A 72,089-nucleotide genomic window follows, 5' to 3' on the forward strand; every position below is an offset into this window, starting at 1 on the left:
TTGATACATAAATATAATTTAATTTAGCTCAAAGGGAATCATTTGTGATTTTATAGGGAATTTGAACAGAATCACTGTTTCACGGCTGATCACTGAGTCGGCAGCGATTCACTGAACGAGCCGTATAACATTAATTCTGCACTGGATATTAAAATCCAAAATATAGTGAAAACACTATTAATAAGCACAGTAACAAGATCAGCAGATTAAGACATTAACTTGTAAGCACAAAACACAAGATACTTCTCTTTTCAATATAAATACGACTTTATTTATATAAACCTAAGACATAAACTAATCTAACACATGAACACACGCATTCACACATTCACACGTTGCAGAAAGAGAGAAAGGATGAGTTTAGAGAATGAGAATGTAAAATCCCAAGTTTATAACAATATGTGCTATCGCATAGACCTGAACAACCATCAATCACTTAATTAACCCTCGCATTGAGTTTCTCAATGAGGCTAAAATTTATATTAAATGCGCCAGTTCAGTTAGACCTGGAGGTATTTGCTTGCGTTGTCTTTGTGTTACAGGGATTCCCTTCTGTCGTCGTCGTTAGGGATGCAGCGATTAACCGGTTTTACGATTAACCGCGCTTTAACACGTCACGGTTAATTAATCGTAAAGGCTCCGCTACACCGAGTGTTTCTGTTGCACGGAATGGAACTGTTGAAACATGAGCAAAACGAGAACAAAGTTACACTAGCGGTGCACCAGCTTAAAATGCAGTGCTTATCAGAGACATGGAGGCTACTAGATTAACTATGACAGAGGAACCAAACAGCGGAGAAATGACTGAAGTCGATAGTGTGGGACCATTTCGGGTCCACCAAGAATGACCAGGGCGTCATTTAAATAGTGCCGTAAAAATAGCTGTTAAAGAGCGAATACATAAGGGATAATGCACAGCTAGCCAACCTGTTCTCGCTGTGCAATATACGATTTTAATGCACGATGTGAAGGCAAGGACCACCTGACGCGAAGTTCGTTAGCTCTTAACATTCTGCCGGTGAGAGAGAGAGTGTGTGAATTAGCCTACCTGCATCTGCGCATCACTTTAAACAATGAAGATTTTAGTTTAGTTATTTAAACAGTCATTTTACCCTCTTTGCTGATTAATATAATGTAGCGATCCAGTATCTAAGCTATTTTATTAATGAAAGTTGCTGGGCAGCGTTGACAACACGTTTATGTCCCCCTAAATGTTTGTGTGGGCAGCTCTATCTCGATCTCACAAACCAAAATAATAGATATTTTCTCAGGCCATATGTAAAATCAGATGAATAAAGATTATTAAAATGAATAAGTATGGATGACAGTTGATTACAATAATAGTTTATTTTATTCCCCTCATTAGTAACAGTGCCCTCTGTGGGATAAAGTTAATATTAGTCTTATATTTTATCATTTTATATTTTATATTTTATATTTTATCTTATATTTTATATTTAGATTTTATATTTGGATTTATCATCCCTGTTATAGTATTATTCATAAGTCAATTTATTTTTCACCATCTTTCCAAGTTCTGTACCTCAGGTCCAAAAGAAATGTAGAAAGAATATACAAAATGAAAACACCAAATACATTTGTGATCTATTTCCATTCCTTATTTTCAAAGAGAAATACTGACATGGATGTTTACAGAGCAGAGGTCACGTTTTTTTAATTCCAATAGGAGAGATGGACTTTTTTTGTGCTGTATTATTGGTTACTGTGTTATTTCTGTTTCAAAAGGCAGCAATCAATAACACTTTAATATCTAAAGAGTGTTTATGTGATTTTTGTTGTGAAATGAATACATGCATAATAATCGTAATAATCGTGTAACCGTGATTATTCCTCAGACTATAATCGTACCAACAAAATCTATAATCGTTGCATCCCTAGTCGTCGTTGCAGGAAAAGGGTTTTCCCGAGTTGATGATTGGCTGGAAGTTAAGTAGTTGTTGAAGTGATGTCTTGGGCGTTGGCTGAGGATGCGGAGTTGGTCTGATTGAAGTTTTGAGGCAGTCACAGGCTTGAGTTGAACTCAGAGACAAGGCGTGGCGGCAAAACTTAAACTGAGAACACGAAACTCGCAACGGAAAATAAACTAAAATAAAAGAAAGAAAGAATGTAACGAGACTAGGTGGTTTTTCTTCTCATCGTGGTGTTAAGTAGCAACTGGCCTGTAGGCCAGAGCACGCTCAAAGAGCGCTAAAACAGCGTCAAAACGCGGTGGCGAGAAGGACGAGAAGGGCCGAAGGGACGAGAGGGGAAGATTTGATGGTGTCCTGAGTTTTTAAACTCGGCTTTTGGACACATCCCATCTGGTGTCTTGACCAATTAGATAGGCTATTATCTTAGCTAGGGTTGTTCCTTCCATCATAAATCAGCATGTTATCAGTCACATGGTCCGAATTTTACACACTCTTGCAAAGTATACTTTTGGATGTGATTTCTATAACCAGAATATGATACATTTGACAAAGAATCAATTGGAAGAAACGTTTCAAGCTAGAATTGTCAAACTCATACATACCAAAAACGAATAACCTTAAAGTCATTCAATAGTTATTAAAAAGACATACATAATATGTGTTTGAAACATGATAGTCTAATGTGTGGGTTACATACATAATATAGTGTTATGCCTAGAAGTGTCCTTTTAGGATGATTTTAGGTGCATATGAAAAAGAAAGTCTCTGTGTAGTTCTGTGGAGACCAAAAGACATGTTCTTTGGACAGAGGAATTTCAGTCTGGTTCTTTGTCTTCTATGTGTGGGGGAAAAGTCAATCTAAGGAAGCTTGTGATTTCTCCCGTGGATCACATGTGATGGCCATCTCTTTGACCATTAATCTTGATTATTTACCCCAAATTTGACAATCTCCTTCCTGCGTTGGAGATAAGAATCTTTACGACGTTGTCCTGTTTTCTTGGGGCCTCTTCTGGAATGTTGGCTCCTCATGTTTCGATGTTCTGATCGAATCTTAGTTTTGTCTGACTCGTTCTGATGCTACAGTAAATATATTAATAGCTACTAAATGTATGTGAAAATACATTTGTACTATATATATATATATATATATATATATATATATATATATATAAATACATACACACACACACACACACACATATATACTGTATATATATATATATATATATATATATATATATACACATATACATATATATATACACACACACACAACTTGTTACGTGTACTGCGCTTAGGCTAACTGAGACTTGGCACAGCACTTACATATTATTGTTGGTTTGATTGCTATTGTCCTCATTTAACGACGGACTAGACGGTCACGAGATCAAAGCGCTTGCATTCAGCGATTAACACAAATGACTCTGTGATATAAACTAGTTTAGAGCCAAACAGGAGAAACACTGTGTGCAACAAGACAGTCAGAAGTCTTTAAAATCTACACATCGCGATCATTTACCATGGATTTACTGTAGTAACACTCACTGCACCATGGTATTGTGGCAGAAATGTGGGATATTCACATTGAATGTTATTACAGGAGTATAGTATGTGTTTGTGATTAAGCTATAGCATGTGTGCATTTATACTGAATGTTTTTAGACTATGTTTCAGGGCCGTTTCTAGCCGTTTTGACGCCCTAGACGAAATCCTATTAGCCCCAACAAGATAATTAAGATTACATACAAAATAACACAGAACTGTTTATGTTAACACTCAAATCCTAAATAGCAACATTGATACATTTACAAATTATATTTATATATAGGTTATATATAATTTACTTTTCAGACATCAGTTTCTTGTCACATCCAAATTGGTTGTCGTAGTAACGACACTAATTTCTGGAAATTCAGCGCATTGTAAGTTCCACAAATCTGAACATGTTAGGCCTATTTGTAAATTGACTGTTAAGATAAAACATTTTGCACAGTTTATTATCTGTGATACCATTATAGACACTGGATTAGAGGTCTGCGCGGGACTGTTTTTTAAGTCCCGCTCCCGCGAGGTTATATCCCGCACCCGCCCGCTCCCGCGATATATTTACTCTTTGTTCACCTGCTGTCCGCTTTGAATAATTTTCTTCCCGACCCGACCGTTCCGCTAAATTTAGATCTCGTTTACAGAATTACACAGTTAGATAGGCTAACAAATAAATGTGTAGTCTGCACAAAATTGTATTTGTTATTTTATTCGTCTTATCAAGAGTCTTTTATTGTCTTAAGACACAAAATTCGTTTAACATTTTGCTGCCAGCACAGTAGGGGAAAAAAAGTGTCACAGAGAAAATAAAAATGTACAAAAATTGTATTCCTTATTTTTATTCGTCTTGTCAGGATACAATTCGTTTAACCTTTACAACACAATAGGAACAAGTGTCGCAGAGGGGGGAACAAAATGTAGGTTGTACAAAAATGGCCTATTATAATTTTATTCGTCTTGTCAAAATACTAAATTCGTTTAACATCTTGCTGTAAACACAGTAGCCTAGGAAAAGTGTCGCGGAAGAAAAATAAATAAACTAATATATTCGACATCTGTCATTTAAAATTATGGGCTAAGCAAAATATAAACAAAACGGAGTTGAGCGTTCTTCAAGGACAGCGCATCCACACTTTGCTCCATCTTTATTCTGCTCTGTCACTCATCGACAACCTGCCTGTTCTGTCTGTGGGCCGTATATTCACCACTGGTAGGCTAGCCTGCTCTGAGCATCGTTATGCACATGCTGCGCACAGACCTCGCAAATAAAATGAAGCACTGTTTCATGCGTGCAGCACGTGCATAACAGTCGAGTACAGGCTGTACCGGTGCTTGAATAAAGCGCAGATATGCTGTTCTGAAAAGATGTCGGAACGGGATATTGTTAGACTGCCTGCTCCCGTTCAAACTGCACCAGAGTTACCGACCGCAACCGCGTTTTATTCGGGAATTTATGCCCGCGTTGCAAGAAATCTGGTCAGCTGCGGGAATGCAGACCTCCACACTGGATGCCTGTATAGCTCTATGTAACAATCCCTAGTTGCTAAGAAACTGTCATCACACATAAATTATTTTTTTTAATTTGGATACATGTTTAGATATTACCAATGGCTACTTTTTGACTTTATCTGTTTTTTTGTTTTGTTTTGTTTTGTTTTGTTGTTGTTGTGTCAGTTATTGCATTATTATTTCAGTCAAACCTATGAAACCCTTTGTTACCCCAAACTACACAGGCCTATTAAAGCCTGATCAGTGACATAAACGTAATCAGAATGCAGCTACTTTCTTTTATTACTCATTGACGTGTGAACTTCCCCTTTAAATAACGTGACGCTCTACCCTCTATATGTATGATGCTGCTCCCTTTAAGTGCTGTTGGAAGCGAATTAATTATTTTTATTTTTTTGGAAGCAAATTAATTGATTCAGCATTTTGACACTTCCATCAGGATGCGTTAAGTTTGACAAAGCAGTTTAATAAAGTATGTATTGATCTTGTGAATTAGCGAATTTTACTACTACAATATTTTTTAATTGGCTGTAAAAGTTTTATATGGGAATATTACAAGCCACACTGAACCTTTAACAGTGCATTGGCACAAAAACACACCTTTTAGACCAGTTTCACATGAAACATGATTTCTCGACTGTCACAAATACTGCCTAAACAAAATACTCATTAGTTCCTAGCCATATCGGCCTAGAAAATCACAACTTTTCATTTTCCGTCGGTCTTAGTACACAATGTAACTACAGAAGAGTCAAGTTTTAAATAGGAAACATATCAAAACTCTTTGGTAATTTTTGAGCGAGATGCTAGTGGTCTAATCCGATTCAATGATCTATGCTAAGCTAAGCTAAAAGTGCTACCGCCAGACCCAGAGATCGGCTGAATGGATTCAAAAATGGTAAAACTCGACTGTTTAACTCTAGGGTTGTAAAATGAGCCAATTTTCAAAAAAACTGGAGTGTTCCTTTAAGGTGCAGTTATAAGTACATTTTGAGTTTGCGTAAGATGTTGCACTGCACATCACTGTCACAGCTTTTACTATATTTCTACAGTAACACCATATTGAAATATATTCTGAATCTAAAAAAATAAATACTATCAAAACATGTAGACTACACAAGCATTAATATTTAAATTAAATTACCATCTATGCCAAAAGAGACAAATTAGGAATAATATTGTGCTGTAATGTAAACATGGATCATGTAAGAAACTGCAGTGAGATTGAATAGTACAGAGTCATTCTTGTTTTGTAATAAAAAAATTGCACAAGAAAACATTCTGTCAAAAAAACAAGTCCTGTGATGTTATTTGTATTATTATTTAGACAGATAGATGACAGAGCAGGTCAGAGGGTTGCATCAAATGCTTTATTCTCAGCAAAGTGGACCCCTGATAATCAGGAAGGAAATCAAATGGAGGTTAGATATTACTGCCACGGAGAGACTGACATTAACACTCTGATTTTTGTCATCTGGTTTGTTGTTCATATTGATAGCTGCTGTGTATAACATTTTCATATCAATTTCCAAGATGGTGAGTGAAACATGTAAACCGCTGTCGATGAATATCTAAAAGTAAGCTTACTTAATGTTTAAAGTTATGTATGACACCAAGAACAATACAGTTTAAGAAAACAGTTCTTAATGTTGATAATATTTAAGCAATTTCACATTAGTCAGAGTGATGTTGTACTGATCAAGATATTTGGTTGTAGTCATGATAGCCAAGAAATTCAAAACTTACAACAACGACAAACCATGGTTCACTCCAAAACTCAGACAGCTCTGTCAGGCCAAAGAAGATGCTTACAGGAAGGGGGACAGAGTCTTGTATAAACAGGCCAAATACACACTGGAAAAGGAGATCAGAGTGGCAAAGAGGAATTATTCCGATAAGCTAAGGATCCAATTCTCTTCCAATTCGGCTTCAGTGTGGAAAGGTCTGAAAGACATCACCAACTACAAGACACCATCCCCCAGCACTGTGGAGAATCAACAACTGGCAGACGATCTGAATGAGTTCTACTGCAGGTTTGAAAAAACACCATTCACCATGCAACCCCCCTTTCCCCCCACACCTGCAATTCAGATAAGAGAAGATGACGTGCGCCAGGTCTTCAAAAATAACAAGAGAAGGAAGGCACCAGGCCCAGATGGTGTGACACCAGCCTGTCTGAAATCCTGTGTTGACCAGCTGGCCCCCATCTTCACACAGATTTTCAACAGATCACTGGAGCTGTGGGAAGTCCCCTCATGCTTCAAACATTCCACCATCATCCCCATCCCAAAGAAACCCAAGATAACAGGACTTAATGACTACAGACCTGTGGCTCTAACATCTGTGGTCATGAAGTCATTTGAAAAACTGGTTTTGGCTTATCTGAAGGACATCACTGGACCCTTACTGGACCCCCTGCGGTTTGCCTACAGAGCAAACAGGTCTGTGGATGATGCAGTAAACATGGGACTGCATTACATCCTGCAACATCTGGACAGACCAGGGGCTTATGTGAGGATCCTGTTTGTGGACTTCAGCTCGGCCTTTAACACCATCATTCCAGACCTCCTCCTGCCCAAACTAACTCGGCTCTCCATTCCCACTCCATCTGTCAGTGGATCACCAGCTTCCTGACAGACAGGCAGCAGCTAGTGAGGCTGGGAAAATACACATCCAGCACTCGTACGATCTGCACTGGAGCTCCTCAGGGCTGTGTTCTCTCCCCACTACTCTTCTCCCTCTACACCAACGAATGCACATCTAAAGACCCCTCTGTCAAGCTCCTGAAGTTTGCAGACGACACCACACTCATCGGCCTCATCCAGGACGGTGACGAGTCTGCTTACAGACAGGAGATTAAAGAGCTGGCTGTCTGGTGCAGTCTTAACAACCTGGAGCTCAACACGCTCAAAACAGTGGAGATGATCGTGGACTTCAGGAAAACTCCCCCTGCACTCTCCCCACTCATCATCATAGACAGCACTGTAACGACAGAGTGGAGTCATTCAGATTCCTGGGCACCACCATCTCCCAGGACCTGAAGTGGGACATTCACACTGACTCTATTGAAGTTCAGCTGAGGAAGTTTAACCTGCCACAGGAGCTGCTGAAACAGTTCTACTCCGCCATCATTGAATCTGTCCTCTGCACTTCTATAACTGTCTGGTTCAGCTCAGCTAACAAATCTGACCTCAGAAGACTACAGAGAGTAGTCCGGACTGCTGAGCGAATCATTGGTACAACCCAATTTTTTAATTTTTTTTATTTAACACACACACACTTATTACATTTCAAATTTGCACCTAGCATACCTGTACATACTGAATTGTCTATTTTGTATATTGTGTTTGTGCCTTTTTGCATATTGTCCATTTTGGATATTTGTACATTACTATTATTATTTTTATTTTATTTTTTCAATTATTATCTGTGTTCTGTCCTGTCGCTGTCATTCTGTCACACTGTTGAGCTACTGTCACTAAAACAAATTCCTTGTGTGTGCAAACATACCTGGCAATAAAGCTCATTCTGATTCTGATTCTGAAAGAGTCTTTCACAGATGTAGACGCACAAAAATGAACTCAAAAAGACAATAAACAAATATCAGTCCATTGCTTAACTCCATATCATGTATGTAACCCACACATTTGACTATCATGTTTTAATCACTTATTGTGTATCTTTTTAATAACTATTGAATAGCTTAAGTGTTCATTTTCATGTTTGGTATGTATGAGTTTGAAAATTCATGTTTTAAACTTTTCTATCAATCTATTCTTTGTCAAATGTATCATATTCTGGTTATAGAAATCCTGTCCAAAATGATACTCTCCAAGAGCGAGAAAGTTCGGACCATGTGACAGACCAGATAACAGGTTGATTTATGTATGGGGAGGAGAAACAGAACAACACCCCGAGCTAAGACAATAACTAATTTTTTGTCTTTCCATTGCAATAAATAATCTTTTATTTTCCATTGCAAGTTTCATGTTTTCAGTTTAAGTTTTGCCGCCACGCCTTGTCTCCGAGTACAACTTGAGTCTGTGAGCGCCTCAAAACGTCTACCAGCCACAACTCCGCATCTCCAGCCAACGCCCAACCATTGGCTTCCCAAAACATCGCTTCAACGACTACTGAACTTCCAACCAATCAGCAACCTCGGGAAACCCCCTTTCTGCAAAGATGAGGACAAAATGGAATCCCTTAACACAAAGGCAACGCAAGTAACCTCCAGATTCTAGATGAATTGGTGTATTTAATATAAATTTTAGCCTCACTGAGAAACTCAATGCGAGGGTTAATTAAGTGATTGATGGTTGTTCAGGTCTATGTAATAGCACATATTGCTGTAAACTTGTGATTTCACATTTTCATTCTCTTAATCTCATCCTTTCCTCACTTTTTCTCTTCCTGCAACGTGTGAATGCGTGTGTTGATGTGTTAGATTAGTTTATATGTCTTAGATTTATCCAATAAAGTCTTATTTATATTCAAAAGAGAAGTATCTTGTGTTTTGTGCTTACAAGTTAATGTCTTAATCTGCCAATCTTCTTACTGTGCTATTTAATAGTGTTTTCACTATATTTTGGATTTTAATATCCAGTGCAGAGTTGATGTTATACGGCTCATTCAGTGAATCGCTGGCCGACTCTGTGATCAGCCGTGAAACAGTGATTCTGTCCAAATTCCCTGTAAAATAAATCCAAAAAAATTAATGATTCCCTTTGAGTTACATTTACCTGTTTCCCTTACACTGAAATACAGCTATTTGAAAATCTTGAATCTGAGGGTGCAAAAAATGTCTAAATATTGAGAAAATCGCCTTTAAAGTCGTCCAAATTAAGTTCTTAGCAATGCATATTATTAATCAAAAATAAAGTTTTGATATATTTATGGCAGGAAATTTACAAAATATCTTCATGGAACATGATCTTTACTTAATATCCAAATGATTTTGGATGGAAAAATGTATCATTTTGACCCATACAGTGTATATTTTGGCTATTGCTACAAATATACCTGTGCTACTTATGACTGCTTTTGTGCTCCAGGGTCACATATACAGTACTGTGCAGAAGTCTCACAGGCATCTTTTGCTGTAATGTGTCAGTAGGAAATATAAGTTTGCATTTATAATATTATAAAACACATCATATGCATTAAAACTTTATTTTTTAGGATTTTAAATGGCTTTTTATATTTAATGAAAGTCACACTGAAGAAAGTAAAAAAAAAAAAAAAAAACAGGAGAATTATTAATTATTATTAATTAAAAGAATTAAAATTCTTGGGAGGACTTCTGGTGCTATGCAAATTTAAGGCGGGGCTATAGCCGCAGCAGGCCCCGCCCTATAGCAGCACTACTGTATATTAGGCTGGTGCAGTTTGCTGGAGGACAGCTGGAATAGGACACTGAAAACACGATAGGTGAGTAGAACACTATTAGTACACTATTATCTAAATTGAAGTACTTTATTTGTTATTATTAAAAGTGTAACCATCAGAAAACCAATTGTGCATTACTACTATCAAACAAAACTCTCACTTCGACGTCCTGGAAGGGTTTATTAAGGCTAAGAAACAAGTCATTAGGCAAAAGAAACCTTATAATTAGTGATCAAATTGCATATAAAATGTATAAATTATTAAAAACTTTACCAGAGTAGATTTGCTATGTACTAAGACTGATGTAGGGGAGCGCAGGGCACAAACTTAACGGGGTTAGTTTTAACATGTGTGGTTTAAATATTTCCACACATGCTAGCATAACCAAATTTACCGCATTTACTAGTTACCATATCAAGATTATATAGAGAACAAAAGTGCACCAAAATTAAAAAATCTTATGAAGATATCGATGAATATTTATTTTGCCATAATTAAAGTAAATTTCTGGCTGAAGTAAATTTTTCAACTCAAATTGTTGTGTTAATTTAAAATGAGACAAATCTGCTTTCCTTTTAATCTCCAATCTGTTATTAATCAGTTTAGATAGTTATTTAATGCTTCGCTAACTAGCAGAAGACACTAACCAGTTTTAAATTCCAGTTGTGCAGATGGGGAACGTTTTAACGCTGCGTTACAATGTGCCCCGCTATTATTAAACTATGTTATTCTATGACATTAGCGATATAATTTACACTATTTACTGATATGAGTTTTAAAGAGAAGCCACGAGAAACAGGTGAATAAAGACTGACAATTGATGTTTAATGTTCAGAAATTATTATTTCAAGAAATGTAAAGCATTTTGGCTCGTGTGTGTGTCTGGTGTTCTGTGAGAGCTGTGTGTGGAGGGAGGGGAGTGTATGTCTGTGTTTTTCTGAATGTGTTTCTTCATATATTTGCCCACATTGTTTTAATCTAGGCTATACTGTATAGCTGTGTCTTGTGATCAGGGCCGTCCCAAGCATGGTCGCAGTGTGTTCGTTGTCAAACTCCAAAATTTTATTATTTTTAATTCTAAAGAAAAAAAAACATTATTTTATATGAAAGGTTACTAATTTTATTTTATTGACAATATTTTAGTTTGTCTAATAGATAACATTTTAAGCTGTGATATATGGTCATGTTACGACGCTACAATGTACCCCACCTACGGGGCATGTTGTCACATTTCACTTCCATTTTTTGAGTTAAATAAAGAAAAACGTTTACAGTGTAATTATGAAGCAAAGCAACATATTTGTACTAGACGAGTGGAATTAATGCAGATAAAAAATGATACTCTGAACCCCACGTGGATTTACACAAACTGAGATCGTCAAAGTGTTAGGTTGTGCCCTGCGCTCCCCTACTCTGAAAAAATAATTTTGTTACTTGTTTGTGGGACACGTTTTCACTTTTTTCAAAAGAAAAATTATACGATTAATTATTTTTCTCAAATTCATACTCATTGGTGTAGCATCAGAATGAGTCAGACAAAACTAAGATTCGATCAGAACATCGAAACATGAGGAGCCGAAATTCCGGAGAAGCCCAAGGAAACAGGACAATGTCGTAAAGATGCCTATCTCCGACCTCTGGAGCAAGCCTAACCAACAAGCCTCTTTCACAGAACAGCTTGCAACATTAAGACAAAAGAACACTTATTGATAAGTACAATGCCGAAAGGAGATTAATGGTCAAAGAGATGGCCATCACATGTGATCCATGGGAGAAATCACAAGCTTCCTTAGATTGACTTTTCCCCCACACATAGAAGACAAAGAACCAGACTGAAATTCCTCTGTCCAAAGAACATGTCTTTTGATCTCCACAGAACTACACAGAGACTTTCTTTTTCATATGCACATAAAACCATCCTAAAAGGACATTGCTAGGCATAACACTATATTATGTATGCAACCCACACATTAGACTATCATGTTTTAAGCACATATTATGTATGTCTTTTTAATAACTATTGAATGACTTTAAGGTTTATTCGTGTTTGGTATGTATGAGCTTGACAATTCTAGCTTGAAACATTTCTTCCAATTGATTCTTTGTCAGATGTATCATATTCTGGTTATAGAAATCACATCCAAAAGTATACCTTGCCAGAGTGTGTAAAATTCAGACCATGTGACTGATAACATGCTGATTTATGATGGAAGGAACAACCCTAGCTAAGATAATAGCCTATCTAATTGGTCAAGACACCAGATGGGATGTGTCCAAAAAAGCCGAGTTTAAAACCTCAGGACACCATCCCTTCTCCCCTTTCCCTTCTTGTCCTTCTTCTCGCCACCGCGTTTTGACGCTGTTTTAGCGCTCTTTGAGCGTGCTCTGGCCTACAGGCCAGTTGCTACCTAACACCACGATGAGAAGAAAAACCACCTAGTCTCGTTACTCATTTTATTTTTTACTTTAGTTTCTTTTCTTTCCGTTGAGTCTCGTGTTCAAAAGTTAAGTTTGCCGCAAAGTCCAGCTCCGACTGCACCCGCTTCAAACTTCAACCAGCAACGGACTCCAAGACCATCCTCAGCCAACGCCCAACCATTGGCTTCCCAAGACATCACTTCAAAGACTACTGAACTTCCAGCCAATCACCAACTCGGGAAAACCCCTTTCCTGCAACGACGACGACAGAAAGGAATCCCTGTAACACAAGGCAACGCAAGTAAAACAACTCCAGATTCTAACTGAACTGGTGCATTTAATATAAATTCTAGCTTCATTGAGAAACTCAACGCGAGGGTTAATTAAGTAATTGATGGTTGTTCAGGTCTATGCGATAGCACATATTGCTATAAACTTGGGATTTCACATTCTCATTCTCTAAACTCATCCTTTCTCTCTTTCTGCAACGTGTGAATGTGTGAATGCTTGTGTTCATGTGTTAAGTCAAGTCAAGTCACCTTTATTTATATAGCGCTTTTACAATACAGATTGTGTCAAAGCACTTAACAGTATCAAATTGGAGGATAGAGTGTCAGTAATGTATAATGATAAGATTAAACACTCAATTTTCAGTTAAAGGCATTTCATTATTGAATTCAGAGATGTCATTGTCTAGCTCAGTTTAGTTTAAATAGTATCTGTGCAATCAAATCGGCGATAATCGCTAGAAATTAAGTGTCCCCAACTGAGCAAGCCAGAGGCGACAGCGGCAAGGAACCAAAACTCCTCTGTGACAGAATGGAGAAAAAACCTTGGGAGAAACCAGGCTCAGTCGGGGGGCCAGTTCTCCTCTGACCAGACGAAAAAATTTATATTTCTATTTAAATTTTGTTGCAATTTCTAACAATATTAGTATTATGTAGTTAGGTATTTTATTATATTTTAGTTATTTTGTTATTTTTGGTTGATATATCTAGGATATATCTCTGGGGGTCATCTGGGTGTCCTGGTCTCCGCTGACGATCAGGGCTGTAGACATCATCTCTTGGTGCTGATCCACCATCTGATCGGATACGGACTGAGAAACAGACTAGGAAAGAAACAAACAAATATTAGCGTAGATGCCATTCAACTGACGATGTAACGAGTACATCGTGTGTTATGGGGAGTGTTCCCGGTTCCGGTTGATCTAATTAATGCAGCCTAACAATCCTTTAACGGATTTGAATAATAGAAGCGTATTAATGCGTTATGTGTAAGCCAGGCTAAAAAGATGGGTCTTTAATCTAGATTTAAACTGACAGAGTGTGTCTGCCTCCCGAACAGTGTTAGGTAGACTGTTCCAGAGTTTGGGTGCTAAATAGGAATAGGATCTGCCGCCCGCAGTCGATTTTGATATTCTAGGTATTATCAAACGGCCGGAGTTTTGAGAACGCAGCGGACGTGGAGGACTATAATGCGATAAGAGCTCGCTCAAGTACTGAGGAGCTAAACCATTCAGGGCTTTATAAGTAATTAACAAGATTTTAAAATCTATCCGATGCTTGATAGGGAGCCAGTGCAGTGTTGACAGAACCGGGCTAATATGGTCATATTTCCTGGTTCTAGTAAGGACTCTAGCTGCTGCATTTTGGACTAACTGTAGTTTGTTGATCAAGCGTGCAGAACAACCACCTAATAAAGCATTACAATAGTCTAACCTTGAGGTCATAAACGCATGAATTAACATTTCTGCATTTGACGTTGAGAGCATTGGTCGCAATTTAGATATGCTTTTGAGATGAAAAATGCAGTTTTACAGATGCTAGAAACATGGCTTTCAAATGACAGATTGCTATCGAACAGCACACCTAGGTTCCTGACTGATGAAGAAGAATTGACAGAGCAGCCGTCAAGTGTTAGATAATATTCTAGGTTATTACATGTGGGGTTTTTAGGTCCGATAATTAACACCTCTGTTTTTTCAGAATTTAGCAGTAAAAAATTATTTGTCATCCAGTTTTTTATATCGACTATGCATTCCGTTAGTTTCTCAATTTGGTGTGTTTCACCGGGCCGCGAAGAAATATAGAGCTGAGTATCATCAGCATAACAGTGAAAGCTAACACCATGTCTCCTAATAATATCTCCCAAGGGTAACATATAAAGCGTGAAAAGTAACGGCCCTAGTACTGAGCCTTGAGGTACTCCATACTGCACTTGTGATCGATATGATACCTCTTCATTCACTGCTACGAACTGATGGCGGTCAGATAAGTACGATTTGAACCATGCTAAGGCACTTCCACTAATGCCAACAAAGTTTTCTAGTCTATTCAAAAGAATGTTGTGGTCAATAGTGTCGAACGCAGCGCTAAGATCCAGTAGAACTAATAAAGAGATACAACCACGATCAGATGATAGAAGCAGGTCATTTGTAACTCTAATGAGAGCAGTCTCAGTACTATGATACGATCTAAATCCTGACTGGAATTCCTCACAGATATCATTTTTCTCTAGGAAGGAATATAATTGTGAGGATACTACCTTTTCTAGTATCTTTGACAGAAAAGGGAGATTTGAGATCGGTCTGTAATTAACTAGATCTTTGGGGTCAAGTTGTGATTTTTTAATGAGAGGCTTAATAACAGCCAATTTGAAGGTTTTGGGGACATATCCTAATGACAACGATGAATTAATAATAGCCAAAAGAGGATCTATGACTTCTGGAAGCAGCTCTTTAGTAGTTTAGATGGAATCGGGTCTAACATACATGTTGTTGGTTTAGATGATTTAACAAGTTTATACAATTCTTCCTCTCCCACAGTAGAGAATGAATGAAATTGTTCCTCAGGGATCTATAGTGCGCTATCTGATGCGATACTGTAGCCGACGGCTGCAAGGATACAATTTTATCTCTAATAGTATCGATCTTGGAAGTGAAGTAGTTCATAAAGTCATTACTGCTATGCTCTTGGGAAATGCCAACACCTGTTGATGCTTGATTTTTCGTTAATTTAGTTACTGTATTGAATAAATACCGAGGGTTATGTTTGTTTTCTTCTAGAAGAGACGAAAAGTAATCAGATCTAGCAGTTTTTAATGCTTTTCTGTAGGATAGGGTACTTTCCCGCCAAGCTAAACGAAATACCTCTAATTTAGTTTTCCTCCAGCTGCACTCCATTTTCCGGCTGCTCTCTTTAGGGCGCGGTGTGCTCATTATACCACGGTGTTGGACTCTTATCCTTAATCTTCCTTAAGCGTAAAGGAGCAACCGCATCTAGAGTGCTAGAAAAGAGAGAGTCCATAGTTCCTGTTACATCATCAAGTTGTTCTGAGCTATTGGATATGCTGAGGAACTGAGATAAGTCAGGAAGATTATTTATAAAGCAGTCTTTTGTGGTAGAAGTGATGGTTCTACCATATTTGTAACAAGAAGTTGGCTTTACAGCTTTAGCTATATGGAATATACAGGAGACTAGATAATGATCTGAGATATCATCGCTCTGCTGTAAAATTTCAACGCCACTGACATCAATTCCATGTGACAGTATTAAATCTAGAGTATGATTTCGACAATGAGTAGGGCCTGACACATGTTGTTTAACACCAATTGAGTTTAGAAGGTCTATAAATGCTGATCCCAACGAATCTCTTTCATTATCAACATGGATATTAAAATCACCAACGATTAGGACTTTATCTGCAGTCAGTACTAACTCCGATAGAAGATCAGTAAAATTTTTTAATAAAGTCTGTATGGTGCCCTGGTGGCCTGTATACAGTAGCCAGTACAAACATCACAGGGGATTTATCATTAACACTTGTTTCTTTGGATAACGTTATATGAAGCACCATTACTTCGAACGAATTATACTTGAAACCTGACCTCTGAGAGATACTGAAAATATTTCTATAAATTGTAGCAACACCTCCCCTTTACCTTTTGGACGCGGTTCATGTTTGTAACAGTAATCTTGGGGTGTAGACTCGTTTAAAGTAATGTAATCATCTTGTTTTAGCCAGGTTTCTGTCAAACAAAGCACATCTAGTTTATGGTCAGTGAACATATCATTTACAAAAAGTGCTTTTGAAGAAAGGGATCTAATATTCAATAAGCCAAGCTTTATCATGTGTTTATCTGTATTATATCGTTTTTTATTTGTTGAACATCAATTAAATTGTTACTATTACTTTGGTTTGGATGTTTTCTGTATTTTCTAGTTCGGGAACAGACACAGTCTCTATAGCGTGATATCTAGATGAAAAGATTCTATGTGCTGAGAGTTAACTGCCTTTGGTGACGTGAGGCGGCTAGCAGACGATCGGTTTAGCCAGTCTGTCTGCTTCCTGACCTGGGCTCCAGTTAGTCAAGTACAAACTCTAAGACTATGTGCCATATTTCTAGAGAGAAGAGCGGCACCACCACAGGAGGGATGAACACCATCTCTTTTCAACAGGTCAGGTCTGCCCCAAAAATTCTTCCAATTGTCTATAAAGCCTATGTTATTTTGCGGGCACCACTTAGACATCCAGCCATTAAGTGACGACAGTCTGCTATGAATCTCATCACCCCGGTAAGCAGGAGCGGACCAGAGCATATTACAGTGTCTGACATCGTACTTGCAAGTTCACACACCTCTTTAACATTATTTTTGGTGATCTCCGACTGGCGAAGTCGAACATCATTAGCGCCGACGTGGATAACAATCTTACTGAATTTACGTTTAGCATTAGTCAGCACTTTTAAATTTGCCAAGATGTCAGGCGCTCTGGCTCCTGGTAAACAATGGACTATGGTGGCTGGTGTCTCTATTTTCACGCTCCGCATAACAGAATCGCCAATAACTAGAGCACTTTCATCAGGTTTCTCAGTGGGTGCTTCACTGAGTGGGGAGAACCTGTTTGATGTTTTGATCAGAACGGAAGAGTGGTGTTTTGACCCGCGACTATGCCGCCTCACTGTCACCCAGCTGCCCTGCTGCACGGGCTCAACCGAAACCGAACAATGTACAGGACTTGTTGAACTAGTCGCATCCAAAGCAGTATCTACAGCCCTCACATTCTTACTGTCCTCAACTAAAGTTTGGATGCGTGTCTCTAGTTCTAAAACCTTCTCTGTCAGCCTAACTATTTCCCTGCATTTATCACATGTGAATCCCTCGCTGCTGACAGAGACAGTTAAACTGTACATGTGGCAAACAGTGCAAACAACAATAGCAGGCGTTGTCTTTTCCTGTTTCGGCAAGATAACTTGCACAAACTGTCAGAAACCGTCTCAGGGAAGCTCATCTGCATGCTCGTCGTCCTCATCGGGGTCTCGACCTGACTGCAGTTCGTCGTCGTAAGCGACTTGAGTGGGCAAATGCTCACATTCGATGGCGTCTGGCACTTTGGAGAGGTGTTCTCTTCATGGATGAATCCCGGTTTTCACTGTACAGGGCAGATGGCAGACAGCGTGTATGGTGTCGTGTGGGTGAGTGGTTTTGTCAACGCTGTGGATCGAGTGGCCCATGGTGGCGGTGGGGTTATGGTATGGGCAGGCGTATGTTATGGACAACGAACACAGGTGTATTTTATTGATGGCATTTTGAATGCACAGAGATACCATGACGAGATCCTGAGGCCCATTGTTGTGCCATTCATCCACGACCATCACCTCATGTTGCAGCATGATAATGCACGGCCCCATGTTGCAAGGATCTGTGCACAATTCCTGGAAGCTGAAAACATCCCAGTTCTTGCATGGCCAGCATACTCACCGGACATGTCACCCATTGAGTATGTTTGGGATGCTCTGGATCGGAGAAGTGCTCACTAACACAGATTTAGACAGATCTGTGAAAAATATTTGAGAGAAATAGTCCTTTTGTGTACATAGAAAAAGTCTTTGAGTTCAACTCATGAAAAATGAGGGCAAAAACAAAAGTGTTGCGTTTATAATTTTGTTCAGTGTATTTCAGTAAGGATTCAGTATATATAGAAATTAAAACTTTTATTTAGCACACAAGTGATGATAAAGACATTTATCATGTTACAGACGATGCTGCTCTTCTGAACTTTCTATTCATCAAAAAAAAAAATCTTTTCAACATTATTATAATAATAATAATATTTCTTTTTTTTAGCAGCAAATCAGAATATTAGAATGATTTCTGAAGGATCATGTGACTGGAGTAATGATGCTAAAAAGTCAGCTTTGAAAGTCATTATGCGGGCCTTTGTCTTCTCAGGTGTGAATGTGGACGCCTTCTTGCATAGACTCTTTTTACTCAAAAAGTGACTTAGAAAATTTAAATCAATATATTGTTTTTTTGTGAGCAAGTAAACAAGATGATTTACATATCATTTTGAAGCAAAATTCTTGGCTACAAGATTAGTTAGATTAGTTTGAAAGATAACACCAGAAATATGGTGAGAATTAAGTTATATATTATCACTTTAGACAAAAGGGATTGAAAGTAAGGTAGAGATTCAATAAAAGCGAAGGTACACGGAGCTACAAACACAAACCTCACAGCAGCACAACAGACCAACAGACTGAAGCAATCGAACTCAGAGAGTCACACCTTTTCACATTCTCATTCTCTAAACTCATCCTTTCTCTCTTTCTGCAACATGTGTTCATGTGTTAGATTAGTTTATGTCTTAGGTTTATATAAATAAAGTCGTATTTATATTTAAAAGAGAAGTATCTTGTGTTTTGTGCTTACAAGTTAATGTCTTAATCTGTCGATCTTGTTACTGTGCTTATTAATAGTGTTTTCACCATATTTTGGATTTTAATATCCAGTGCAGAATTAATGTTATACGGCTCGTTCAGTGAATCGCTGCCGACTCGGTGATCAGCCGCAAAACAGTGATTCTGTTCAAATTCCCTATCAAATCATAAATGATTCCCTTTGAGCTAAATTAAATTATATTTATGTAATCAAACCCTACATTGGGCCTTGGCTAATTTTCTGAAGAACATATATCAGAGTCAATTTTCAATGACCACACACTGTACACCCTCCTACACATTTATATTACAACAGGATGTTCGGGTCCACTGAACCCGGGGGTGATAAAAGAGGGGACATTTCAGGTGCTGTGTACCTTCACTCTGTCCCCCTATTGTCTGGGACTGCTATTAGTACATTATATTGCAAAAAGTATTGGGTCACCCCCTTCTAACGAACAGGTTTGACTACTTTACTAATTTCCATGAGTACAAATCTTAATGTTTAAGCATATAATGATTTTCTTGGGAATTGTGTGCTTCTAATTTTAAAGCAACAGTTTGGACAGGACCCTTTTCTATTCTAACATGACAATGCCTCAGTGTATAAGGCCAGGTTCAAAAAGAAATGATTGATTGAGTCAGTGTGGAAGAACTTGACTGGTCTGCAGAAAGCCAAGTCCTAATCCCAGCTGAACACCTCTGGTGTGATTTTAAATGCAGATCTTGAGCCAAAAACTCTTTACCAAACACCAATGACTTGTACATACACTATATGGGCAAAAGTATTGGGACCCCTTCTTTAGAACAGAAAAAGGCACTTCCAAAACTGTGGCAACAAAGATGGAAACATAATTTGTGTTTTTAAAAACTGTATTTCCATCTCTGTTACAACCGTTTGGAAGTGTCTAAAATGACTGAACCCATATGTACAAGTCATGGAAACTAGAATATTAACCCTTTAACGCGTACGATCACACCGGTGTGATTAGAACTTTCAGTGAGTCACGTCATCAACTGCTGAAATTAAATCTGCTTTCTGGCTGAGCCAGATCAGACGCACAGCGCTTGTAATATTATCACTTATTCAGTGTTTTCAACCATATAATGCTTATTTAAGATTTCAGACATTTAAATACACATAAATACTAGCAAAGCCATACATTTATAGTTTGTAAAATATGCGCTGATGTCTATGGAAGCAGCAATAATGATCCTTACAAATATAATCTGACGACATGTTTTATTGATATCATATACACATAGTGTAGGTAACAATAAAGTTTACTCTGCTCTTCTCCCAGTTTACTGGAGACTTATTTTAACGTGTTTCGGGAGGAGAGGATGAATTTACGTGTTGTAAATCCCACAGCTGGATTCAGCGAGCAAACATGGCGGCGCCCATCACCCGGTATAGATCAACTAACACGATCATTATAAACGTGTTTAAACAACCAAACACATTTACTTGCACATATTTCAGAATCGGAATATCAGATATTTAATAATATAGCGAGTATGTTTGTGAATATTAATAATAAAAAAAGGAAAAACGAAATAAAAGCAATCCATGTGTCATACAGCGCTATTACGGTTCTAAAATAACGGTCGCCTAAAAAAACTCACGCCTGGGGCTCAGCTAGAATATTTTAAACTCACGTGTGAAAGGGTTAAGTCAGATTCCTTGTTGGTGGTGGTGAAATTATTACCAGCATTAAAACATCTTACTAACGTCAACAGTCAAAAAAGTTTCACAGGATTATGAACATATAGTTACCTGAAGGTGATGCATGGGCCTCATCTCGGGCTTTTTATTTTCACTGCGCTGATGTCTTTTCCCTGTTATAGCCTAGTTGCCCATCAATTATGATCATTTGTATTCGCAAACATGAAGTGAGAGCGGGCGCAGATGCGGGAATGGCGCATCACGTGCTTATTCTGCCTACTGTGTTTATCATAAAATGCATTTTTTATAATTATATATATATATATATATATATATATATGTTCAGGTTTACATTTTTATGTATATGTTAATATGAATATAGAACGAAAGTTTTTTTTTTTGAACTGGGATGGTGCTCCCCTGGGAGTTGGTGCCCTACGCAAACTGCATACTCTGCGTTTAGGGAGCGGCGGTACTGATTAGATATCATAATTTTTGTCATGGCTAATTCATTAATGATCCAGCATCATCTGTATTAAAGAGAAAGAATCACTTCATCCGATGTTTAAAGTGAATAAAATAGCATTGAGCCGACTTGACTACTGCAGAACTCTGTTCTCTCCACCAGAGTCGTGTGTGTGTGTGTGTGTGTGTGTCAGTGAGGTAAAACCAGGCAGCGTGAAACCAAACCACTGTGAGGCAAGGCAGGGGGAACTGTACGTTTTTTTTTTTTCTCGTTTAGACTCTTTTACTACTTACACAATTATTTAAAGTATATGTCCATTATATTATTTACAATACACATAGTTATTTGTAATTATATTTTTAGGGGGGACAGCCCTCAGATAGGGGTGTTCCTGGTCTTTGTTTGTTGTGTAGACTTAAATCATGTATTAATCATTTGTTCATGCTTGTGCAGTACCCAATCTAAAGTGGAAACTATTCATCATTTGTAAATATTCATAAACATTTACTAAATTTTTTGTATCTTTATTGCCACTGGACTTTTATCTGGCACTTTTCGGTACTGTAACAATGCTTGTATAAAGGGTGGTTATAAGTTTAGCTAAACGCTTGCTAAAGACAACATATTGCAATTTGGGTGCAAAACCTGTTTTTATTATCTCAACACTTATATTACTATACTATTGTGTATCATTAAGCAGAATATTCCTTCAATCATACATTAAAAGGTGGGGGGAAAACCCAAGAAAATACTTCATTTATCATTTATCAAAACAATGTAATATAAACAGGTTGAATTGTGTTCCCTTATAGTAATCAAATTGACCCTCTGTACACTGTTGACCCCTTACAAACCTTAAACCAACCCATAACACCAAACCTGTCCCTGACCTTATACCCGTACCACACCTCAACACCAGCTGAAGTGTTGTGCTTTAACAAAAGCTTTTAATCGTTGTATAATTGTATAACATCTGTTAAAATTATTTGTAGATTTTCAAGATGTGCATGATTATATGAATAAATTAGAAATTGTATGACATTTGTAAGCATTTTTATTTACATGAAATTTAATTGTTAGGTAATGTTTAATACATTTATTAGTAAAAAATTAACAAGCACATTATTTCATGTTTCTAGATATGTTAATATTTATTAACTAATGATCCGTTAAGCATTACATAATGTTTGTTGATGATTTATTAATTAAAGTTATTATAAGGTGTTACCGAGTCATCTTCTAATTCTAAAATGTAGTGACTCCCCACACTATAGGATTCTTTCAGTATTTTTACAGAAGACTGCGCTAGGTAATAAACCTGAGTATGTGATACGTGTCCTCAGTGTTGGGAAGGTTACTTTGGAAATGTAATAGGTTACAGATTGCAAGTTACCCTATTTAAAATGTAATTAATAAAGTAATTAAAAAGTTACACTACTTAAGTAATGTAACTGATTACATTTGATTACTTCTAAATTTCTAATGTTTTGTCAGGGAATAGGCTGGATTCAGATGCGGGAATAACAGAGGCTTTATTGAGCAGACAATAATGACAATAACAGGTGAGGAGAGCTCCCGCAGATGGCTTGCGTGGATGTGAGATTTCCTACACACACAGCTGGGTGGATGGTAGCGGCTGGAGCAAGCCACCACAGCGGCAGGGGAGACGGAGCCGGCCAGGCTGTTCGCAATCCCGAGCGAGAGGTAGTGCGATCCACTAGCGAGTCAGCAAAGACCCACGAACGGCGGAAGCCAAGGGAGCCCACAGGAATCAGAGCGCACAAAATAATTAATAAGCAGCAACGAGCACTGGAGCCTGAACGGAGCAAGACAAGACAGGACAGGTAAACGAATCACTAGAGACAGTCAGAACAATGGAACTTAACCAAACAGTCTGACAAAAGACAGAGAAACACAGGGAGCTATAAAGGGAATGCTAATGAGATGACTAGGACCCGGTGTGAAACAAGATGAGCTAACAAGCAAAGAAACAAGGAGGGCGGGGAAACAATCACGCTGAAATGCGCACGTGGCGAGCTGTCAAAACAAAGTCACGTACACAACACAGAACACAGAGACAGAAAACCCAGGTGATCAGACCCGAGACCCGACAGTACCCCCCCTCCCAGGAGCACCACCAGGTGCCCCAGGAGGAGGCCTACCTCGTCGCCGACGGAAGTCCTCGATCAACGAACGGTCCAGAATGTCCCGGGACGGCACCCAGCATCTCTCCTCTGGACCATAACCCTCCTAGTCCACGAGATACTGAAAGCCTCTCCCGCGGCGCCGCTCGTCGAGCAATCTCCTAACCGTATAGGTCGGGGAACCATCTACAAGACGAGGGGGCAGGGGGGCGGGGCGATCGCTGCCAGGATTAAGGGGAGAAGAAAACACAGGTTTTACCCTAGAGACATGAAACACAGGGTGAACCCGACCAAGAGTGGGAGGGAGCTTGAGCCTGATAGCCACCGGATTAACCACCTTGGTGATACGGTACGGCCCAATGAATCTGGGTGCCAGCTTACGAGAAGGCGCCCGGAGAGGCAGATCCTTGGTAGAAAGCCATACCCGTTGACCGCACACATAGGTTGGAGGAGAGGACCGGCGACGATCGGCTGCTGCCTTGGTTCGTCCTGAGGTTCGGACCAAAACCATCCTGACTTCCTCCCAGGTGCGGCGGCAGCGCTGAACGAAAGCCAGGGCGGACGGAACCGCAGCATCGGGCTCCTGTGATGGGAACAGAGGCGGTTTGTAACCCACAGAGCATTCAAAAGGGGACATACCTGAAGCCGCCACTGGAAGGGAGTTACGAGCGTATTCTATCCAGGAAAGCTGTTGGCACCAGGAACTCGGATTGTTGGATGTCAGACAGCGGAGCATTCTTTCGAGATCCTGGTTGGCCCGCTCGCATTGCCCATTGGTCTGAGGATGGAAACCAGAAGACAGACTCGCAGAGGCCCCGATCTGTCTACAGAACTCCTTCCAAAACCGGGAGGCGAACTGAGGACCCCTATCTGAAACCACGTCAACCGGCAATCCATGGAGACGGAAGACGTGGTCCACCATCAGTTGGGCGGTCTCCCGGGCGGAGGGCAATTTGGGCAGGGGAATGAAATGAACTGCCTTAGAAAAGCGATCCACCACAGTGAGAATCACAGTGTTACCCATCGAGGGGGGAAGCCCAGAAACAAAATCAAGGGCGATATGTGACCATGGACGGGAAGGGGATGGAGCAGACCATCAGGAGGGCGATTCACTGGCTTACATTGGGCACAAGTGGGGCAGGCCAACACGAACTGTCTGACATCTGCGGCCAGTGTGGGCCACCAGAAGCGTTGACGGATGGCAAACAACGTTCTCCGAATCCCTGGATGGCAGACCAGCCTGGACTCGTGACCCCACTGAAGGACTTCAGGACGCAGCGCAGCCGGCACCGGCAACCTACCCGCCGGGCACCCTCCTGGCACTTGCACCCCTCAACCGGCCTCCTCTACTCGCCGCTCGACACCCCAAGAAAGAGCCCCGACCACCACCCCCCCAGGGAGGATGGCTTCGGCCGCAAGCTCCCCCTCTGGGGCCCCGAACAGGCGCGAGAGGGCATTGGGCTTGACATTTTTGGACCCCGGCCGGTACGAGAGGGTGAAGTTAAATCGGCCAAAGAAGAGCGCCCAACGAGCCTGACGCGAGCTCAGCCTCTTGGCCGAACGGATGTATTCCAGATTCTTGTGATCCGTCCAGACCAAGAAGGGCTGCGCTGATCCCTCCAACCAGTGACGCCACTCGCCCAAGGCCAATCGCACCGCCAGCAGTTCTCTGTTGCCGATGTCGTAGTTACGTTCTGCAGGGCTGAGGCGACGAGAGAAGAATGCACATGGATGCACCTTCCCGTCACAGAGGGAGCGCTGAGATAGAACTGCGCCAACCCCGACGTCCGACGCGTCAACCTCGACAATGAACTGGGATTCAGGATCTGGAACCAACAGAACAGGTGCAGAGACAAAACGGGACTTTAATGTATCAAAGGCTACCTGAGCATCCTGGTTCCACCTGAAGGACATCTTGGTGGAGGTTAAAGCCGTGAGCGGTGCAGCGACCTGACCAAAGTTCCTGATGTAGCGCCGATAGAAGTTGGCAAAACCCAGGAAACGCTGCAGAGCCTTACGGGAGTCGGGGACTGGCCACTTGGCGACAGCCTCTATCTTAGCAGGGTCTGGTTTGATCCCCCTGGTAGAGATGATATGGCCAAGGAACGTAACGGACTCGGCATGGAATTCGCACTTCTCCGCCTTGACGAACAACTGGTTCTCTAACAGACGCTGGAGGACCCGTCTAACGTGCTGAGTGTGTAATTGGAGAGAAGGGAGAAAATCAGAATATCATCCAAATACACAAAGACAAACTGATTAATCAGGTCACCCAGAACGCTATTGACGAGACCCTGGAAGACGGCTGGAGCATTGGTAAGACCAATCGGAAGCACCAAATATTCGTAGTGTCCCGAGGGGGTGTTGAATGCCGTCTTCCACTCATCCTCCCGAGGCGTTACGGAGGTCTAATTTGGTGAAGACCCGGCTCCTGCAACAATTCAAAGGCAGAAGACATAAGAGGTAGGGGTACCTATTCTTTACAGTAATGTCATTCAAACCTCTGTAATCAATACAAGGGCGTAGGGGCCGTCCTTCTTCTGAACGAAGAAAACCCCAAGACCGGGCGGGAGAGGAGGAATGGCGAATGAGCCCAGCCTGAAGTGATTCACGAATATACTTGTCCATGGCCTCTCTTTCAGGACCGGAAAGGAATATAAACGACCCTTAGGCGGAGAAGTGCTTTTCTAATGTCATTTTTAAATCATTTTTAAAACATGTAAACCAGGCAGGGTTAACCTTACAACAGTACTCAACACTGTCAGACTTTCAAAATCCTTCATCACTTGCATTAAAATTATAATAATTAAATTTTAAAGCACAGCCACCACAAAATCAGACTGAGATTGAGATCATTCTGAGGTTAAATACAGATTTAAAACCATAACAATAAATAGTTTAATAGCTTTGATACGGTTTTTGGAATCAAATCTTTGCATAGTTGTGACAGGAAACACTGGCATCTAACAGTAGCTTAGAAAAAACAAGTTAATCTTAAAAAATAAACCAAATACATTAATCCAAATAGGAGTTATTGAATAAGCTTGTGTCCTATTCTGTGTCCTTAACTCCTGAAACAATGGTGTCTAATATTTTAGAGCAGTCACTGCAATTTATGAAATAAATCAGTTAAATCTGTATGTGGGTGTGTGTGTGAATACAATTCAGATGTAACCCCCTTTGTAATTTTTAACATTTTCACAAGTAACTGTAATTTAATTACAATTTCTTTCTCAGTAACTGTAACTGATTACAATTACATTTATTTTGCAATTAAATTACGTGATTACGTTACATGTAACTAGTTACTCCCCAACACTGCGTGTCCTTTGCAACAACATGGGTTTTAATGACAGCATCTAATATGTTTCTTAAAGGTTTGTGTTCCCAATATAAACATGAATTTAACATTATTTGGCATGTTTTAAACTTTATCTCACAAATCATAATGCATTTCAAAGTAGCGGTATGAAAAGAAGAGTTCATTAAAAACGAATGGCCAGTCCAGTGGTGACAGAGGAAGTATTTTGGAATATTTTCTGTTTTTTCAAGCCCTGTTTACACCTGGTCAGATCACAAGTGGACGATGCTAAACACGGGGTGTAAAACGTTTTGAGCTTGTCCACTTTCGACCACTTCCAGAGGTAGTCGAAAATGCATTCGACGGGATTGTGTTCATGGTGTAGACGCTCATGTGGTTGAATGTTTTCAAACTGCCACAAAAGTCCGCCTACAGATATAACGCATAAACATTATGGGAAGTGCGCAAGCCAGACAGGATTTCAACATTTTCAGCTGAGATAAAAGTTTGTTTGGAAAGGATAAACCAGGGGTGTCCAAACTCGGTCCTGGAGGGCCGGTGTCCTACAGAGTTTAGCTCCTACCCTAACCAACCCTGCCGTCTCCGGTCACGTTTATATGTAAATTGCATGTGTCCATTCATTTGCTCACCCATAAATCCTCTTCTTCAAGAAATCAGGACAGAAGTGGTTGAAAGTGGACAAAAGCGACAGCAGGTGTTAAAGGCAGGGTAAGCGATTTCTGGAAGCCAATGTTGATATTTGAAATCATATGAAGTTATACCTTGAAAAAGGCTACTAGCCGAAACGTTAGTTAATAAATATGCTTAAGTGAGTGTGCAGTTGTTCTCTAATTTATTTATATTCTTTCCTTCAATTTGCACCTCACAAGGTGTGCGTTTGCCTTGCTTTGCTTGCTCTATTACGGATATTTGAAATCACCAAAATAAAACCCACCCCTACCCCAAAAGGGTCAAGTCAAGTCAAGTCACCCTTATTTATATAGCGCTTTTAACAATACAGATTGTGTCAAAGCACTTAACAGTATCAAATTGAAAGATAGAGTGTCAGTAATGTATAATGATAAGATTAAACACTCAATTTTCCGTTAAAGGCAATTCAGAGATGACATTGTCTAGGTCAGTTTAGTTTAAATAGTATCTGTGCAATCAAATCGGCGATAATCGCTAGAAATTAAGTGTCCCCAACTGAGCAAGCCAGAGGCGACAGCAGCAAGGAACCAAAACTCCCTCTGAGACAGAATGGAGAAAAAAAAACCTTGGGAGAAACTCAGTCTCGCCCCTATTTTGATAGATCCGCCCCACACATACGTAGCCTATGCAACCCAGGCAACGATTAGTTCTGTGATACATAAGCTGCTTTTCCACTGAAATTAAAGGGTTAGTTCGCCCATTTAAGACATGAAGTTGTATGCAATCCTTACCAGCACTATAGTGCATACACACTGACCCACCCTTTAGTCACCTCCCTGGTCAGAGTTCTGGCCGCTGGAAGTTTTTCAAGATAGTACTCCCGGTTAGTTTCCGGGGCCTCAAAACTGTGCGTTTTTACGTGAAAAAAGTATTTGCGTTTCAAAGCTTGAATAATTTACATCACAAAAAACACGCCTGACAAAATTCATACCTCAGTTTTAATCGGCACTATTTTCTTTCCATTTCTATCAATCCGCGCTGCTGTCAACGTCAACAGTGCGCACGTTCAGATCAGCTGTTGATAGCGCGACTCGCTGACAACACAAAACCTCAATTGTGTGTGTGTTCAATCAAATAGTTTTCTCACCAAATTGTACATATATCCCTATATACTGTTTTTATATTAGACTTCTTTTCACGTGATTTCCACTGGAGTCTAAACATCAGCTTGTTTACCGTACAGTTTAGACATTGGATCATAAAGTTAGTAAATAGAGCTTACCCATGGTACTGGTACAGCAAAACTCTTTAAAATCTTTTTTTTTCTTTTTCCTCCTTGGTTGGGGTGAGCACTGCACACACGGAAATCCTTGATTCTCTATATTTTAGCTCCCGCAGAGTAGCCGATGGCGACCAGCCAAAGCTGTCTCGTAGCTATATCCGAAACTGGAAAACGATGGAATCTGAACGGTGGTCCCGGCACAATCTTGTGGTCACAGCCTGGGAATTTACAAGTTCGCACCATTGTTCATTTTCTACTTTTATGTCGTTGTCATTCGATTGTGTAAACACTATGGAACAGCTGATCTGAACGCGCACTGTTGACGCTGACAGCAGCGCGGATTGATAGAAATGGAAAGAAAATAGTGCCGATTAAAACTGAGGTATGAATTTTGTCAGGCGTGTTTTTGTGATGTAAATTAATCAAGCTTTGAAACGCAAATACTTTTTCACGTAAAACGCACAGTTTTGAGGCCCGGAAACTAACCGGGAGTACTATCTTGAAAACTTCCAGCGGCCAGAACTCTGACCAGGAGGTGACTAAAGGGTGGGTCAGTGTGTATGCACTATAGTGCTGGTAAGGATTGCATACAACTTCATGTCTTAAATGGGCGAACTAACCCTTTAAAGTACTGAGAACAGGGAAGATTCAAAATGTATTAGGTAAAATAAATATCTTAAGACTAATCAGATGCAAATGTCATGTAGAAATCTTTAAATGGATGGAGTTACTGCATTCAGTGAAAGAAAGAGTTATGACTTTATTTGTTTTTATTGGATTTTTAAACAGAATTAGATTACATTGGACACGATTTTGTGAACTTTGTGAAACACTGTGTGAACTAATAATAATATTTTTTGTATACTTGTTAGACTAAACTCTAACAAGTTTTTAACAAGAATTTTAGAATGATAAAATTATTATATAATTATTATTATATCATTGTTCTTGCTGTTTTTATTTTCACTACAGACATGGAATCAGAAACCTTTGAACTGGCGGCCCTAGGAAGACCTCTGTTTCCTGGTATGCTGTATGACTGCCGCAAGGATTCCTTCATTCCAGGTATTTTACCTACTTCAAAAAAGAAGCTTTTTGTTTCCCTTTTTCAACTAATTATGAATCCACAAAAAAGTATGGAAGTGTTATAATACTTTTCATTAATAGTTATATTAATTCAAGATAATGCTTAACAGCTCATTAGTTAATATATATTCAAATACTTACAGGTATGAGATAATGTGCTACATAACGATGAACAAATCATTAGTTCATGTAAATTAAAATGCCTAAAAATATTATTATATTTTAAATTAATTTATGATTATGCACTTCACAAAAATCTGCAAATGATTTTACAGATGTTATACATTAATTAATAGCTCAAACTTATTAAAATGATTGATATGTTATCTAATGCACTGGTGTTCAAAAATTTTTGTCAGCCAAACCCCTTTGGCCTAAATTATTTTCTTGAAGTACCCCCTGAGATTTTAAGTAAATATTTCAATGATTTAATGACACATTGGGAAAGGACAGCAAGTCAGGACTCGAACTTTGGTTGCCCAAAGCGTAACTGCGCTATATGTAGGCGTACTGCCCACAAGTCTATTGGCACAGACAGATGACAGTACCGTTAAAATGTGCTGGAAATGTTCAGAAAGTAGTCATACACAAGTTTTATATCAAAAACCAACAGATTAAAAAAAAAAAAAAAAAAAAAAAATGGCTGGGTGACAACAACAGAACATTTTCAAATGTTCAAGTTTTGACAAAAAAAAATTTTTTTTTAGAATGCACATTTGCTTATTTTCCATTTACCAGTTAAGATTACAACAAAAATTTGGTCCAATTTGTAGCATATCAGAAAGAATTAGACAAGATTCTATCAGAACAGTGTTGAAACAACAAAAAGAGCCAAATTCCACAAAGAGGCCAAGGATGACAAGACAACGTCATAAACCTATCCAGGATTCTGGCACAATGAGTCTGAAGCAAGTCTAGCTACAGTAGGTATTCAACCAAAATGCCTATTACCGCCATGTGTACCGCTACTGGGAGACCACGGCGTTAAACAAAACCTAGTCATATGTGAAACTCGTTCGCAAAATCACCACTAGGTGGCACAAAGAGATAGTTGACACCACTGCTCAATAACGCAGGAATTGTGACTCTCTTTTTTTTTGCTCTTGCTCTCAGGTGTTGCCCTAAAACTTCCAAATCTCCATTACTTATCTTGCTGGATCTGTCCGCTGCTTTTGATATGGTTAGCCACCAGATCCTCCTGTCAACCTTATTGGCAAAGGGCATCTCAGGAACTGCACTCCAGTGGTCTGAGTCTTACCTCTCAGATAGGTCCTTCGAGGTATCTTGGAGGGGTGAGGTATCCAAATTGCAATATCTAGCTTCTGGTGTGCCTCAGGGCTCAGTTCTTGGACCACTTTTCTTCTCTGTCTACATGGCATCACTAGGTTCTGTCATTCAGAAACATGGCTTTTCATATCAATTCTAAGCTGATGACACTCAACTCTACCTCTCATTCCATCCTGATGATCCGACGATAACTGCTCACATCTCAGCATGTCTAACAGACATCTCTTGCTGGATGAAGGACCATCACTTTCAACTCAACCTTGCCAAGACAGAACTGCTTGTGGTTTCAACAAACCCATCACTTCACTTCACCATCCAGTTAGGCTCATTAACCATAACTCCTTCAAAAATAGGCAGAAACCTTGGAGATTAATGATCAGGTGAATTTCTCCGACCACATTGCAAAAACTGCCCGGTCCTGCAGATTTCACTTATACAACATTAGGAAGATCAAGCCCTTTCTTTTGGAACATGCAACACAACTCCTTGTTCAAGCTCTTGCTCTGTCCAGACTGGATTATTGCAATGTTCTCTTGGCAGGTCTTCCAGCCTCTACAATTAATCCAAAATGTGGCTGCAAGATTAATCTTTAATGATCCGAAAAGAACGCACATCACACCACTGTTCATCATTTTGCACTGGCTGCCAATAGCTGCTCACATAAATTTCAAGGCATTGATGTTTGCGTACAAAACACTTTACCTAAATTCACTACTTCAGACTTATGTGCCCTCTAGGAGTTTGCGTTCTGCAAGTGAATGGCGCATTATTGTGCCATCCCAAAAAGGCACATAATCCTTTTCATGGACTTTTACATTAACTGTTCTCTCCTGGCAGAATGACCTTCCCAACTCAATTCGAGCAGCAGCACTTTATTTATAAAAAAAAAAACTTGACCTTTTAACACGGTAACACTTTATTTCGATAGTCCACTTTAGACATTCTACCAACAGTAAGTAACTTTGCAACTACATGTCAACTAGCAGTCATTAGAGTATTAGTAGACTGTCTGCTTAATAACTTCTGACACTTTATTTTGATGGGTCCACAACATACAACATACTGACTATGAAAATCTTTGCAAGTATGTCAGCTTATTCTACTAACCCTAAACCTACCCTACTGAGTGCTAGTAGACATGTAGTTACAAATGAATGAGAATTAGTTGACATGTACTTGACGTGGTTACAAAGTTACTTATAGTTAGCAGAATGTCTAAAGTGGACCATCAAAATAATTTGTTGTTGTTTAATACAAAATCTCTTGATATAAAACATATCAGGGGAAAACATATTAGGAGATAAAAAAAAAAACTCTGGATGAATTTTTATCATTATAGGATGGTTGTGTACAGGCACTGCCAACACACATTTCAGTACAATCAACTTGTACAAGTGGATATAGCATTATATGACCCCTTTAATAATAAAAAAAAAAGTGACTAAATGCATATTAATATATTTGTGTTGTCATATGTTTACACTGAACTTCCAAATTAATATAGAAACAACATAAAGATGGTATATTTTATATATGTGTTTAATGGAATCTTTTTACTAGCCTATTATTAATGAAGAATCATTGATACAAACAATGTTTCTGTTGTCTCTATTAAATCCATTTTTTCCTTTAATTTTAGCCATTATAGCCATTTAATATTACAATATAATTGAAATGTTATGATATTATTGTTAACATTTAATAGGCTTTGAAAAATATAACAACTTTTTATAAGTAAACTTAAAACAATCTTCATAAACTATAAATTGTATGCATAAGCTGTTTTGATTATTCTTTATTCAAGCTACAAATGTTAATCAGCGAGCAGAGCAGTCAAGTGATTTCTCTTTTTCTTTAGTTCTTTGATTTCCATCAATCACAGACTGCAGCAGGTTTCAGTTTAAAAGCAGCGCTGTTTCTTTAATAAAACCTGATGCACATGACACAGATGTGACACATATCCAGTTTTCTACCAACTCTTTACAGTCATTTAGGATTTTATAACTGATTTAATGACTTTACAGTCATTTAGGATTTTATAACTGATTTAAAACCACGTATTTTTACATCATTGTGTGTGGTTTTGTCCATTGAAGCGCTGGCGGCTTGTCTGAAGCGGCTCAGCTTATGAGTAACGTTACAGCCAAACACGCAGATTTTCAAACTATACTTCCTGCTTTGATAAAAATATTTGTCCCTATAATATGTGTCGGCGCTATTTCTCGCCAGAAGTAATGAATGATAACACTGTCTTTAAACTTGTGGACAAACTAACTAACAATTCAAAACTAACAATTCAAGGCGAATGTGCAACCTGCATACTCTTCCTCAGGCCAGAAGAAGATGATTGGCGGGCCGCCAATTGAATAGCCCTGATATAAACGATGAAGTGCTATGCACAGGATATTTAAAAAACACAAAAGTATATTGACTACAACTAGACGGCAAATGCTAACTCTGCTCTTCAAACACACACAAAAAAAAACATTAGCCTTTATACTGTACTTAGTTTTGTATTTACCCTTGTATTGTGAACAAGCGGAGATCTGTCTCCAGGCTGTGCACGGCACAGTCCTCCACCTTTAATGAGAGTACCATGGTGCATGTGTGTGGTGCTGCTGACGTAGAACACGCATGTGCTGCGCCTTGTTAGCAAAAGGAAAGAACACGCATGCGTTGTAATACTTAGAAGAGTTATTTTAGTTTACTTTGCAAAAAATATCCTTGTAGCTTCGTAAAATTATGGTTGAACAACTGATGTCACATGGACTATTTTAACGATGTCCTTACTACCTTACTGGGCCTTGACCGTGTTAGTACCCTTGCTGCCTATGGAGGGTCAGAGAGCTATATTACAAGTTATATGACTATATATTAACTATTGATCTGTTAAGCATTATATAATGTTTGTTAATAACTTATTAATGAAAGTAATTATAAAGTATTACTAAAAATATTTGGTAAAACTTTATAATAACTGCACACTATGAATCATTAGTTAATCATTAGTAAATAGTCAATTCATCATTTATAAAGCATTGTTCCAACATTAATAGGCATTAGTAAGCAGTTTATAAATACAGCTATAAATGTTTTGTTATTGAGCATATCTATAATGTTTAATAATTGTATTTTCATACTTTATTAATGATCAATTTATCATTTCTAAATTATTATGTTATTTACAAACCAGTTATTTAGGAGTTGTCAGTGGTTCATAAGATCATTTAGAAAGTGTAAGTAAATGATTAATAAACTATTTAAATGTACATTTATAAATCTTATTATTTAGACACATGATAATAGTTGCTCAGTGTGTTAATAAATGCTTTATTAGCACATATTCCTGCTGTAATTCATGATTAAGTCAGGTAGTTATAAAACATTTAGTAGTTGCCAGCCATCTATTTTTGTGAGCTCATCTAAAGTGAGGACTATTCATACCCTGTAAAGCATTTACAAATGATATTTAAAGGCTCATTTATCTTCCAAACAGACAAATTAAACAAACACTACACAGAGGATACAGAACACAGAAATATTTTTTCAAGATGCAAAATGAAACTGTACAACTGTACAACTAAAAGAAAAATTAAAGTGTACAGTTGGACAGTTTAATTTTTTTCATCTTGAAATAAATATTTCTGAGTTCTGTATCCCTCTGTGTTGTGTTTGTTTATTTTTTTCTGTTAGGAAGATAACTGAGCCTTTAAATCTCCTTTGTAATAGATATGCTTCTAAATCAAGAACAAGGCATTTATAGCTGTATTTACAAACTGCTTACTAATGACTATTAATGTTGGAACAATGCTTTATAAAGGATGAACTGACTATTTACTAATGCTTACCTAATGATTCATAGCGTGCAGTTATTATAAAGTGTTACCAAAGATTTACATAACTAATTTGCGACACAATAAAATGAAGCACACAAATATTAGTTTAAAATTGTCTTACAGATACAGGAAGCATTTTTACTTCAGTTGTACATTGTTTCCTCATATGTAACTGTTAAAACCATTTCTCATTTCAGGTGTTACTCTGTGGGATAAGAAATCGCTGAGGGAAGATTTGGACAGTCGTCCGCAGCTCATGACAGATTTGAAGTTCAGTAGCTCTGACTCTCTCTCTAGTAAGTCCAGTCTTCTAGATGTAAGCGCTTCCCTGAAGGCCAGTTTCTTAGGGGGGCTGGTGGAGGTGGGAGGATCTGCCAAGTACCTGCGTGACACCAAATCCTCCAACCAACAGTCCAGAGTAACAATGCATTACAGTGAAACCTCAAGATTCGATCAACTCACTATGACTCAGCTGGGCCAGATCACATACCCTCAGGTGTTTGAGAAGAAAACTGCCACTCACGTGGTCACGGCTGTGCTGTACGGAGCTCAGGCCTTCATGGTGTTTGAACGCTCATTTGCAGAAGATGAAAACAAGCAGGACATTGAGGGAGAACTGAATGTCATGGTCAAGAAGATCTCTGGATTTTCCATTGAGGGAGAAGGAGCTGTAAAAATGACAGATGAAGATAATAAAAAGGCTGAGAATATCACCTGCACATTTCACGGTGACTTCCATCTTGAGCAGAACCCCAGCACGTACCTGGAGGCACTAGAGGTGTACAAGAACCTCCCCAAACAGCTGAAGGCCAATCCACAGAATGCAGTGCCAATAAAAGTCTGGCTCTATCCTCTATCTTTACTGGATACAAATGCAGCTCGGTTGGTGAGAGAAATCAGCACACGTTTGATTTCCAACACTGAAGATATGATGGAGGAGCTGGCGGAGGTAGAGAGGACATGCAATGACCTGTCCAGAAGAACAGAGGTAAATGTTTTCAGTGACATTAAAGCAAGGTTGCACTCATTTCAGGATTCATTTATCAATTACAAGATGGTGCTCCAGAAAGCACTGGCCAGGGTCTTGCCTGCCATTCGAGGAGGAGGTATGGAGGAACAATCCCTGGAAAACATCCTGAAGATACACAGAAACTCCCCTTTTAACGCTGACTTACTTAACCAATGGTTAGATGATGCAAAGTCTGAACTTAACTTATTGAATAATCCCAGCAAGACGCTGAATGAGATCAACATAGAAGACTCAGACAGGCTCAACGCCATCCTTCTTGATCCTGATATTGATGTAGTATTGTGCCTGACCTTCACATCTCTAAATTATAAAGACCCATATCTTTCAACCCTGAAAGAGTTTCTAAAATCTGACAAGTTTAAAGAGCTAGATGGAAACAAAACCCTGCTTTCTGTGGCATCAGATAGAAAGTGGTTCAAAGATCCTGAAGTCATTGCAAAGATGAGAGAGAACTTGCGTCTCTTCGAGAAATATTCAGAGGCCAATAAAAATGAGAAGAGTATCCGATTCATTATTTCTGCCATCTCCAATCCCTCCATTCAAGGCACCTCCATCTATCTGTATGAAAATGGGAAACTGACCGACACAAAGTTCCAGCCTGTGTCCAAACCGCCCCCACCAACAGTAAACAACGTCCTGGAACATACAGTGTCCCTGAAACTGCAGAAGTCCCCAACTGGAGAAACAGTGAAGTACAGACTGGAGTACAAGCAGGTGAAAGCAGATTCTGGAGCTGAGGAACAGTGGCTTGTCAAAGACACAACTGATGAAGACTTCAAGCTGACTGGATTGGAGTCTGGAAAGCAGTACCTGATCCGCTACAGGATAGTGGGTAAAGTGGGAGTCAGTGAAGCCAGTGAGACTGTCAGCCCAGAGACACTCTATTTAAGTAAGTGTCATCTGCACATTTTTATGAATACTTTCTTTTTAAAAATTTCCTAAAAACATTTGCTATGTTCAAACAGTCAACATTTAGAATTATGTTTGGGACTGTATTTAACAGGTGTGACTACCAAACTGCCCTGTTCACACAGCAGCATATTCATTATTTCAACAGCTTCTATATTAATAACCACCCATCAGGTGTATTAGGTACACGGTGGGGATAGTACTTACTAAAAAAGGCATAATCAAGATGATATCACTGTGGGTGATGGTTAGGGTTTTGCTAGGTCTGTGTGCTTGCTATGCATGCATCCATTTCCTCTGCTGTGGAGTATCTTTCTCTGAATTATAACTGACACCTGTCCACTATTCTCACCACCTCCATTTTAAAATCTATCAGAGGCTCAACTAATAACACAGACGTTAAGCAGCTTTGTTATCACACTTTGTTTTTTTGTTTTTTTTTTTTACCTGAGTTGACCTGCCATGAGTCCAAAGGAGGCTCGAGTTCATCTGTCAACATCTGTAATTTATTGAAATTTTTACCCAAGTGTAGGTGTCACGAATCCTGTCCATGCACTTCCGTTCACTCACCACCAGAGGTCACCCGCTCATCACATGGACTCTTGCACTGCACTACACTACTGTTGCATTTCACCAGACTACAATTCCCATCATCCACTGCACTGATCACAGCTGTCACCAATCACACATTGCACTGATTACACAGCTGATCCCATCAGACACGTTTATAAGTCTTGGACTTCCTCTCTGTCATCGCCGAGTATTGTTTAGCATCTGTCACTGTGATAGCTACTCTACGGAGCCTCTCTTAAGTTTTCCTAATCTAGTCGAAGTCATAGCCTTGCCTGTTTTCCTGTGTTTTTGATTCTTGCCTGTTTATCTTAGATTTACCCTTTGCCTTGCCGTTTGGATACTGTTTGCCCCAGCCCAGACCATTGCTTATGTTTACGGATTACCTCTTTGTCTAAGCCCTCTGGATGTTGTTAGCCGACGATTGAACACACCTGTTTAGGATACTTCTCTTGCCTTGCCGTCTATATACCTGTTTGCCGTTGTCAGAAACTTTCCTGTTTACTGACCACGTCTCTGAATAAAGCTTTACAGATGGATCTGAATGCTTCCTCTGTTCCTTCCATAACAGTAGGGTGCAACTAAACTGATGGGAGGTGCTCATTGGGGAGAGATGCTGGACTACTAAACATGTAGTGCATATGACATACTGATGGAAGCCTTTAAAAAAACAAATTCTGCCGAGCAGTGATTAAAATCGCCCAGAATAAATTTTAGAGAATCCGAAGAAATTAATTCCAGTCTATCTAAAATGTTCTTGATATGTTCTGTAGCTGTAGTCCCATTCGCTTTCAGATGAATATAAACCAGTATAAAAAAAGCTGTGGAAATGCCCTGGGCAGATAAAAGGGACGTGAAGACACGGCCAAAAGTTCAATGTCAGAGGTGCACAACTTGTCCCTTAAATATAATTAGAGGCAGGGCTCCAGACTGCGACCACATTTTGCGACCATTTATTCTGCCAGTGCGAGTAATTTTTGTGAGTGGTTGTACTGTTGTACTGGTTGTTCAATTCATAAGCGCTGACATTTCGGTAGCATATGAGAAACATCAAAAGGCAAACTAAACTAAACCGCGCTACACTTCAGCTGCGCAGCGCGGACCATTTATCAGCTCGGGCTGCGACGTAAACAAACTTGTCCGAGCTCAGAACAGCTTTACTCAGCCAAAGTTGATTTTGTGACACTGTTACTGCACAGATGCAACAGTGCTGCGAGATCCAGTGAGAAGCATTTGAATTCGCCACACAATGAATAAGGTTGCCGCGAGTTTTAAGTGGGACTCAATTAAAAAATTGAGTTTTAAGTGGGACTACTAAGTCCGTCCCAGGAGCGATTGTCCCAATCGGCTTGTTGCAGCAGGCCGGAGCCACGCCCCGCACGGTTCCTCTTCATGCATAAATTAACATAATGCTTCATCCATCATGGAGGAGACCATCTCTGAAAGTTTGTTTAATACTTCTATGAAATATCATAACGTGCGTATGATACCGAATTTTCACACCTCATCCATACCATGGTATTGCAAATACAACAAGGTTTCATACGATACTAGACAAAACATATTTCCCACACATTATTAGCTTTTCCTGCTAAAAGAAAAGGGTTACAAGTTAAAGATTAAAATGAAACAAATCACGCATAAAAGGGCACAGAACACAATTATTAGTAAGCATATTGCTTCAATACTTTAAATGATTTTAAATGATTGTCCTTTTTAAATAGTTTTTTAAACTTTTCTTTGTCTGAAAAAGGCAAGAGTTGAAGACCGAGCTGAACATGCATGAGTCAGGGAGCGTGTCATGAGACAGTCACATTGCAGATCCCATGTTGCAGGCTCGAGGGCGTCCGTTGATTTAATTGTCCTTTTCCTGTTGGACAGACTGTAGGTTCCATACATTGGGATCACAAGGTTCCTCTTGAAACAGAGAGACCTTTGTTATTTTCCTGATTAAGTTAGCCATTATCACCATTCTCAGTAGAGACGCTAAGGAAACCAGTCAGAATATTGACGTCACGTGATAGTGTGATTAGTTTTAATGCTTGCGATGAATTTTGGGGGAGGAATCTTTAGATTCTTCTTGACTGAGTTGATTCGATGGCTCAATATCTCACATGGTGACCTGTCTCACCGTAACAGAGATCCTACACGCGCGTCTGAAACGTCTCTGGTTTGATGTGATCGTAAAGACGTTCTGCGACTGAATAAATGCACCTCTTGTCAAGAAAAAAACTGACAGAAACAGCAGTTATGAGTGGCCAACCCTAGCCCCGCCCCTGCATTAATTGCGTTAAACATTTTTAATGCATTAAACTGAAAAAATGATTCGCCTACGTTAACGCACTAATTTTGACAGTACTACTTGTAACAATACAAGACTGAAACATTTACACATAACAAAATTTTGTAGTATTTCCTTGCCGTATCATCTTTATAAAGAGAAAATACTGTGCCAAAGTTCAAAAATCTTTTGAAGATATTGCTGAACATTTAATCATTGCAAAAGTAAATTTCTGACTGAAGTAAATGTGTCATCTCGGTTTTTAGTGTTTATTTAAAATGAGACACACCTGTTTTTAAAGTGTTGGGAACCCCTCTCAAACAGTGTCGCGCCACATTTCGGAACGTTGTTTAAGCGACATACTAAACATTGCAGTATACTAAACATTCATAACAACAAAAATAAACACTGGTATTTGGTATGAACCGGTATACCTCCCAGCACTAACTTGTGTAAAATTAAAAATACATAAAATCATCATTATTACCAGTAGATGGGAGCAGAGAAGCACTTATTGGCTTATTAGTCGTTCATTTCTAGTTTTTGATTTATATTTTGAAATGATAAAATCACTATTATAAAATATCAAATCATCAAGAAATCAGATTTAGACAAAGTAAGATGATTGTGTTTATGGGGTGCAGTCTAATATGTGTTAATGCTTTGTCTTTTAAATAACACATTATTTTTCACATAATTTACCTTTATTCTACACCACTCTGTCCCTTCTCTGATAAACGCGCTGATCATTTCCTGCTTTTATGAAGCCCCTTCCTCAGAAACATGTGATGGGCTCTGATTGGTTAGCTGGTCCAGTGTGTTGTGATTAGCTTAACTGCCTCATGTGCGCGTCTAAACGTCCCACTGCTCAGCAGCATGTGCTCCGGTTGTATTGTAAACAATGGCATCGTCTATATTGCTTATCAGTTTGAGCCCGATTGAGACGCAGAGGATATTAGTGAAGAGGATCGCGCAGAACCTGTGCAAGCACGGCTCTTATAGAACACTTCAGAATGGTATGTTTTTTTGTTTGTTGATGTCTCATACTTTAGATACGCTGTTATTTGTAAATGCTACTTGTGACGGTAACAAACTACGATACCCAAAATGCAACGTGTTAATTTTGGGAGGAGTCAGTTAAGCAGTTACGCTGAGTGAAATGGAGATAAAATTGAACACAGATGTGTGGAAGGAGAGGAGAGTGCCCTTGTTTGCTGCACAGATCTTTAAGTTGAAAGTGAGAGTTTTCGTTATTAAGAGTAAGAAGTTGGAGTTTGTAGATGTTAATGAAGTGTAAAATGAAACGAAATAATTGAAGATTCCTTAAAAGATGGGCTTAGCGGAACTTTCAAAACAAACTCTCATACACGCTCTCATACACGAACTGAACTCATACCCACACAACAAACCAACCTCATTTATTTCCTTTTGAACCTTACATGTAAGAAAATTTCCATCACCATCATGTTTGGTTTTGATGAATTGATGCATGAATTACTGTGTCCAAAGCTTTGACTTCAAAGTTGAGATCTAAGTTTGTATTGTTACTTTGCATTGTTTATGATATGCTGAAGTGATTCAATAGATGACCTAAATTCAGTGGTTTAATTGTGATTGTTGGTATGTTTTGAATAAGTCAAGTACCTTAAAGTTCAAGTCCCATTATTAGATTACAATGAAAAGAAAAGACAGTTGAAATTGTAAGAGTGTGTTGTGTTTTGTATTGTTCTGTGACTGAGTAACAGGGGAGGGTTGGTCTCACTACGTCACATACTGCTTATACTATTTAATATACTGTTTCATCCTGATTAAAGCTGTAATGGAGCAGAATACATGATTTTGTTGTAGCAGTTTTGTAACAGAAAGAAGTGTTTGCCAGCATGCACGTCCATGTTTAACGCTTCTTGTAGCTATGTGAAAAATATCTGTCTGTCTATACACAGTGTATAATTGAACACAGTTTATTGGAGCTGCTGATCTGAATGAGAGAGATGCTGAGCTTGTGCAGAGCAGGGGACGGGAGGAACAGGATTGAGAACCGTTGCTTTAGAACATTGATTTTGAAACTTGTGAATCCATTAGAATTGTTAGAAGACAGAATTGAGATTCATATATGAATAGATTTTTTTAGCACTTATAGTTTTGACGGCATGGCAACAGCTTGTAAGAACAATTAGCTTTTAATTTTTTTTTTAGCTTTTAGGGAATCGAATTCTAAAGACTTGATTAGACTGATTAAAAATGTATAGCATACACTGACACTTCGTCCAGCGTCTAGCACTTAGTGTATCTTAGCAATTCTGTTTATCTCATGGCCAACGATAATAAAACAATTGGTTTTTATGAACTATGAGCAAAGGTAACGTAATCTGTGCAAAGTTTGACTTCAAAATACATGACACAAGACAAGCATTCTTTATAAATGACAGTTGTTTATTTGCTATCCTACGGTACATTAAACTAAACTAAAACACACACATACGATTCAGGAAATGAGTTATTGTGATTTGAAGAAAGTTCCCACAATTCTAATATCTGCGACTAGATATTTAAATTCAACCTGAGGAAAATCACAAGCAGAGAATCTTAGCTTATCATTACTGCTTAAAGATTAATTCAGCCAGTTCAGCAAGATATGGAGATTTTGCTTGCTACCTGCGTTCAAGTTGACAGATGACAGCTGGCTTGATTTCTCTTCCTGGTTGAGGGAATCATGGCGCTTCTGATTGGCTGCTGACTCAGTCGTTGGGTGATGCGTTTCTGGGGATGCCCTCCAGTGGTTGGCTGTTGCCTGGTGATGTGAGAGTGAGGCATTCAGCTTTCTTGATGAGAGTCTGTTTGCAAGGACTCTGCTTTGGAAGTTTCTGGCGGTTGCAAAGTTTCAAATGAAGTTCCAATGAAGTATTTGTAGTTCTAGAATCTCATAGCCTGCTGTTATTGCTGTGAGCGCTTTGGAGGGAGCCAAAGATCGAGAGAGCAAGCAAGCTAAGAGCTGTGTGTCACGTAGTTTTAAGCAGGCTGAATTTTGATCCAATCAAACTGTCCCTGCAGGGCTGAGCCCCGCCCCGTACCGTTCCTCTTTGGACACATATTAATTTAATCTGTGATCTTCCACATGGGGAATATCTCTGGAAGTTCTGTTAAAACTTCTATAAAGTGTTACCATCATTCGTATGATGCTGAAGATTGACATTTCATTTGCACCAAATTATTGCTAATAACACAAGCTTTAATACGATACTAAACACGGGTTATCTGCTAAAGGGAAAAGTTATGAGGCAAAAATTTTAATTCACCGATTACATAAAACACATCACGCATAAACAAAAGGGCATAAAACACAATTATTAGTAAGTATATTGCTCCAATACTTTAAATGATTTTAAAAGATTGTCTTTTGGAATCTTTTATTTTGGAACTTGTCTGTTCGTTGTTGGAAAAGAGTTGAACACGCAGAAGACAGGAAGCGGGTCATGGGACAGTCACATTGCAAATCCTGTGTTTGCATGCCTGAGGGCATCAGTTGATTTAATTGTCCTTTTCCGGTGGATATACTGATCCATACATCCCGACCACGAGGTTTCTCTTGGGTTGTGAAAGGATTCTTTCAGTTCTTGATACAAAAGATCTTTGTCATTTTCTTGATCAAATTAGTTTTATCATCATTCTGAGTAGAGAGAATAAGGCGCTGACAGGAAACCACTCAGAATATTGACGTCAGTGGTAGTGATGATTAACTTGGACCTCGTGATGAGTTGATTTGATGGCGTATCTGTGTCCATTTCGACACAGGAATCTTACAAACTCTTCCTCCATGCCCCCTTTATTGCTTGTTCCCGGGGGCGGGGTTTATGTAAATTTCTGAGTTTGTGATGTCACCAACCCGGGAAGAAGCTTGTTGTTGACCAGCCATAACTGTAGGCATTAAAGGTGTTGTAGGAGATGTTGGAAAATGCTAACTTTAGCCTGATAGCACTGAAAGCGAACGTCCCGTCTTCCCTGCAAACACCGTCCAAAGCCACATCCCCCGAACGCATGAACGCGCACAGACCAGAATACCACAGACAACATTACTACAATAGGCTACATCGGCAGTTCCCAATACCAGTCCTCGTGCCCCCCCACTCTGCACATTTCATATGTTTCTCTTATCACGTTTGTTCTATTCGACCGTAAGTGCCCTGTGAAGTGGACATCGCCGGATATTCCGCCATGATTCCAGTTTGAAACAAGTGTATATGTTCCATACAAAGGGCATTAAAGCAATGAACACTGTGTAGGGAGCATGTCAATCAGAACACAGTTCATGCACAGAGCTCTCTTCTAACGAGCTGGTTTTCTGAATCAGGTGTGTTAATTTACTGACCCTCAGACATTGATGCTAGAGCTAATGTTGTTTGTGTGCGTGAGGCACCTGCGCGATCAGATGGGTTTAATAAAATAAAAATATAAAGAAATAAAATACATCGAGAGCGTCACAAAAACGAGCGTAGCCTATACTTGTTGCACAGTTTTCTTCTTTTGTTTATCTATTAATTATATTATAGCCTATTATATATTTAGTGTGGTCATATTTATTTTATTTTATAGACTTAATTTCTGTTTTTCTCCATTAAGTGCTGGAGGTGCGTGATGCGACGATGTGTGAATCCTCATGGTCTGTGGTTTACGCTGCTAATCGCGCATATAAAGCTAAAACTCTGTATAAAATTAAAAAACAAAAGACATTCTAATCTTACTGGTTAACGATTGACAGATGAGCTTCAGTTGTCAGTCAGGAAAATAACCTAAATTAACAAAATGATGTCATTCTACAATCCTCCACCAGATTTACTATGCTGCGCGCAAGTTCAGGCAAAAAAACTAAACAAAAAAAACTTGCGTACACGAGCTGAGACCAGACATGAGATTTCATCGTAGCCACCGCTCACGTCCATATTGATCAATTCCAAGTTTTGCATTGAAACGACCGTACGCCCAATTTTCTGTTGTATGTTCGTTTCATAAATGAGGCCCATTTGTGACCCTGGACCACAAAACCAGTCTTAAGTCGCTGGAGTATATTTGTAGAAATAGCCAAAAATACATTGTATGGATCAAAATTATCCATATTTCTTTTATGCCAAAAATCATTAGGATATTAAGTAAAGATCATGTTCCATGAAGATATTTTGTAAATTTCTTACCGTAAATATATCAAAACTTCATTTTTGATTAGTAATATGCATTGCTAAGAACTTTATTTGGACAATTTTAAAGGCGTTTTTTTTTTTTTTTTTTTATATATTTGGATTATTTTTTATTTTTTGCTCCCTCAGATTCCAAATTTTCAAATAGTTGTATCTCAGCCAAATATTGTCCTATCCTAACAAACCATACATCAATGGAAAGATTATTTACTCAGTTTTTCTTCAGTATAAATCAATTAAATTTCCTCACACAAGGGCAGAGTAGGTTCCTGGAAGGGCTATGTTTCACTGCACTGGGTTAGAAACAGATCTAAGAAACAAATATTTGAGCTGAAAGAAACTCCGTCCCCCAAATGGTCAACTGTGTATATATGACCTTTTGCATAAAGTGTTGTAGGCAATACGTAGGCCAGATGAAGAATGATCTGCGTGTGAAAGTGTACCAACATTCTGTGTAATGTAGAGAAACTGCTGCAGCATCTTCTGACACACGGCCTGCCTCAGGGTCACTGCTGTGCTCTAGGACAAGCCGCTTTGGTCTCTCCTGGATAGACGAAAGACGGAGAGACAGTGGAGCAAACGCCTGGACTCCTTATACCCAAGAGACCTAAATGAAACTTAAAGGGATAGTTTACCCAAAAATGAAAATGTGATGTTTATCTGCTTACACCCAGGGCATCCAAGATATAGGTGACTTTGTTTCTTCAGTAGAACTCAAATGAAGATTTTTAACTCAAACCGTTGCAGTCTGTCAGTCCTATAATGCAAGTCAATGAGTACACAATCTTTGGAAGAAAAAAACACATGCACACACAAATCCAAATTAAACCTTGCAGCTCGTGACGATACATTGATGTCCTAAGACACGAAACGATCGGTTTGTGCGAGAAACTGAACAGCACTGATATCATTTTTTTTTTACCACTGATACAGGCAATGTCCAACTCTCCTGAGTTCATCCACAACATCCGGCGCGTGACGCGTCAACGCATCAATATACATTTGAGGTTAATCAGAGATAAAAAATGATATAAATAATGTTCAGTTTCTCGCACAAACATGGGTTTTAATGACAGCATCTAATATGTTTCTTAAAGGTTTGTGTTCCCAATATAAACATGAATTTAACATTATTTGGCATGTTTTAAACTTTATCTCACAAATCATAATGCATTTCAAAGCAGCGGTATGAAAAGAAGTGTTCATTAAAAACGAATGGTCAATCCAGTGGTGACAGAGGACAGAGGAAGTATTTTGGAGTATTTTCTGGTTTTTCAAGCCCTGTTTACACCTGGTCAATCAGATCACAAGTGGACGACGCTAAACACAGGGTGTGAAATGTTTTGAGCTTGTCCACCTTCAAAAGTCTTTCTACAGATATAACGTGTAAACATTATGGAAAGCGCGTAAGCCAGACAGGATTTCAACATTTTCAGCTAAGAGATAAAAGTTTGTTTTGGAAAGGATAAACGTACCAAGCACCACGTTCTCTCACTATTCCGGGTTTCTAACACACATTGCAGAAATGAAAACCGCTGCCGTCTCCGGTCACGTTTATATGTAAATTGCATGCGCCCATTCATTTGCTCACCCATAAATCCTCTCCTTCAAGAAATCAGTGCAGAAGTGGTTGAAAGTGGACAAAATAGACAGCAGGTGTTAACATGTATGTGTCTCCTTCATCCACCTGTGATCCAATTGACCAAAATGCATCTTAATAACAGGCGTAACCAGGGTCTTGGAAATAGGGTGAGTTTTAAAATGTTAAGACAGTGGTTGGGTAAACACATGGCTGGGTAAATATTGGACAAAACACACATCAGATTATAAATGTAAGCTATGCTGGGTTGCTGTTACCCAGCCATGGATTGAAAACAACTCAGCATTTTTTAGAGTGTATTGATTTAATTAAAACAAGTTCAAACCAAAATAGCCTTTTATTTGTACAGTATCCTTTTTCATCCATTAGCTACTGAATGCCAAAGGTTGTTAACATCACAAATGTTTGAAATATTTCAGAGATTGATGACGACTCTATATTGAAAGCGGATTTCATTCAGGAGCTTCTTCCATCTGCGGAGCGAACGGCTCTCCTTTATCACCTGGCTTTCCTGAGTCTGGGAGGATTCCCACAGCTGGAGCGTCTGATCAGAGATCAAGCTATTGAAACACAACTGCTGTTCAGATCCTCTGAAGCCCTTCTGATGAAGGTATGAGGCCTAATTCATCATAACCACCAATGCTAGCTATCAGCCCTCTGATTTAAATGTTTCTTCTAAAAGAGTCTTTCCCGCTTTAACACTTCAGCTCTGAGGCTGGACAGTGGATTGTGTGATTACCGTAATTTCCGGACTATAAGCCGCAACTTTTTTCCCACGCTTTGAACCTTGCGGCTTAAACAATGACGCGGCTAATATATGGATTTTTCCTGCTTTAAAAAAAAAAAAAAAAAAAAAACATTTTGTGACGCGCTCATTTTTTTAAAGGGGTCATATAATGGTACATGCACTTTTACAAGTTGATTGTACTGAAATGTGTGTTAGCAGTGCCTGTACACAACCATCATAAAATGATAAAAATCCATCCAGTGTTTTTTTTTTAATCTCCTTATTTGTTTTACCCTGTCTCAAATCAAGCCGTTCCACACGGTCGGACGCCCCTCCCACGATGGTTGATTGACAGCAGTGTTTCAACACAAACCCGCCCTTGCTCGTGAGCGAGCTGTCAATCATAGTCCGCGCGTCATTGTTGATATACGCTGGAGCTGTCTATGAGCAGAATGGCGTCTAAGCGATTGTGGTGTTCTGTTCTCGGGTGCAATAATGAACACAGCAGTCATTTTGATGTTCCTAAGTCCGAACCGCTGAAGACACAGTGGCTGAGTTATTATATATTAGTTATAGTAAGGGAATATTCCCCACGAGCAACGTCAATGTTTTCATGTTTGCGCGAATCATTTTTCACCAGACTGCTTTATAAATGAAGGTCAGTATAAAGCTGGTTTTGCTAAGAAGCTGCTCCTGAAAAAAGAATCGGTACCAACTATTCGTGTTCCTGCTGAACCTCCAGAAGAAGTGAGTGTAACGTTTAATTAACCTTTATATTAATCTTTGCAAATCGCTAGCACGCTTCACGATGTATGTGGCTAATGTTTACATTCAGGGCACATGCATGTTTTCTATTTACGACGTTCTCAATATAATTAATAATCCCACGTTTATAATGAACAAAACGTTACGGTTGCACAGTATCCTCAGAGACTCCTGCTGCCATTCTTCAAAATATACCCTCAACTGTTGTCAAGGCAACACTCCACGTGTGGTGTGTCAAAAACGCCCACAGAACAGAGGGCGGGCGAGCAAAGCTCATTAGCATTTAAAACACACGCACTAAAACGGTGTGCTGAAAACAGAGCTGTTTTTGAGCAGGTAAAATGAGTGTTTTCTTACAATACTAATGAGAATTTTTAATTAAAGTATATTACAAACTTTCAATTTAGACCCTAAAGAATCATATTAGCTTGTACAAAAATGGCATTATATGACCCCTTTAATGTTCACGGACGAAATTAACCCCGAATCTGTGGTGGCATCACGGAATCGCCGAAAATTCCGTGATGTGCTCACAGAAGGCATCAGCCGTGGTCCATGCACGGATTCACTGGTTCAACACCAGCGCTGCATCGGACCACGTAAAAAGAGTGACACCGATGCAGTTATACTTTCACTGGAGTACCTGACCCCACCCCTACCCTAAACCTACCCACTTCTGAACAATAATGATGACGATAAATTATTGCGTCGGTATATTGATGCTAAGGGTTTCCTATTTAAAGTGTTGAACCAGTGAATCCGTGCGTGGTTCACGGCTGATGCCTGTCACTGACTTGCATTGGTATCACTTCCGTGAGCCCATCACGGATTTTTTCTGTGAGCCCATCACGGAATTTTCGGCGATTCCGTGATGCCACCACAGATTCGGGGTTAATTAAGTCCGTGAACATTACACGGAATTCTGTGAGATCAGGTTGCAACGTAGGCTACTGCTATTTTTTTATTTTTTGTTACAAGCCGTGTTTCGTTAAAGCCTGTGTAAAGTTAATTTGTTTCAATGTACCTGTAGGCATCTGCGGCTTATAGACATGTGCGGCTTATTTATGTTCAAAATAAAATTATTTTTTTTAATTCAGTGGGTGCGGCTTATATGCAGGTGCGCTCAATAGTCCGGAAATTACGGTAACTTTCAAAAGGTGCTCTCTGTCACTGTCTTTAATCATTTCTGAGTCTTTAACTTTCCTAGTTAATGCCACATGCACTGTAATATGTTTTATACTGAAAGTTACATTTTCAAATGAAAATGGCAACATGATCGTTTTATAAAGCATGCGTTCATATGTGTAAGGGCTAACGTTACATTTTCGCTGGAGGAAACAGCTGTGATGTGATGAGGGGTGAACGCAGCGAAAGCTTTACAGTAGATGGGAAACCGATTGCTCCCCCATGACATTTTGTATCATCATGTATCAAAATGACATCAAACTGTATTTATGACAAAGAAGTGCACAGATGCAGATATTATTACAATCTATCGATAAACACACACTTTGTCCTTCAACACACACTGAAAGACAGGGAGGAGCCGATCTTAATATGAAATTTAAAAGGGACTGAGATGATCGCGAATTTGTGTATAGTTTATGGAGCTAATCACAACATTTTTAGGGGGAGTTGAGTAGAAAGCCCCTCTAGTGATGCGCAAGCTCTGGACTGAGAGGAGTCATCCAAAGATTCATCAGAATCCGCAAAGACTGGATTCACAGATAGAGCTTAATTGCTTCAGTCCTTCACAGGAGGGAAAGTGCAGAGAAGGCAAAGCTAGAATACCACACAGTATCAGCAGAGGAGGCATAGAATTGGGTGGAAAACTTTGAGAAGCAGTCTAAAAACAATGTGATCCATGCATGAAGATAATAATAATCCAACTGTTGAACTTAAACATGACAGCTTTGTATCACAAGACAACACAGCAACGCACAGCTAACAGAAGAACTAAGCAGCACAGGTACACTGGACAATATTTGGACATGTTTCACAACGAGCTAGAACACGAAGAGAAAACTAGAAAATAAGAAATGACCACAATTAGTCTTGACAGCGTCACATAACTTGAACAGAAGTTACTATACTGTTATGATTCGCTGATGTTTTTAACTGTGTACGGTTGTGTAGTCACTGTGAATCGTCATGATTTACTAGTCTATCACATGATTAACTTGGTGATCGATGTTTTCTCGTAGTGTGTCGGCACGAGTTCCAACCTGGTCACCTCCCTGTTTCCAATGCTGAAACAAGCTGTGGAGAAGAACAAACCTGTTTTGGCGGTGAGGTACCTGATGGAAGCCAAAGAGTTGATCAAAGACATCGTAGCACAAGTGGATGACACAGTGAAGAGGTGAAAATATTAGAAATATCTTATAGGAACAAATATGTGCCAACTTAATTCAAAGGGGAAACACATGGGTGATTTTATAATTGCAGGTAAATTTGATGTCCAGAGTCGTCTTTTTTTGTTGTTGTTGTTGTGGTTGTTGTTGTCTTGTTTGTTCAGATGGTGATTATTTTTAAGTATTCAAATAATTTGCTATTCAGGGTCATGGATCACAAGATGTTTTGGGTCATAACAATAATATATTTTTTGTAAAAAGTGTCAATGTATATAGGTATAGATCATATAGAAATGATATGTGTAAAGTTACTGTTTGAGCATGAAAAAAGAGAAGAAAGGAAGGTCTTCTCTACATTAGTAAGCACTCTTCTTTTTGATTCATTTAGAAACCAAACGCTGCTGTATTGATCAGAGATGCACAACACTTCCTGTAGAACTGTTTTAGACCCTACTCTGAAGTAGTTCCCCAAACAGCGTTCCTACAACTGAAACCGTTCCTAGTTCCTGCGGTGTGAGCACGCCAACAACTGGGAACTAACGCCAATAGTTCTATGAACTATGAAAACGTTCATCCAGTGTGAAAGTGCCTATCGAACTGTTGTATAGAATTACATTTGTGCATAATAATATGTCCTCTTTAAGAAAATTGTTCAGTGTCTTGTCTTATGCAAATAAAATCCGGACCACATCGCTATATTGAATTATTTATTTGAAATGCACTGTATTATTCAGGTATGATCGACACAACCAAAGTGTGCAAACATGCACCAGTGACGTGTATCGAGAACAAAACAAGGCCGAAGAAAAAAAAGCGGAAAAATTTAATGAGATGAAGGGTGAGAATCTTTCTATGATTACAGTAAATTCATCTGCATGCATGTTATGCTCTTGACATGTTCTTCACAATGATCTCTCATAAATCATTCCAGGTGAGATCCCCGACCCTGAGCATCTGAAGGAAGTCCCGAAGTGTCTTTCTCGAATCCAACAAATTCTGATTGATCTGAAAAAGTTTTGGCAGAATGTGGATTTTATTCTGTACACGCTGAAAGAAAAAACCTTTAATGGGGAGGAACTCGTTGACATGGAGGACATGAAGGATGAGTTTCTGAGCTCCATTGACGATGCAGGAAAGGTAAGTTAGACGTTGAGCAAATGTTCCTGATGTAATTTGATTATGCCTTTCATGAACTCTCTGAGTTCTCACTTTCAGTTCTTATGTTGTTTTTGTTTGTTCATAATATACTCTGATTAATAGTGTACAGCTGATGCTATATTTTCCAGAATCCAAATCAAAGAGTTTTGTAATCTGAAGCAAGATGCTAGTGTCTGATCATTGAAAGTTATTACCATCTTAACTAGAATCAGACGACGATGCCGTGCGACTTTAAATTCTGTGTGACAGGAGAAAAAAGATAAAAATAATTTAAAAATGCACAGTTGTGCATAGCATGTTTGTTATTCTAGACAAATCAAAAAACAAAGTTTTTTTAACAAGGAGCCCTTAAAGTAGCGTCTGGTTCAGGTCAGAAATGACCGAGGAGAGAAACTAATCCACTAAGTGGATAGTGTTGTAACATTATCCACTTTTATGATTTTATTTTATTTACATGTTTATTTATCTTCTTTGCCATTAATGTGCATGTGCAAATGAGCATATTTATATAACCTCAAGACTGTGAAAATCTACACTTCTGTAAATTAAAATACAAAACAAACTGTAGGAATTTGTCATGTATTGGGTCAGATTAAAACACAACATGACTATCAAGTCAGATCAAGTCATTACAGTTGATTACTACAGTGTTGTGGTTAAATCTTTGGAGACACATGGATGACTTTAATGATATCTTTACAATCATTCTTGGCTTTGAAAGTTGAAGTCTGAGTTTACATTGAACTAACCCTTTAAAATCATCATGAAAAAATTTAAGATTTTTCGTATCATTGCAGTGTTTTTTTATACAAAACAAACTGTTTTATACAAAACAAAACAAACTGTAGGAATTTGTCATGTATTGGGTCAGATTCAAATCAAGTCAGATCAAGTCATGTTGTGGCAGTAGTGCCCAGTATCTTTTTTAGGCACCTGTTTTGTGTTACTTCTACATTTTATCACAAGTTATGCACTTTTAATATTCATTTAGATTTTACACTTTATTTTGACTAGTGGCCTAGTAACTGAATAGCTTTATTCTGGAAATCAGTTTCTGCAGTAATGACACTTTATGGTCCATTATCCCACAGTCTTATACAAGACTCTGCTACATAAAAACTACAGTAAGCATCTACACATTTATCAGTTTAAAAAAAACATATTGGGAGAGATTGCTGAAATATGATGAGAAAAAAATAACACAACTTCAAAAAGGTGACAATAATGCCCTGTAGATGGATTCTGTGCAGTCACCTGTTATTTGTTGAATCTAGATATTATCACATTTAATACATTTAAAATTGATTCAATTATTACATTATTTCCGTAACATACTCAGAATTGAAGAAAAATGTATACATTAAGATGTTTCATTGTTTGTGTGTGTTTCAAAAGCAATTAATGTAAAGTGTTTCAATAATATATACTGATACAATGATGTCTCATATTTAGCCAATGAGGACATTCTCCCTGTTTGAGAGACAGACCGCCATCGACCAATCAGGGTTCCTCGTTGTTGTTTATACATGCAAACAAGGGTCGTTTGGGTTTAAAAGAGACTCAATACAACAAATTCATTTGGGAATTATTTTTATTTCATAATGTGAAGTACAGTTAAAAGGTTTCCTTCGTTTTGTTGTGATTGCCTTATCTTTCTTTACGTTGATTACATGTAATAAATCATTTTTATTACTCTAAGATAAACGTTCTGGGATGTTTTAAGGTTTAACAGGCTAACTGTACATTTTGGAGGCACCGCACCGTCATAGACATTTCTACTGCTTTTGAGTTATTTAGTAATAGAAACCATAGGTGAATTTCCAGCCTAATTCTCAATCTATCAGCTGCAGGTGTAGTGTCTTCCGCTGCTTGTTCGAAGAATCATGCACAGTCTTGAAGTTTGATGCCAGAAGAAAAGCCCCCCTTAATTATTCCAGATGTTTTCTCGTCTGTACATTTTAGCCACGTAGGCACTTTATGCACAGAGGCCTTAGAACATAATGGAAGATTAAATAGATATATTAATGGCAAGGTTCACCTTGATTTATACTTGATTAATTCAGAACTTTAACAATAAAAATCTTCTTCACGGGACATCAGGCTCCTGTGCGCCAACTGAATAAACAAAAAAAAAAAAAACAGGAGGGGTTATTTTCCATCAAAAAAGTCATTCACATTGCTTCATAAAATTGAGATTAAATCTTTGGAAACACATGGATGACTTTAATGATATCTTTTCAACCATTCTTTTTCTTGTGTCATTGCAGTGTTTTTTGTTGTTGTTATTTTTAAATTATATATCAGTGCAGCTCATTATTGAAGTTGAAACTAGTTCAATTATGTCCATATATTTTAGTGCATGTGATTTTAATGGTGGCATGTGTTTTATCTTTCAGTACTGGGAGATATTTGGTTTGTGCTGTCAGAGAGTTCAAGGCGCCTTCCGCATTCAGTCTAAAGATGCATATAAATTCCTGGAGGTCAATCCGTCTTCGCTCTCTGAGGAGGAGAGGAAGCAGCAGTATGTGTCTATCATGCTGAAGCTGAAGAAAATCAATCCAGATCCGCCAGCACTGTGAGACACCCAGAACTGATGCTTCCTGAATGCTGCTTACACAAATCAATGCATACAGCTTCTCTTGTCATTTTCATAATGCTTTGTAATCTATACAACTGCTCTTGAACATGTTCAATTACAGTTCTGCATATACATGTTCTTTAAGTTGATGTCAGGAATATTAATTAGATCAGTTTATGGCTATCTCTTTCTAAATCGCTTTGCATTTTTATTATGCTACATACAGATCTTGTGGTCTGGTCACATGATTAATGTCTATGTCACACAATAAAGAAAAAAGACATGAAACACTTCATTGTAGCCAAATCCTTAAAAAAGCCATTTCTAATGCTTTGGTGTACAATAGTTCTGCTTCCATCCATAAATCATGTTAATAGTGGAGACAAAATATATGTTGATACCTTCTTTAGAACACAAAATAAAATGAAAATGCAGGAAAAATTGTGGAATTGTTTTAACTGTATTGCAATATAAACATAACCCTTGTCTAAACGAATTTACTGCATTTAGTGTTAATCAGAAAGTTAAAGCCATTTTGTAATAAACCAAGAATTATATGGAGATGCAAGGAAATGCAATTAAAGTACATTTGAAGTACTGTATTATGTAGCTCACATGCTATGCTAATTAGGCTCTTTGGTGTTATGAACCAATTAGTGTTGTCACGGTTCATGGGATCACAGTCTCATCTGTGCTTAGGCTGCTGTGTGTGTGTATTCAGACTTTCTGAATATTCTCCCACCAACTCCGGTGATGCGATCAGTCATCCGCCAGGAGGCGAACCCATGCAGGTGGGGAGAGCTCGCCTTTCCCGGGAGGAGAGAGAACGTCGGAAGAGGCGAGGTCTGTGCATTTACTGCGGGGCTGCTGGACACTTTATAGCTGAGTGTCCCATAAAAGGGATCTGATCTAAAAGATCTGAGGCTGCTGTCGGGTGGTATCTCTCTTAATCAATATTCATTTACCATGAAAGATCAAAGCACTTTTGAACTAATGTTAGATTCAGTTAATTCGTGTAAGTGGCGTCACCCATTAACAGTATACAGCACATATTTTAGGCTAAATAAATTAGACAACTTCCAATAAACCATTGACAAACTGACAGCAAACCCTTTACAAAGCTATCAAAACCTCTCATCTTCACATAAAGATGTGATTAAAAGCCCAAACTTTCATTAATAAGAGCTCAAGCTTCAGAGTTAGCCTAGCATACCTCGTCTGAAAACAGATGCTAGCGGACTTTTTCGAAGACTGTAAAACATTTCTGTGAAGTAAATATTCAACAGAAAGTCAGTTACATGTAAGAAAGTGTCTGGAACAGTTGTGTGTGATATTTGTGTGATTTTAGGGACTAAACTCACCTGAAAGCAGTGAAAACAGCAGCGAGAGACGGAGATTTACTGTTCGTCAGTTACAGTGTTGTAACTCCCTCCGCTGCAGTGTTTGAATGAGACTCCAGTGTTCAGCTCACGCTCCCATTTAAACACATCAGTCATGCAGCATTCACAAACCTCTTAAAATCTTTATTAAAACTCATTTTGTAGTTCTACGACCAATACATTGGTGCAAAATGTATGATAGTGGGATAAATAAAAAATTAAAAAAATATATATATTTTAAGATTTGTATCACTCAGCCTTTTTATTTCATTTTAAAACATGATTTTTATACTAAACTGCTTTTGCTAAATAACTAGCATAATACATTTTTTTTGAGTCATGCAAAGCAGTATTAAAATAGGAGTAAAAACTATAAAAGGACTGATCTACTGGTCTTTTTTAATTAAAAAAAAAAAAAAAAACTATTTATAACTAAAAAGTAATACTTTATTGAGCTTTAATTGAACACAGCTAAAAGAAAATGAGTCTGGAATGAGTTCTGGACCAGGCAGCTAGGAACATTTAGCTCACTTGATCTCACTTTCCAGAAAAAATATTTACAAAATGTTGATTGTGAAGAACCATTAAATAGTCTAAAGAACCTTTTGTGCAATGATAGGTTCTTTTGGATATTAAAGGTTCTTCATGGAACCATACACCCTGCCAAAGAACCATTTTTTAAGAGTGTATTTTTTATAATAACTGACAACACATTTGCCAAATTTGATTGTTTCATTTTCAGAAATCATGAGATTAATTATGATTTTTTTTATTGAGCCCTATTTTTTTTAATAGTAAGAAATAACTAAATCTGTAGTTAATACTGTTGAAAAACCATGGGTTATTTTGTAATGGTTCTACTGCAAATGCTGTGGTAAACCATAGTTCATTTTGTAGTTACTATGGTTTTACTGCAAAACCATAGTTAAACCATGGTTACTACAAAATTTTCGTAAGGGTTACCACACTAACACACCTAAATAAATCAAAAACAGGAGAAAATGAAATGAAAATGAGAAATAACACCCTACCCTTATGTGCACTATTTACAGTATTGTGCATATGACTTGCCTCATAATCAGGCCCACATTGAATCTGTGCCTCACTGAAACTCCGCAGAATGTAGCGCCCGTTATTCACAAAACCTGCGTGCGTTTATGAGGAGAAATAAGCTGAGCTGTTAGACGTGGCGTTTTTAATGTGAGAGTGTATAAAGAATTTAATATTTAAAATGATGAATTGTTTTTGTCTTAATATACGCCAAATTCATAATGATAAGAATGTATGGCTGCTGGGTGGTATGTGTAGGCTATTTTTCAAATGCGGTCACAGCGGTGCGGAGGTGGAAAATAAATGAATGGCCAACAAAGTCACGATATGTACAGGGCTCTACAGTGCCGTCATTTCACTTGCATTTGCGACTGAAAACTACTGCGTGCGACTATGAAAAAATATTTAGGATCACCAGTGCGACTGACCCGATCAGCATATTGTGTTTGTGTTCAGGGGAGCGTCAAAGGAGACTTACAACGGGTTTGTGCAGCATTGAGTATCACAGACAAAGCCTATCTGTTTGAGTCCTTATAGCCTAATAAACAAAGTGTAGACAGAGTGTAAATAAGAGATTCATTGTGCAGCGTAGTGAGCTTCGTTGATTATGATGGAACTTCGTGAGATCACGATGAACTAAGATGAGTGACAGCTTTTAATAACTATTAAGGGAGTTTGCAACTGTGATAGTGATTTAAAACAACAGTTCAATAAACAAGAAGTTAATAGTAAGTGACTTACATTGTCTGACTATAACACTACTGCCTGATTTTGCTGTATTTCGTCAACGAAAATAGTTTCAAAGAAAGTTGAGCAGCATACAGCTGGGCCGCATCTCCATTCAAACACAGCGGTGTTTCATTTATGAATGAACTGCGTTTTTAAAGGGGTCCTATTTCGCTCTTTTACAAAGTCTTGATTTTGTTTTGGGGTGTACTAGAACATGCTCTCATGCTTGGTGGTTCGAAAATCACATTATTTTTCACATAATTTATATTATTACAATACTCTCTCCCCAGCCTGACATGAACGGCTCGATTAGTTCCGGGTTTGATGAAGGCCCGCCTTCCGAAAAACTAAATGTGTTGTGATTGGTTAGCAGTAGATGGTGTTTCAGTACTGCCCCGCCCTTTGCCAAAACAGCAAGCCATATCAATTCACATAGACATATTATATCTGTCAATTCAGACCCGAGAATATTGAACAAGAGGATCGCGCAGAACCTTTGCACGCACGGATATGGCAAGACATATTAAAGTGATAATGTTTTTGTGGCTAAATCATGTTTTAGATGGGATGTCAACAACAGCTTGAAAATAACTGCATTGACTATGTGGGTGATTCTTCAATTGGGGGAACTTTTATGTCCCCAGGTTATACATTAATGTTAAAAATATTATATTATAAAATAAATAGTTTAGTTAATTCAAATAATATTTATTGCACCACCAAAAAATGTTATACACTAAAATCAGTATGATTTCCATTTTTAAAAATGTTTTCATCACTAATATTTGGCTACTCAGGCCTTGTCCCCAACCCAGACTTTAAAACTTATCTGCTCTGAAAATGTGATAAAATGTTATCAGTTCATTAAAAAATCACAATATATGTTTAAACAGTAACTTAAAAAGGCACTTGATGCATAATTCGGGTTCATATCTGTGCAATTTGTGAATATTTTTAACAATTTAGTATTGTCCACAACAATACTGTCATTACCGCGACAGTCTATGATTACAACAAGGATATTTTTGAGGGTAAGACTTGTTTATGCCGTAACCATGGAAATGAAGACTAGCAGAGGAGCACATGTCAGCCATGGAAGAACAGTGATATTTGATGTCTGAAAAAGTAAGTAATTTAATCATGAATTCCTTCTGATCATGGAGTAGACTTATTCAGCGTCATTACCATAAATGCTGTAGCAGCAATATTTTGATAAATATATATATATATATATTCACATGATTTATGTGTATTTATAGTTCTTTTTGTATTAGCTGTTGAGTGATGTTAGCAAAACCATGACCTAACATCTTTTTTCCTGAAAACAAATTAAAATGTCATTACCGCAACATGTCATTACCAACACACAACTTGTTGTGATGGTAATGACAAGTGATGGTGGTAATGACATGTTCTGTGTCACTATCTATATCATATTATGTGTTTATAAATTAAGTTAAAGAAGCATAATAGTGTGATTTTGCAATGAAACTTAAGTGAGATGCCTTACTTCATAAAACTATTTTTCTTATTTTTAACCAGAATGGCTCCCAAGAAATCAACTGAAAGGTCTAGAGATTATAGAAAAAAATTGAAGGAAGATCCAGTAAAATATCAGCAGTACATTGACAGAGAAAAGGAAAGATACAAAAGAAGAAAAGAAACAGGAAAGCTTAAAGTAATCTCACAACTTTCAAAACGGAGCAAAGACAGAAACGCAAACAATGGAGAGTTAACCAAAACAATAAAAGAGCCAATGACAAAATTCGACAGGAAGTACAACACTATGTAGCTTCAAACACCCCCCCAACATCTCCAGACATCCCCCAAGATCTCCAGTGCAACAAGGTCAGAACAGTGAAAATGCAAATCGTGAAACTCCTAGCAGAAGAGGTCGTAAGAAAGTTAAGGCAAATAAAGCAAAAGTCTATCGTGATCTTTTTGCTATCCAAAAGAAGCTACAAATGGCACAGAAAAAAATGGAAAAATACAAAAAGAGATGCACTAGGCTTTCTGGGCAGCTTTCACAACTAGACTCCCCAAAGCAAAAAACAAAAAAACAAATGAAACTGCAACCAAAGGCCCTAAAGAAGACACTGCTCTTCCACAATGTGGTACTCTCTGAACTCAAAAACAAATACAAACAAGCTGGAGTAAAAAACAAACAGATTGTTGCCAGGATTCTATCTGGAAAGGTACTGAAGAAGTACCATTTTTTAAAGGAAGCACACCGTCAGGTTGGATTCTCTTACAAAATAATGCACAGCAACAGAAACAGACCAGCAGGTTTCCAATTCCACAGGAGAGAATACAAAAACAAAATGAATACAGATACAAAGGAACAACTAAAGAAATTCCTGGAGCGAGATGACAACAGTCGACCATCCACAGGAAAAAGAGAGACAATTACCAGAAAGAAAATCAAAATGCAGAAGCGTTTCTTTAATGACAGCTTGTATAACCTCTTTCTGAAGTTTAAGAGGGAATATCCACATGCCAAACTTTCATATGCAGAATTCTGCAAAAATCGACCATTCTGGGTTGTCGCACCATCTGCAAAAGACAGAGAAACTTGCTTGTGTAAGACACATGCAAATACTCAGCTAATGGCTGACAAATTGTTCCACCACAAGGTTATAGCATCAAACAAAATTGACAGGCTAATGGAGTCATTGTGTTGTGACAAGTCAACAAAGAGATGCATGTACAGAGAGTGTGATATCTGCCAGGAAAAGCAGCTGGAAACAAAAGAGTTCGACAGTTCTCTGCAGACCCACTGGTTCAGTTGGAGGCATAAAGTAGAAGAACGTGAAAGAAAAACCAAAGATGGGCTAAAAGAAAAAATCAATGTCCATCTCACAATGAAAGAAAAAACTTATGGAACACTTGAAATTCTCCTAGAGGATTTCACCACTGCCTTAAAAGATAAATTTGGACGACACACTTTCAACATTCAGCACCAGCACTCCACACTACGTCATCTCAAAGAGAATATACATGAGGATGAAATTATTATTCAGATAGATTTTGCTGAAAATTATCTAGGTAAATATGCATCAGAAGTGCAAGCTGCTCATTTTGGTGACTCACACAAACAAATCACCCTACACACAGGAGTTGCCTACACAACCAAAGAAGTTTTGTCCCTGTGTTCGATTTCTTCTTCAATGAGGCATGATCCATCAGGTATCTGGGCACATCTCTCACCAGTGTTGTCTTACCTCAAGGAGCAAGTGCCATCAGCTACCACACTTCATGTCATTAGTGATGGCCCCACAACACAGTACAGATCAAAGAAGAATTTCTTCTTACTTTCAACTGTGCCATTTGATTTAGGATTTCAAAGATTGACTTGGAATTTCCTTGAAGCTAAACATGGAAAGGGCCCTGCGGATGGGGTAGGGGCAGCTGTTAAAACAGCAGATGCCCTTGTTGCACGGGGAATGGATCTGCCATCAGCTGAGGTCTTATTTGATGCATTGTCTGAACAACAAACAAAAATAAAGCTCTTTTATATCAAAGAAGATGATATTGCAGCCAATGATGTCTTAATTCCCCAAAAACTGGACACTGTCCATGGGACCATGAAGATTCACCAGGTACATTTCAGGTAAACATATTTAAATATAATGTGGATAATCAGCATCACTAACTGTCTTCCCCCTCTGAAACAGATTTTCACCAACACTCCAGCACAATTCAAGTGGCGAATACTTAGCTGCTTCTGCTCAGCTCCAGATGAATGCAAATGCTATGGTCCACAGTCGGTGACAATGTGCAAAGGGCCCACTACAGCCAACGGAGCTTCAAACATAGATGTGCCTCTGATGGATGCACAAGCAGGTTTTTCTAGGGTCACTGAAATCACAGACCAACTGAAAGGTTGTTGGTGTGCTGTGAAATATGACAGGGAAGTATATCCAGGAATAGTTCAAGATGTGAATGCAGAGAATTGCATTCTTGTTAAAACTTTGAGTCGTGTAGGCCAGAACCGCTTCTTTTGGCCTATGAGGGATGATATTCTGTGGTATCAGCCGCATGATTTTCTGGGTCTTATCCCACCACCTCAACCAGTGACGAAAAGGCACATGATGCTGCCAGTAGATGTCTGGGAGAAATTGTTCTCCCACTTATAAGAGATCTGTCAAGAGGGCGGTCCTTGGAGATATATAGTTCTGGATGTTCATGTTTGGTCAACTAGTGTGCAACTTTTATGCGTTATTAACCCAAACATATAATATTTCACCTAATGGTAATATTCATAATTATGAAATGTTTATGAAGGATATGTTTATGCTGTTTATCCCATTGTGACAATTGATTCTCTAGAAAATATTGTATGGTTTCTGCATGATTGAAATAAACATGTTCAAGTTGATGGTTGTGTCATATTTATATACATCTCCTCACATCTGTCCATTTCTTTCAACAACACTCACCAGAAGTCATTATTTAAGCCTTTAAATTTGCTTTATGTATCAGTGCACTTTTCATTTATGTCATTACCAAAACACCATGTCATTACCAGAACAGTATGTCATTACCGCCACGTTGCTTAATTTACAGCAAACATACCTTTAAAACTGTTTTATGTTCAATCTTGAGGTGCTACATGTGAAAAGCCTAATGAAATACTCATCCACCTATTCAAAGAAAAACATCTAAAATTAATTTTCCAGAAATTAAACAAATGTGTGCTTTGATGAACACAGAAAACACATTTTGATGGTAAGAACAAGAAAATATATGTAATTCGCTGAATGGAAACATTTTGTTTTTATACGTATTGTTGAAGGTTAACAATGTTTGCAAGATAAATGAGTTTAAATGATCTCCTTGATAAATTCTTTGCATTATGAGACTTTTTGATGTTGTGATGGGAATGACGTTTTGCAGTGCCAGTTGGCAAATAGATATAAAATACTCAAATTATATTTAAGCTCAGTCGTATTATTATTATATCTTTACATCAAAGGATGTAAACATTGTCTTGACATAATTCTAACAAAATTCAACCAAATTTAATTCATCAAAATGTAAGATGGCAAAATAGCCCCCAATTGAAGAATCACCCATGTACAGATAAGTGCAACAGTAATATGTATTATGTTTCTTGTTCTTTAATTCTAACATTATAGCATGAATTGCAGTGAAACTGTTATACAGTTGAATTTATTTATACTATAGTCCCACGGAGTTACACTATTTGTGGCGACATATATATGCAAATGAATTCGCTGCCAGCAGGAGGCGCTGTTGGAGCGAGAGAGCGAGGTTTCCCCGGTAATGCTGTCATTACATGCAAGATGAAATGAAAATGACATCCCAAATTTTCTGAAAACAGTCGGTTTCCTTCAGAAATACAGTGAAATAAAAAAAAACTGCACCGGTTTCGATTTTGAAACGTGCAGCGCTCAACCAAGCATTCTCTCCATCCCCCCTGACCAGTCGAATTTCTGTAGGCGGGATTTATTTTTGTGATGTCACAAATACAGGAAAACCACTTTGTAGTCCAAACGAGCCGTTAGCTGTAGTTCTTGAAAAGGGATTTTTTTTAAAAACGAATCTCCCTTTGGAGTGGACTTTGAGATTTGTAACTTTGTAGATCTTTTTATGCCCAAACATACACACTACACACTGACTATAATTCAAAAAGTGAAAAAGCATAATAGGACCTCTTTAAATAAATCTAGTGAGTCAATGATTCAATTACTCATTCATAAAGACAGTCACTTGCGTCATTCCTGAATGAATCAGCCGTTCGAATGAATCAATTACATGAATGGTGATGTAATAATAATGAAATGATTCAGATATAAAATCAGTGACTTGCTGCCACCTGCTGGCAGTTTTAGTTTCATTTTTAAAGGATCATTTCAGTTATTTAAATCATTTCATGTTTCTATATTCAAAATTTTATATTTAAAATATTAATCTCAACATGACTTTATGAATTTAATTACACTCATGCCACCTCTGAGCCATATTAAATGTGAATTGATTAGAAATTATATATATATACACTTTAGATTAACTTAAAGTGATGACCATCAGTTAATATTTAAAGTCTGTTTATGAAGTATTTATGTAGATGTTCAATGTGGAAGAGCTTAAAGGGGTCAAATATATCACCTAGTCTTGTTTCATCTTTTTATTATTTTACTTTCATTTATTTTCTTTCCATTGAGAGTTTCGTGTCTCCGAGTTCACTTCGAGTCTGTGACCGCCTCAAAACTTCAACCAGACCACAACACCGCATCCTCAGTCAACGCCCAACCATTGGCCTCCCAAGACATCACTTCAACGACTACTGAACTTCCAGCCAATCAGCAACTTCGGGAAACCCCCTTTCTGCAAAGACAATGACAAAAGGGGATCCCTTAACACAAAGGCAACGCAAGTAATACAACTCCAGATTCTAGCTGAACTGGTGCATTTAATATAAATTTTAATTAAGTGATTGATGGTTGTTCAGGTCTATTGCACATATTGCTGTAAACTTGGGATTTCACATTTTCATTCTCTTAAACTCATCCTTTCCTCACTTTCTGCAACTTCTGTGTGAATGCGTGTGTTCATGTGTTAGATTAGTTTATGTCTTAGGTTTATATAAATAAAGTCTTATTTACATTGAAAAGAGAAGTATCTTGTCTTTTGTGCTTACAAGTTAATGTCTTAATCTGCCGATCTTGTTACTGTGCTTATTAATAGTGTTTTCACTATATTTTGGATTTTAATATCCAGTGCAGAGTTGATGTTATACGGCTCGTTCAGTGAATCGCTGCCGACTCAGTGATCAGCCGTGAAACAGTGATTCTGTTCAAATTACCTATAAAATCATAAATGATTCCCTTTGAGCTAAACTGACCCGTTTCCCTTACAGTTTGATGAATAGAAATTTCAGAAGAACAGCGTTTATCTGAAATAGAAATCTTTTGTAACATCATAAATGTCTGTCAATTTAAAGCACCCTTGCTATTCACTGCAAAAAAATGCTTTTCTTAATGAGATTTTTTTTGTCTTGTTTTCAGCCAAAATATCTTAAATCAAGGAAGATTTTCTAGACAAGTAAAAATTATTGTCTTGTTTTCAGAAAAAACATGTAAAAATTTGAAACTTGAAACAAGCAAAATAATCTGCCAATGGGGTAAGCAAAATAATCTTATTTCAAAAAGAAAGCAAGATTATTTTGCTTATTTTATTTAGATATTTTGGCAGAAAACAAGACGACAAATCTTGTTGAATGGTATATTGTATAATGTTTCAGAAGCTTTTCATTTCAGATAAATGCTGATCTTTAAATCTTTCTATTCATCAAAGAATCCTGAAAAAAAATGTATTAAACTGTTTTAAATAACTATAATAATAATAATAATAATAAATGTTTCTTGAACAGCAAATCAGTATATTAGGGTGATTTCTGAAGGATCATGTGACACTGAAGACTGGAGTAATGATGCTGAATGATTGAGTTTGTCAGTTATACGCTGATTTCAAGGTAACGGTACGTGCAGATTCTCAGGATCCGGACTATTCATTTCACACAAACCACCGAAGACCGCTAACAAGTATTTGAAGTGACAGTATATGAATATAAGATGCATGTATTTGACACAAACAGGTTGCGATCCCTGCTAGATATCTGAAGTTACATAATACAAATATAAAACGCATTAGACAATTAATTGCCTGCGATCGCTGATCCATTACCGACAAAAGGTGAGTCTCAATAATCTGGCTCATTTGACTTACAATGAAGAGAACAGGAGCCTCTTCTACAAAACCTCTACAAACTTTGCTTGATCTCATATTTAAATTAAATGCGAAATACAGTGTTCTTCACCTCAGTTTTTCATGTGATGCTATGTCAGGACATTGGATCAGCAGATCTTAAATTGATTATTAAATCTGAAATTCCACAACGCTCATAATTCATATTAAAGGTATATTTAGGATCATTGGGCCGATGACCCATACTGAGTTTTGTAAAGATATGCTAAAGCTATGATACGGAAATATTGGATGTCTTTTAACTTGGAAAAAGATCTAATGATAATTTTTGGACAAACTTAAGAAATTATAAGTAAAAACAGTCATTTTTTCTATCTAAGTGATCAGACTCTGATGTGGTTTCCTAGTGTGAATCCTTCATGTGTTTCCAGACGTTCATACAGATTTGATCTCATGTTGCAGTGTGAATACTTGACAAGTTCTTTTATCCCCAGTGTGACTTATCTATTGCTTTTTCAGATCGAAAGCTGAGCGGCTTCCTTCCAGAGTGAACTCTCATGTGACTCTTCAGGCGTTTCATCAGGTCTACAAGAAGCGTTAAATCAGTAAGATAAAAACCAGAAAGATAAAAAAATAATTAGTCCTATTACTAAAGTGTGATTTATCATGCTCTTCTTGTTTACCACAAGCACATGCTGATGAAGTTTTATTCTTCTATAACAACGTGCGTCAACTGTGTCTCCAAGACGCTTCAAGAAACCTCCTGCAAAGCTCCTGAGAAACTGCTCAAGTGCACCGAGGGAAAAAGCTGCTTTAAACACAGGATGCTCACAACAAATGTTGATTTCATTTAATTAATGGAAGATAACTGATAAAGAAAATCTATTTATGACAGCATCCTCATTTTACAGCATTTTTACCAAAAAGTGACTAAAACTTTTAGCTTTCTTGAAGCATCTTGAAGATGTTGCCACAGTTCTTCTGGATTTAGTCTGTCTCAGTTTGTTCTGTTTCTTCATGTCACTCCAGACAGATTTAGAAATGTAAACTGATATTTCCTACCGACACTCTACAGCAAAAGATAGAAATAATAACTGATTTTAAACCATTTTTATCTGGTGATAATACTAGTGTCCTAAGACTACATTGTTACCAAAACACTAACCTTTACCTACATGTGAATTGTTTTTACTCTTTTCCAGATTAGTGACCGGCAGATCCAGGAGGAAGAGCTGGAGATAATTGGGGTGTCAGAAAAAAATGACAAGCTCATCCTTCTCGACAGCAGGCTGCACGACTATGTTGTCTCAACCCATTTCTATGCAGGCGACCCTGTCGACTTACTAAACCAACTACCACTGAAACTGAAAGATCGGAAACTGAAGACTATGTTTCAGCACTAATGTTGTTGCAGCAGTTGTTTGTTTACTTTTGTGATTTATAAATATAAGACCCCGTTTGCCTGCATTTGAGTCTTCGTCTCTCCCGTTCCGTGACAATTATACTTTGGAAAAAAGACATTGGTTAAGTTTGTTGTTTTTTACTGTTTTCACATGATTTTTTTTTACTTTTCTGTAATTTAATCTAAACTTAACTTGAATAAATTCACTAAATAAATTCAACCTTATATTTCTGTAAGTAATGTTCAAACTAATATTGTGTAATGTTCAATAATTTTGTTTAAAGTTTAAATGTTTAATTTCTTATTTGTTCTTATTAGTAACACTTTAATAATTAGCTTGATTGTAGATGGTTTGTGTAATTCCTAGTTCTGAATGATAAAATCCTAATTGCAAAATTACTTAGTCTGATAATTTCATACCTCCCCACCACACATACATTTATAGATAAAGCCTTAATGCTGAAGAAACCTGAAGTATTAGGAGTTAAAGTACTAAAGCTAACAGACAGGCCAAATGAATGCAGCGGTCGATTTACCTCGGAGGAAGTCAGATGTCGAGGCTGGGAATAACATCACATCTGAGTGGGCCTCGTTCCACTCGAGAAGTCAGAAAAACAGGTATGTGTTCGACTTGAAGCAGCGCCGTGCAGACCGATCGGTGTTTGTAGAGCTGCTCAAGTTCAGAGGCCAAGCGGGACACATTTAAAGTCCGTGTAAAGAGAATTCTGAGAATTGTTTCTAAACGCATTACAAATGTTAGAAATGTATTGCTGAAACGCATTACAAAGTCTCTGAACTATGTAGTACTGAATTGTGGAGTTAAACTGTGTTCAGGATTTATTGGGTGGGGCTAAAACAGTGGCTCGATGACGCTCCTAACACTATAATAACTATGTTGAGGTCAAGTTCTTAGTTTGTTTTTTTGAATGTCTGTGATGTTAGATATAGCTACAGATTCTAGGCAGGGACGGTTCTAGGGTGAATGGATACCCGGGTCTTAGCCCAGAGACATCAATATACATACAATTTAAAAACATGGAGCGTTCACAATTTGCATCTAAAAACGTGAGCTCTACCGCTTTCTCTTCTTTCAAAGCTCACCGGAGCTTGCGCTCTCGTGGTGTTTGCCGTTGCTAAGCAACCATGAGCCACGCTCGCCTTGAAGACGAGAAGGTTTCAACTCACTGCAGCGCCGCGTGTTTAGTCAAGTCAAGTCAAGTCATCTTTATTTATATAGCACTTTTAACAATACAGATTGTGTCAAAGCACTTAACAGTATCAAATTCAAAGACAGAGTGTCAGTAATGTATAATGATAAGATTAAACACTCAATTTTCAGTTAAAGGCATTTCATTATTGAATTCAGAGATGTCATTGTCTAGCTCAGTTTAGTTTAAATAGTATCTGTGCAATCAAATCGGTGATAATCGCTAGAAATTAAGTGTCCCCAACTGAGCAAGCCAGAGGCGACAGCGGCAAGGAACCAAAACTCCCTCTGTGACAGAATGGAGAAAAAAAAACCTTGGGAGAAACCAGGCTCAGTCAGGGGTCAGTTCTCCTCTGACCAGACGAAACCCGCAGTTCAAAAGTTTATTTTTAATTTTGTTGCAATTTCAAACAATAATAGTATTATGTAGTTAGGTATTTTATTATATTTGTAGTTATACGTTACATTTTAATTTTATTGTATTTTAATCGAGGTCTTCATTGGGGATATGTCTCTGGGTGTCATCTGGGTGTCCTGGTCTCCGCCGTCATTCAGGGCTGTAGACATCATCTCTTGGTGCTAATCCACCATCTGATCGGATACGGACTGAGAAACAGAATAGGAAAGAAACAAACAAATATTAGCGTAGATGCCATTCTACTTACGATGTAACGAGTACATCGTGTGTTATGGGGAGTGTTCCCGGTTCCGGTTGATCTAATTAATGCAGCCTAACAATCCTTTAACGGATTTGAATAATAGAAGCGTATTAGTGTGTTATGTGTAAGCCAGGATAAAGAGATGGGTCTTTAATCTAGATTTAAACTGACAGAGTCTGTGTGCGCCCCCCGAACAGTATTAGGTAGATTGTTCCAGAGTTTGGGTGCTAAATAGGAATAGGATCTGCCGCCCGCAGTCGATTTTGATATTCTAGGTATTATCAAACGGCCGGAGTTTTGAGAACGCAGCGGACGTGGAGGACTATAATGCGATAAGAGCTCGCTCAAGTACTGAGGAGCTAAACCATTCAGGGCTTTATAAGTAATTAACAAGATTTTAAAATCTATCCGATGTTTGATAGGGAGCCAGTGCAGTATTGACAGAACCGGGCTAATATGGTCATATTTCCTGGTTCTAGTAAGGACTCTAGCTGCTGCATTTTGGACCAACTGTAGTTTGTTGATCAAGCGTACAGAACAACCACCTAATAAAGCATTACAGTAGTCTAACCTTGAGGTCATAAACGCATGAATTAACATTTCTGCATTTGACGTTGAGAGCATAGGTCGCAATTTAGATATGTTTTTGAGATGAAAAAAACGCAGTTTTACAGATGCTAGAAACATGGCTTTCAAATGAAAGATTGCTATCAAACAGCACACCTAGGTTCCTGACTGATGAAGAAGAATTGACAGAGCAGCCGTCAAGTGTTAGATAATGTTCTAGGTTATTACATGTGGGGTTTTTAGGTCCGATAATTAACACCTGTTTTTTCAGAATTTAGCAGTAAAAAATTACTCGTCATCCAGTTTTTTATATCAACTATGCATTCCATTAGTTTCTCAATTTGGTGCGTTTCACCGGGCCGCAAAGAAATATAGAGCTAAGTATCATCAGCATAACAGTGAAAGCTAACACCATGTCTCCTGATAATATCTCCCAAGGTTAACATGTAAAGCGTGAAAAGTAACGGCCCTAGTACTGAGCCTTGAGGTACTCCATACTGCACTTGTGATCGATATGATACCTCTTCATTCACTGCTACGAATTGATGGCGGTCAGATAAGTATGATTTGAACCATGCTAATGCACTTCCACTAATGCCAACAAAGTTTTCTAGTCTATTCAAAAGATTGTTGTGGTCGATAGTGTCGAACGCAGCGCTAAGATCCAGTAGAACTAATAAAGAGATACAACCACGATCAGATGATAGAAGCAGGTCATTTGTAACTCGAATGAGAGCAGTCTCAGTACTATGATACGATCTAAATCCTGACTGGAATTCCTCACAGATATAATTTTTCTCTAAGAAGGAACATAGTTGTGATGATACTACCTTTTCTAGTATCTTTGACAGAAAAGGGAGATTTGAGATCAGTCTCTACTTAATTCATTCTTTGAGGTCAAGTTGTTGTTTTTTGAGTCTTAATAACAGTCCGTTTTTGGGACATATCCTACTGACAATGACAAATTAATAATATTCAGAAGAGGATCTATGACTTCTGGAAGCACCTGTATACAGTAGCCAGTACAAACATCACAGGGAATTTATCATTAACACTTGTTTCTCTGGATAACGTTATATGAAGCACCATTACTTCAAACAAATTATACTTGATACCCGACCTCTTGAAAATACTGAAAATATTGCTTATTATCATTTTTCTCTAAGAAGGAATATAATTGTGAGGATACTACCGTTTCTAGTATCTTTGACAGAAAAGGGAGATTTGAGATCGGTCTGTAATTAACTAGATCTTTGGGGTCAAGTTGTGTTTTTTTTAATGAGAGGCTTAATAACAGCCAATTTAAAGCTTTTGGGGACATATCTTAATGACAATGATGAATTAATAATAGCCAAAAGAGGATCTATGACTTCTGGAAGCAGCTCTTTTAGTAGTTTAGATGGAATCGGGTCTAACATACATGTTGTTGGTTTAGATGATTTAACAAGTTTATACAATTCTTCCTCTCCTACAGTTACAATTAAATAAGGAACTTGCTCAAACATGTATGGCTGTATAAATCCAATTAAGCCATTAAGCTACTATAGGTAGCATCAGTAGCATCCATTCAGGTTGTAGCGGTATTTGACAGTTGAGAGAGAAGGCCACTTTCTCGCGAGTGGGCATGGTTTCAGTGCCGACAGCGGACACGCCCCCAGCATTTGAGAGCAGAGAGTCCTGCTTATTTTTCAAAGATTTTGATAACTTATTTTAGTTACTTGACGGGATTTTTAATCATTCAAATTTGGCTGGGTGGCTAATAACACATTTTTCTGTTGTGTGACAAACTCAGAACACATATTTTAATATCACTTTACACGGACTTTAAACTACATGAAATGTGAAGGGCCACAAATTATTTAATTGATTTAAGACAATATTTGCAGATTTACTGATTTAGATTTTTTAAGAGTAAACATCTAGAACAAAAAATTGGATTAAAAGTTTGTTTTGCTATATTGATGCAAAAAAATTACATTCATACTCAGAGTGTTGAACAAACTCAAAATGCTAAAACAAAACATTCTTCAGAAAACATAGTTCATAAATTTCTTTAGAAAGAAGTATTATTTTTCATATTTATATTAACTATATTGTATCAATATTATATTTTTAAAATAGATATCACTGTTCTCCCACCATGATTCTGAAAAAAGACAACTAAACAAAATAACATGTAATTTACTAGAGTTTCTATAAAAAAATTGCTGAAGTCTATTTATAAAATACAATATTCAACAAATTGATAAAATAAGTTAAACCAACTGATTCATAACTCATAACTTCATGACTTGCTCATAAAGACTTCACTTATTTCATTCCTGAATGAATTAATGTTTTCTGAAGAATCTGAGTTTAAGTCGCTGGTCTCCAGCTGCTGGTGTTACGGTGTAACTGATACAATCTTCATTTGAAGCATCATCACTTTCAAAAAGGTGTATTCTATTGTGATCGCTCCTGTAGTGTTTATATCCGAGCTATAACCTTTTATTCCAGTACTTCTGTGATTATTTGAATGTCTGTAACACAGAAATAACGATACAAAAGACTTTGTAAAGATGTTTCATATACAGTACGTAAACTGCTCTCTCTGGATCAGCGCGAGAGCAGATTTGAATGTCACCGTGTGATTAATGCTTTATTAGACATATCAATCCTGTCATTTATGAACAAGATTGCATGGGTGATTGAATCTGTTCGCGATCTGGCTATTTATTTAAATATCCTACAGTATACGACAGTAAACATAACATTGCGCTGCATTTTGTTACTGCAGACACATACACCATAGCAACATGTTTGCAGATAGAGGTTGGGCAAGAAAGTTCCCACTTAAAATACGGTTGGCCCAATGGCTGGTTGGCAGAGCCAGAAAAACATCAAATACAAAGGCTCTCAAAAGTGTCCCTATAAGAGCTAGGCTCCCAATGTTGCTGCAAAGTTTCTGATGTTCACCGTTCCACTTCTGCTTGTCCTGTG

General features: G+C 38.1%; 1 protein-coding gene across 3 annotated transcripts; it reads left to right on the top strand.

Annotated features, from left to right (window-relative positions):
- Positions 1 to 10,381: 10,381 nt before the first annotated feature.
- Positions 10,382 to 55,213, top strand: LOC131537959 (cytolytic toxin-alpha-like). 3 transcript variants are annotated; one of them, XM_058771698.1, is made up of 8 exons: positions 10,382 to 10,412; positions 29,992 to 30,084; positions 35,426 to 37,147; positions 47,227 to 47,417; positions 50,504 to 50,658; positions 51,385 to 51,488; positions 51,582 to 51,787; positions 54,205 to 55,213. In XM_058771698.1, exons 2-8 carry the CDS (start codon positions 29,994 to 29,996, stop codon positions 54,385 to 54,387), a joined length of 2,652 nt encoding a protein of 883 aa, XP_058627681.1. In that variant the 5' UTR covers positions 10,382 to 10,412; positions 29,992 to 29,993; the 3' UTR covers positions 54,388 to 55,213. The 3 variants fall into 3 exon arrangements, 2 of the variants coding, with proteins under 2 accessions (XP_058627681.1, XP_058627682.1); XM_058771699.1 differs by lacking the exon at positions 10,382 to 10,412 and adding an exon at positions 27,619 to 27,815; XR_009270440.1 differs by lacking the exon at positions 54,205 to 55,213 and having other exon boundaries at positions 51,039 to 51,488; positions 51,582 to 51,622.
- The last annotated feature ends 16,876 nt before the right edge of the window (positions 55,214 to 72,089 follow it).

Source organism: Onychostoma macrolepis, chromosome 03, assembly GCF_012432095.1.
Source record: "Onychostoma macrolepis isolate SWU-2019 chromosome 03, ASM1243209v1, whole genome shotgun sequence".
Lineage (NCBI taxonomy): Eukaryota > Metazoa > Chordata > Actinopteri > Cypriniformes > Cyprinidae > Onychostoma > Onychostoma macrolepis.

What these genes read in the sequence shown, in the direction of transcription:
- LOC131537959 (XM_058771698.1), top strand. Translation starts at nt 29,994, where the DNA reads ATGGAATCAGAAACCTTTGAACTGGCGGCCCTAGGAAGACCTCTGTTT. An exon ending in AAAATTTAATGAGATGAAGG is followed by an intron (nt 51,489 to 51,581) that starts GTGAGAATCTTT and finishes AAATCATTCCAG; the next exon opens with GTGAGATCCCCGACCCTGAG. An exon ending in CCATTGACGATGCAGGAAAG is followed by an intron (nt 51,788 to 54,204) that starts GTAAGTTAGACG and finishes TTTATCTTTCAG; the next exon opens with TACTGGGAGATATTTGGTTT.